The sequence below is a fragment of the Sparus aurata genome, chromosome 16 (genome assembly GCF_900880675.1).
Source record: "Sparus aurata chromosome 16, fSpaAur1.1, whole genome shotgun sequence".
NCBI lineage: Eukaryota > Metazoa > Chordata > Actinopteri > Spariformes > Sparidae > Sparus > Sparus aurata.
In genome coordinates this window covers 11,128,766-11,200,854 of record NC_044202.1, presented here as the reverse complement: position 1 = coordinate 11,200,854, position 72,089 = coordinate 11,128,766, and the positions used below count along the sequence as shown (strand labels likewise).

The 72,089-nt window shown below is 41.8% G+C and overlaps 1 protein-coding gene and 2 long non-coding RNA genes across 3 annotated transcripts in view; 2 read left to right on the top strand and 1 right to left on the bottom strand.

The window, feature by feature from the left end:
• Window positions 1–23,387: 23,387 nt before the first annotated feature.
• On the bottom strand, window positions 23,388–24,979 carry LOC115566507 (uncharacterized). Its single transcript, XR_003980996.1, has 2 exons — window positions 24,738–24,979; window positions 23,388–23,690 (listed from the first exon to the last, which is right to left on the bottom strand). It is a non-coding gene; the product is annotated as an uncharacterized LOC115566507 (long non-coding RNA).
• A 31-nt stretch (window positions 24,980–25,010) lies between these two features.
• LOC115566506 (uncharacterized) lies at window positions 25,011–36,384 on the top strand. Its single transcript, XR_003980995.1, has 2 exons — window positions 25,011–25,849; window positions 33,086–36,384. It is a non-coding gene; the product is annotated as an uncharacterized LOC115566506 (long non-coding RNA).
• A 27,185-nt stretch (window positions 36,385–63,569) lies between these two features.
• The window catches only part of LOC115566401 (uncharacterized protein C14orf132), a 33,874-nt gene continuing 25,354 nt past the window's right edge, over window positions 63,570–72,089 (top strand). Inside the window, exon 1 of the mRNA XM_030392245.1 lies at window positions 63,570–64,053. Within this exon, the coding sequence (XP_030248105.1) occupies window positions 64,027–64,053 (27 nt within the window). The 5' untranslated portion in view covers window positions 63,570–64,026. The remainder of the gene's footprint in view (window positions 64,054–72,089) is intronic.

Sequence of the window (72,089 nt, the reverse complement as noted above, 5' to 3'; positions counted from 1 at the left end):
TAAATATTAAACCAACACAGCCTGCTAGCGGGCACAGCTATGTTCATGCAATAACAAGAAGGCTGTTTACTTTATCCTCATCTTGCAGTTGAGAGCTTAATTTTTCCATTATTTTCTTGCTCATAGTGGTTTGGAAAAAGTGGGACGCTCCAATTAAAAAGCTGCTACCCATACTCCTTTCCTGTGAATGAACTCTGGAGACAAGATGTGTCACACTGAGTTTGCGTTACGATGTTGTATTTAAGTTAAATATGTCATTAGTGGAAAGTAACTGATTACAAGTACTGTACTTTAGAGGTTCTATTTTAAATATTTCTACTTCTTTATTCTTCAACTTTATACTTTATACTCCACTACAAAGATAAATATCATACGTCTAACTCCAATCCATTTATAGGACAGTTTGAATCACTACCCCGCTGAAAAAAACATGTCCAAAAGACGTCAATTCAGCGTCTTTGATGATGGTGAAAAGACTTGGAGAGCCAAAATGACGTGTTCTCCTTCTTGATGATTCATTTCATCACCAATATGAGGGACTTCAGATGCTCCAGGACTGTCAGTCTCCCTCGGTAGACGTCCACCAAGTGCTGACACACTTTACAGAACAACACTTCTCCGTCTGCGTAGAAGTCATCTGAGAATTCATTTACTCGATCCGTCGCAGTTATTCATGTTGCTAAATGGTTCCTCAGCAGTAAATCACATTTTTGACGCGTGTGTCACAGCGCACCACTAACTTTCATCTTAACACTAACTGAAAACGTCACACAGCAGTCACGCACGTGCACCAGGGAGTGGAGATGTGTTAATGCTCTGAGTTTGACAAGCAGCATCAAAACAGCAGCGAAACTGTTGTGATTACAACCCTCCTGCCTATCTTCTTCTGTGTCGATTTTATATCATTATACAAGATTTGTTTCTTAATCATTTATATCAAAACATTCCGTTAATATTCCTGCCTTTATTTCTTCAAATGCAAGACAAATATTAACTGTTGCAAGTTGTGGTAAATGCATCATAGAGCGGATGCACAAACATTTAATTAAACTCCAGAAAAAAAGAAAAAAAAAAACATTATAAAAATTTAAATTATAAAGTATAAACAGCTACAGGGGCTGCAGCAAAAAATGAATTCCTTTTGGGATACAAAGTAGAGGGTCAGCTGTTGTGTTGCGCACCAACAGTTCTGGATACCAATGAAAATAGATTTCTACATCAAAGAGGATTTTACATTGCACCTAAATGGAATCCCCTACAGGGACGGGCAGGAGATGCTAAATTGCACTTTCCTTATTTCGAGTGTAGCATTAATTAGACATAGTGAATAATGAGGTGAATGTATAAAATATTTCCTTGGTGCCATTGTGATACTGACCAGAGGAAACAATTAAGACTGTAAAAAGAAATGGACCGGGAGAGGGGAGAGCTGTGATGCACGCAGAGTCTTTTTCAAAATGTTGGAGGTGCAGGAGTCAACCGTTCCCTTGTATGTACTGGAATCACCTCACACAATTTCCCATTTGGTCACAGTGATGGGCGGTTGTTGTTAAGTGTTTTTGCTCACTGTCTCTATGTGGTCTGCCAGTGTGTCAAAATAAATCTAAGAGGGCATTTAACTGCATCCTACTTTGGACAGAAAGGCAGAAACATGATTCTCGAGGGCTACAGCAACTTCATTATTTATAAATCATTTACTAACATCATTCATTTTCCCCCTTTTTATTTAGTTATTCTTTTTTTTTTTAGCTCTTGTGAGGTCAAGTCCATCGGTCAGGCCACCATTTTGGTTCCGTCCAAAAATACCTCACCAACTAGATTGCCTTGAAATCTAGTGCCTACATTTACGTTGCCCGCAGGATGAAAAGGTTTCCATCAGCCTAGCTTAGTACTTTTAATTTGGTGGTAATCCTTATTAGCATGGCCAAAAAGAAAAAAAATCAGCCTTTGTGTTTAGTACTAAATGCTAAATGTTAACATGACCGAATCTAATATGGTGAACATGGTTAGCATTACACCTGCCAAACATCCAGTAATTAGTTTCAGCTACATTCAATTATTTATTTAGTAGGCTATACTACAAGGATCAGTTTACACAGCATAAAATTCTAAGCTTCATTTGATGGAAATCTTGAACGACTTTGATGAAAACTGAGATATCAATTCCGTGCTTCTCATGTATTCCATCAGCACTGGGCAGTGAAATGAGAAGGTTGACAGGTTGTCAAAAGCAAAGACAAATTGTTCCTTTTGGAAAACCTCATATTTATTGTTCCCTAAAAGCTCTGCTGCTGTTGCCCGGGCTGTAAAGAGTTACAGCTTTGCCCTATGAGATTCTTGAAGTCCTCTTAACTAAATGTGTTTGTATTTTTTATGTCTCAGTGCCAACCTCTATTAGTATCATGTCACTAAGTGCCCTTGACTCCAGTCAAGCAGTGCTGTGCCTGATGCCGAAGTCCGGCTGGGTTTGCATTTACAGTCTACGCCCCCAAAACGCAGCTCAGCACAGTGCAGGACGGATGAAGGATACTCTTTAACTGAATGGTGTTTAGTTATTCAAGCCGTGTTGACCTGAGGCAGAAAGTGAAGCACTCACCAACTTCAAACGTCTTCTTATGTCTCTTCAGTGAAGAGACTGAATGGCAGTAGGTCGCCTGACGTCTCGAACGCTACATATACAGTGTAATACCCCATGGTACACTGCACTAATATTAGCAAGACTGTACAAAATACTGATATTATGTCTGTGTGACGACAGCTCGACTTTACTTAGAGCGTCGCCAATAATTCTTTATAACGTTACATTAGCTGCTGTGAGAAACTATTGTGTGGGCGGCTGAATCACACAGGGATTATATGTGCAGGTTCATTAAACTATTCAACTGTACTCTGACGCCATTAAATTTCACGGCTTCACTTCGGAGTGAAAGGTACCCCTTCAAATATTTTTCACAGCGGTAGGGAGGACTGATCTTTCCCTCCCAGGTGGTTTATTGGTAATTTTGCAAACCTCGGAACTGGAGCGGATCAGCGTGATATGATTGTATCCGATAGAAGATATTAGTGTTTGATTTTTACATTTGTAATGATTGGTGTAGGTTTTTACAGTGCCAATATTACATTCCAAGGCCTGTAAATGTTGTTGGTAAAAGATATTATGTACGCATGTGTTATGAGAAGAGACATAAAACTGCATCATAACAATGAGGTATAGTGGTTAAAAGCAGTAAGTGCCTTTAAAGTGTAAAATCAGTTACTACAGGCAAAACACAGTGGTGGAAAGTAACATTATTCAAGTACATTTACTGGACTAATCTTCCTGCTTTATTGGGGAGGTGCATGTCAGGCTACGGTGTAGGGCAGAGGCTTCGGCTAGTTGTTTGGGAGTCACTGGCAGTCAATCTATTCGGTCGTTAAGCTGTGAGAATGTGTTGTTCGGATTCTGAAGAGTTTTTTCACAGTTCCAACAAAGAGTAACTTACCCTTTAAACTTCGCATATGGTTTCAATTTAAATAACTTCAATATCCAAAAGTAGCGGTGGTCCAATAGCTTGTTCTTTGCTCCTCCATCTCATGACCCCTCAGCTTTGTCTAAACTTTTGAAGGCGGCCTGTTAGTTTAGAAGTTAGATTTTGAGTGCACGACTTAGACCGCAAGGTGTGCTTTTCATCGTTGTATTTTTAGATAAAAGGATCCGAGTCTACCGATATTCTATCGCATAATCACAAAAGAGCAGTAAGTTCATATCCGTCAGCAGCCGCTTAATGATTTGTGTCTGCACTCCGCTCGAGTCTCCACCCTGGCTCGGCTCTGCTTGGAGCGCCGCAAAACAGACGAGAAGTGCTGTGGCGTCCAAACACAAAAAAACATTGCTTGTTGGAACCCAGAAAGACGTCCTACACTTGGGTCAGCAATCCTTCTACCCCCTAAAAACTGCAGCCGGAGCCTCTCTGGAAAGATTAATGACCATTGATCCCCGACACAAGCCACCAGGGCAGCAGACCACTGTTTCCCTCCGTTCCCCACAAGCAGTAAAACCCTCATTACACACTTTGAGTCTTTAGGTTGCCCCTCTGCCCAGCCTGAACTGAGCCCAAGGACGCTCTCTTCAGCGAAGTGTGTTGATGTGATGTTTGCTTATTGGTGCATTTCAGCGGTGCACTTTATTATGAACTCTGCAATGTCCAGATTTTATTTTTACATTCTGTAAAAATACAATGTGAGAGGGAGCAGACCACCGATGACCATTGTGATTCAGAGAAAACTGCAGTCTGAACTACGTTAGTTTTAAAGAGACATGTACTTAAACTGAACAAAGTTGTCTGGTCCGCTCTCCGCTGCAGACCCCTCTCATTTGCAGATAAAACAGGAAGCTTGTATAATCATCGACGTGTTTGGAGAGCTCGTTCCCAGCTTTTGCCTCTTTCTGCACGGCCTTCCTAATCAGATGAGCATTTCAAAGGCACAAGGGGCCAGGGGGTCACTGCCAATGCTGGGCTGAAGCTGCAAATTACCATTCGGCAGGAATATTCCCGCTGTAAATCAGCTCCCGCTCTTTTCTCATCTGCAGGTAACTGTCTGACTTCTGCCCCAAACACCATCTTTGATGTTGGGAAGATGGTTTTGAAGTGAGAGTGATTAAAATGTAGCAGCGGCGCTCTGAGCAGGAATAATTTGTCCTTTTTAAAAAACATTTAGTTCGAAGCCAACTGACTATAAACAGCTATAAATAGGTGGATAGTGATGAATAAAGGTATTCATTATGGCAAGTTAGATACAGGTGACGTCTCAGTTCTCTTCACTTTGCGAGACAGTTTTGATGATATCGAGCTCAGCAGGGAATCAGTAGAAATTATCTTGAAAGAAAGCAGTCGTGTCGTGGAAGACTCTCACATTCCATGATTGCAATTTCCATACCTTTACTAATCGTGCCAGAAATTAAAGAAAGCCAAAGACACATTAAAGCTGAATGCTGTTTTTATCTTTCGAATGACTTAATGAGCAAAATCCCACACCATACTCTCATTTTCAGTTTTCTTTTGGCTCTTTGAGTTGTTGATTTCATCCTCGGCCGTCAGGAGATGGACAGCTATGTATCATGGCTGGTGAGCACAGGCAACAGCGATGCAGACGAAAGCAGGCAGGCGGGATCAGTTCAATGATTTATTTATAAAAGGTCCATAAAGCAGGCATGGGTCAACACCAGGAAGGCAGTCCAAACAAACAAACAAAAACAAATCCAGAGGAGCAAGGCAGGCAGTGCAGGTGATGAACAGGCATCAGGCCAAAATCCAGGTAAATCCAGAACGGGTAAAAGGGGAAAAAAAAAACAGTAACAGATCACATACAAATACAGATGGCTGGTACTCAAAGGCAGGAGGCACATGGTTCACAATGGATCTTTGTTCGTATCTTCTATATATGAGTGTCTGATAAAGGAATGAGATGCACAGGCAGGGCAGCCAGGCAGGTGGGAGGAGAAACGTCAGTGGACATCTGGTGGACAGGTAAAGAGTGATGCTAAAGGGGCCCTGTGGTAATGTGTCTGAAGAGGGACAGAGTGGCAGAATGAGCGGGGATACTAAAGCAGACATCGTGACAGTTAACTGCTCCACATATTAGACACAAAGACACTCGAGCGCAGCAAAGTCACATCACACCAAAACATGGAAAAACTCATTTAGGCTTCTTGTCCAGTAAGATACACTTTTCAAGCCTGTGAAAATAGTTGTATAGGTAAATACATATACACACAATGCAAATACACAACAAACTAAACAACAAAATTATTCTTTAAACTGCATCTTTTCACTAAAGACAGACTTCATGTCAGTCCTCTGCATGTCACTGAGGCGCGCATAATTTTAGAATTGTGGAAAATTTCTGGCTAAAAGTCTGATAAAATAGTCTGGTAAAATAAATAAATAAATATGATATTGATATTTTGGCTAGTATTTGTATATAAACAGAATATTTATGTAAGCACACGTTTTTTGCAAAGAACCCTCAGCAGTTTTCAAACACAGTTCAACGATAAACTTTATTGTCCAACATTACTGTTTTATAGTAATAATCATTTGTACTCTAAACATCTCTTTTCTGCATCACATTCTCTGAAAATGTCAGTACAAGATGATGCTGAAACCTTGTTTTTTGTGTCCAATGCTGATAGTTTTGAAAAATAAAATACTCATATTTATTCAGAAAAATGGCTGTTTGTCAGGTAGGGGAGAGTGGGGTAAGATGAGCCACTTTTTACTTATGTTGTCCTGGAGGCAAGGAAAAATGTCACAGAAATAGAATGAAAACATATACCTTTATTTCAGGATGTCTCCTTTCAAATGAAATGAACAGAATGCATCTCTGACAAAGCTTCCCAAAATAATGACTTCTCAAAAAAAAGTGCTCCTCTGGCTCAACTTGCCCCAGGTTAGGGGTAAGTTGAACCAGGTCAGGGGGTAAGTTGAGACATCTGGGGGTAAACTGACCATCTGAATTTAAAAATGTAAACCATAGCATATTGTGCTACCAAACATTTTTAACAGTTTTGAACTTATGAGAACAAACCACCAGTTGGTTTCAAAACAAACCACCAGTTGGTTTCAAACCATTTAATCAAAACAACTATTCAATATTCCAACTGTCAAGGTTGCAGGGGAATATGAACTGTTGCTCCCTCCTTGCAGTTCCTCCAGCCTTTTGAGGTTGAGGTAGCTTCTTCAGCACATCACTCCGTGGGAAAGATGCCTCATCCTTTTCTTTGAATGCAAAGGTGGGCTTTTTACTGCCAGTGATCCCTCGGATTCTTCTGAGAAATCTGGCACTCACTTCGTTGCCCGTAAGGCTGTCAACCAAGCCAATGTAATGGTGGCTCCTGCATTTGGATGCAAATTTTACGATGACAAAGTCACCAACTACCAGATCTGAGACATCTGGTTCACTTCTTTCATCGCTGGAGCTCTCATGCTCAGAAGTGTCATCAAATGGGATGGCAACATCACTCTCCTCAGAGCTGCTTTCCATTGCAATTTTTGTCTGAGTTTGTGTCCTCTTCAGCCTTCTTTCAGTTTTGCCTTTCTGTTTATTTTTCCTCTCTTCATGGGCACGTTCGATTGCCAGCTTTTCCGGTGTATCAGTCAGGATTCTTGTCTTCACACGCTTTCGGTTTGTTTGTTTCCTGGGCTGCTGACTTTTGGGTAAGGGTACAATCTCAGTAGGAGACACATGGTTGCGGTGTAAATCTGTGTCACTTGGTGAAACACATGCATGTGCAGGGCCTGGTGAAGGTAGCTCAGAAGAAAGGGAGGTTGAAACCATGGGTGCATCACCTGCAGGCTGCTGCTCCAGGTTGGGCCTGTCTGACACCATGGATGGCTCAAACTCTGCATCGGAGAAGACATCTCTGTTGTAAGGGAAAATCCCAGTGGATCTGAATCCAGAGGAGATATTTCGTGGTGTCATTGCTGACATGAAAGCATCATTCACACAGCCAGGGATTTGGTATATGTTGGCTGTTTTGCTTGGGTTGGATCTCATCCAACCATCAAGAGCTCTGTTGTAATAGGTCTTAAATGGACCATACACACTCTTATCCAGAGGCTGCAAGCGATGGGATGTGTGGGGTGGAATTGTGAGCATAACAATACCATTTGTTTTTGCTATGTCCAAAGCCTTAAGTGAAATGTGGGCTTCGTGGTTATCCAAGTTGAACCATTGGCTCAATTTACCCCATAGCCTTTGGCTCAATTTACCCCATAGCCACCATTTTGGAAAAAACGGGCTAGCTTAGAAATTCAGGCTAATCTTTAGTGAAGTGATTCACATGATTTTATATGTTAGCAAATCACCAACATGTATAATATATAATTTTAGACCTGGATGATTTTGCTTTGACATAACAGTCATTATACCTCATATGCAAAAAATTTACTTTGACAAGCAAAAAACAGTTTTTTGTGTAAAAAAATACTTATCACTTCTCCCATGTGCTTCTCTGCATCACAGCAAGATGGAAATGATGGGTGATTCCTGAATTTATGGTCACATGACAAAACATGTGCACGATTACCTAGATACAAGGGGTGGGTCAACTTACCCACTGGCTCATCTTACCTCACTCTCCCCTATAGAGGTATCAAAAAGGGTAAGGGAGGATCATGGTCACAGTTATAAAAAAGTGAAGTTCACTTGTAAGTCTATGATGGGACTCCCAACAGCCGGACTTTACTCTCCACATTGCAAAAGGGAACGCTACTTCCTGCGCTGACACAAAATGTTGGCATTGCAAGAAAAATATTAAGAGTGATAACATCCTTTAAGGGCTGATGTTAGAATAGGCTGTTATACCAAAATATATGTCTTGGCCTGTCTGCACACTAATATTTTTGTGGTTTTATATTCTATCCCAAAAATGAGCATTCCAGCCAAGGTTTATTGTTGTATTTATTTCATAGCCTGCAGATTAAAAAAAATTAGTGGAGCCAATTACCAACTTCACTTTAGATGTTCGGTTAATTTCACCCACCTCCTGTTTCAGCTCAACATGCTCATTAAGTCTTGAGGGAAGAGGAACTTTTTTTCTGCGTTTCGTACTTTTCAAAGGTTCTTATTTTTCTCTGAATTGTTCCAGCTCCCCACAGGAGCCTTGTAGGTTTACATGAGTCATTAAATGTAGCCAGACATTTCTCCGAGGTGAATTTTCCTGCAGCCTCTCAATGTATTGGCTGTGTTAACCGCGCATATAATAAAGTCGGCATAGACGATTTAAACGCACTGAATACAGCTGCAAACCCATGAGCTTTCATGAAAAGAAGGTTTGAGTGATGGTTCGAAGAGACACTTGTCTGACAAAGTAGCTCTGCCTCTATGCTATTGACCCTGCGTCTACATCGGCCCGGGGGAATTCAACTATAACTGACCTTTGGCATCCTCTGTGGGCGTAAGAGCAGTTCAGATGGAGGTAAGAGCAACACTGTGCACTTTCTTCAAACCTGGTTAAAAATCTATACTCTACCTGCTTCTTTTTCTTCTGACCGAGGCAAAGGACATGTTCAACATACAGTACACTGACGTTGTTGAATAAATTATGTTGTTCTATGTGCATCCGATAGAGCTGATATAATTGACCTACAGTGCTGACGTCAGTGATCTGGAACTGGTAATGGCTTGTGGATAAGTTGGCCCATAAAACCAGCATGAGGGAACACGTTGTCACAGCAGCCCGGTCATTAGGACGTCAAAAACAAGGAAATGCTCTGCTGGACTCTAATCATTCAAGATCGAATGCGTTTCAATTAACCAAAAACATCTGCTCAACGCAAGCCATTCTGGTGACTTGCCATATGTTTTTTTCCCGCAACCTCAAAGTGGCGGCGGCGAGAGATGGAGCGTGGCGATGTGCTGCCAAAATGGCTAAACTTACAGCGAAGATTAAAAATCTACGTGTTTGGATCATGTTTTGTGAGTGGAAAAGATCCTCGAATGTGACTTTGAAACTCAACGATGAATTAGCACGAGCGTATATCTCTATCATGTTTGAACATGTGCCTTAACGTGAACCGATGGCGTCCCAGTCACGGAGGCTGTTTCCATCATCACTCACAGTCTGACTCACCATATGGATACCAGGTGATTCATTGGCGGGGTTTACTTTAAACAGATGGGCTCAAAAACAAACAATCGTTGAGATTTCAACACATGCACCTCTCATATAATACCAAAAAGAAATCAGATTCACCCGTTTGAATAATTGCATTTGTTCCTGTTTTGTCCCTAGTTAATTAGCAAACGTTTTAGCTCTGAGAGAAAAAAATAAGAAATAAAAAAGAACCTGCTCTTAATAAGTGGGATAAACAGGGGCTGTCAGCACATCTTTACAAGTCTTATGTGTAATACAAATAAGCCTGGCTGCTTGTAAGGTGCCGTAGCTCTGAGGGGGTTTTCATCCATAGCTGAACAATTTTCTGCTCCTCTGGGATCCTTTGCATCAATTCAATTTATTTCAGTAAATGGACCAATTCATCAGGGAAATTTGGTATGTCATTTGTGTTTTTCATCAAGCGATACCTTCCTCAGCTTTTTTTTCTTTTTTTTCCACCGACTAAAATGGATTAAACACTTATGCAGACATCTTGAACCTACCGTACGTCTGCATGAGGGGTTATTGTTTGCTGACAGGCATAAAAGGGAAAAGCTCAGTGCATGTGTTTAGAGGCATCGTGATTATTAATATAATCAGGTGTTTACTGCTCATTCACCGTGAGCTATCATATTGATTGTCGAGTTAGGAGAGAAAACACATTTTCTGACATTGCGTGATAAATTGGTTCGACTTTGATTTGGTTTGCATTTCATTTAATCGGGATAGAGATGACAAAAGACATCAGCTTGAAATCCAGACTCAGGGAGCACACTGACAGTGTAAAGGTATAATAGAATAGGTAAAAATGAAGTTACATAAAATCCAACAGAAACCAGCTCAGGTAATAAGAAGTTCTCTCCAGCGAGCGGCTGGTGCTCCGTATCCTTCCAGATGTCTGTGTGCGATACACTCCTCCCTGCTGGCCCACACTGACAAGCCCATGTCATCCCTGTGACATTTCCAGAGCCTTCACATATCATCAGGACGGTAATTAATCATTGCCGAAACAATGTGGTGGCCTGGAACACCGGGGCTGCCACGGCACTGAGGAGGAGAGGGAGTGCTGCCAGGGGCCTCCTTGGCACACGCCAGGGTGCGAGAGGCAAAGCGTTGCCATGGTGAAGGCTCGGCAGCATCGAGGACCATCATCCCGCCGTGACATCTGTCGGCATCGGGGGCTGCAACTTTAACCCACGAGCAGGAATTAGATACTCAGGGCTGCTTCGTGTTTGCACAAATGATGGTGAAACACTTTTCCAAAAAATCATTAACTGCAACGAAAGGACAGATTGCGAAAAAGAACTTTAAAACCATTTGGTTAGGGTTTAGGAAAACATCATGTTCTGGCATGAAAATACTTTTCTTGGTCACTATGAACAATGCTGGAGATGACACCGCCGAGGTCTCATTAAAAACACCCAGTTTTGTCGCCACAAACATGGCTGGAAATTGTCCCGCGGTCTTGTTAAATATTCAGTTGGGACTCAGACATGAACCATGGGCACTAGCTTAGCAGCCCTGTTGCCATTAACTCCACCACCATCCCCTCAACCTCCCTACATTGAAGTGAGGTAATGAATATGTAATATGAATGTGATATGAAATGCACCTAACCTCTTGTGAAATTACAGATTCCTCATGGTTTGAACATTGTTGGAAACATTTGCGATAATGTAAGTACGCAACTCAACAAAATACCTGTCTAATTAAATGTGGAAATGTTACATAAAACATCCTTAAATATTAAAAGTTTTTGAACTGAACCCAAAGGAACTTTTTTGCAAACTCATCATCTTAAGAGCGTCATGGAAATTAATATGTTAAAACCAATGTAATCAGCTTAGCTTGGGACAAGATCCAGCTAATTTAAAATAAAATTAGCACATAAAAATCCTTGAAGAGAACTGCTATACCAAAACTTGTAATTAAATGTCAATTTACAACACTCACTTATCCACAAGAATAGATATCAGCATCCTGAAAGTTGTATATGCTTATTCAATCTACAATGTTTCAACATGATTGTGGCAACATTTAATCCATGGCGTTCTTAACCTGTTCATGTATCAGGAAATGTATTTTAAAAAACGTGCATAGTTTTTAAGTTTAAGGCTTTAAAAACTAAAACATCAACTATATATTACTGGATTTTAAATCTAATTGGCTTCATGATGCGTCACTCATCCGGAGGCTGGCATGTAAGTGGCTCAGTGAGGAGAAAGAAGAAAGAGTAAGTAACTTGTTCATGCCATCACTCATTGGCCGTTGTAGGCTCAGTGGCGGGCATAGAAGCTCCTATTTACTTAAATGAACTGTGAATCAAACAGCTGCCATCTCAGGATTTGACTCCGTTATGCATATTACTAAAAAAAAAATACTCAAGTAATAGTCCTCCATTAATTTAAGTATTATTTTGAAAATGTGATGAGAGTATAATGTAGTCAACTGTGAACTGAAGACTGAAGAAGTAGAAGGTCATAAAAACAAAATACTCAACCTCAATATTTTTCATTTGGGTACAGGACCAAAGTAAATACTTGCCACCTCTGTTACCTTGTCAGGGCAGTAAAACCCAGTGTACGAGGCAGGATAAAGAAACACAGCCCGCAGGCAGGAATAAAGGCTGAAAGAGAACCACATGTGACCCGGACTTTCAGACTGTATTAAGAGTAGGAGTTCAGATAACCTACTTCAGGTCTGTCAGCTGTACATTCTCGGAAATGCCACTATAAATAAATCAAAGGCATAACAGCAACCTTCCTCTCAAGTGTATCATTATTTCATGAAAGTTACATGTAATAATGTATGTGACCTTTAGTGACAGTTTTCGACCACTTTTTGCATTAAATTGATAGCTGAATCCAGGTACTTTGGTTCTTGTTTTTGCCAAAGTTCACAGTTATCACCAGCTTGTCACCTTGTCAAGGTGACCTTTTCATGTGTTGTCCCTGTGTGTTTGTGTGGGTGCTCTTTATCAGGGGGGATGATAATGAAAACCGAGGTGCCATCCCTTGCCAGCTTTTAATGTTAATTGGCAGTGATTTGTGAAAAAAAAGAAAAAAATGGCCTCAGTCCAGGATAAAGCTGCTTCAGACGACACTGCATTAAAGAAGGTTTGTTGTCGCAAAATAACCTTTGGGAAATAAGGCCTCCTTTATTTCAAGGCGGCAAGATGAATACTCACTCCCACTTTGTGGTGTTCACACAGCATAAAGAATGAAAATCATAACTCCCCAAGTCAACCAAACAGGTGAGGTCAGATTATTATCAAAGCTGCTGAACCAGAAAGTTGATACGGTGCGCTGTATGTGCTCGAGGGGGAAGACACTGACAGTTCAAGGCCTTTGAGTCTGCAAGAAAACAGGGAGCTTGGTAGAAATGCATCTGCAAGCACTAGAATTATTAACATTTAGGTATGCTTACAAGACAGTATTAAATCAAAGTAAGCAAAAAAAAAAGCAAAAAAAAAAGGGCTGAAGCAGTGCGGTGTAGATGGACGCTCACATCCACACTTTTATTCACTCATTTACAATTCATGTCAAGTCACTACCGCCAACCCCCACCCTGCTGCTTGACCTCCACCACCTCGTGGAGAGGGAGAGACGGTGTCAGAAGAAGAACAAAAAGAAGAAAAGGAGCCTCTGGGCCCGATGCACATCTTCCCTCTGACCTTCAAATGGAGTTGATCATCAAGAAGACTATTTTTGACAGGTTTTTGACACCACTGAAGAATATGTTCTGAACTCCTCTCAGTGGAGCTGACGATCGGAGTAAAACACCGGACAATGATGTCTGTGTCTCTTTCTAGCCGCTGCGTGAGACACTATCACTTGAAATCCCAGAACAGGAAGTGGACCTTGGGTTGAGGTAGACAGCTTCGGCTATTTGTTCAAACACTTGAGATATCTACATTAACATTAGCCTGACAAACCTTTTTGGTGGAAGGATGGCTTTCTTTGTGGATTTGTTTCAACTATAGTAACCATCTTTTCCAAACATTAAACCTCCATAAATTGGCCTTTTGGCCACTAAGGTGCAACACAACTAGCTGTAAACCATGACAAATCCACTATTACATTCATTCAAAGTCATATTTCTGGCCACCTGAAGAAACTGAGCCCCATATTCTCTCTCTTTTTGCTCCATTTTTGGTCGCCACTGACTCATTGCCATTTAGTTCAGAGGACTTTCTGTGCTTTGTTCAGAAAACTAAAGCCAAGAGCAGATGATGTTTTTTTTTTCCCATTTTAAATCGAATATAATGAACTTGAAACTTGATATTTTTAGCCACTGAGAAGAAAATCAACACAAGCCTCACGCCCTGAGGTTCATGTCTAGGTTTAGAACCTGAATCCATATTGATTTCTGATTATTTTTGTTGTTTACCGTGTGCTCTGTGTTCTGCTTTGATATGCAGTCGACATTTCAGTTTGGTGTTTCTTTCTGCAGCTTTGCAACACAATCAAATTCACCAGCTTTCAGTCTTGAAGGGCTCAGGGTTTTGTTTAGTCTACAAAACAGCTTGTGTAACCAGCTGCCTTGATTCTGTGAAAAGCTGCCGGTCGTTGGTACAGTGGCGGCAGAGAAACTGAGTCAGTCAGACAGTCTATCCCTCAAGTCCTTCAAGGCAGTCTGCGGCGGTGATGGATGAGAATTGAAAGGCAAATCAATAGAGATCACAGCTTAAATGAAGAGTGATTTTAATTGGCTTACTGTTATTGACGTGTGCTTCCCTCAGCTCCTTGGACTTGCTCCGGGGGCCACGTGAGGGCCTGCGCCGGGGCTCCAGCAAGTGAAGATTTGCCAATACTCAGCTGTTCGATGACTGAAAAGACGACTAACGAGCGGTGACAATAGCAATTCAGATAAATGTTTATTTTTGTTTATTTAGCCCACATCTGCCTGTGTTACATCTATTTCAAAGGGCTGTAAGGAGATTGATGAGCACACTCAGGATGACAAAAAAAGTAGCACAGGTTTCCATCCATAGCAGCCGCAATCTGTGAATAGACATGGAAACACAACGTTCCTGTTGAAATTAGGTGTAAGATAAATGAAGGTGGAAGCGGAGAACAGATAAACATTCCTCTAATATGGTTCTATGAAATTATAGGAGATGGCTTTGGCAGTCAGAGTTTCCCACGGATCCTAATAAATTCTCAGAATGTACTGATGAAATCTCCTTTGCATAAAGAGATAGGAGCTCTGAGGTGGGAGAAGACGTAGAGTGCAATTTCAGTTTTGCGTTTGCAGGCTGACACTGTTGTCGCTGCTTTAAAAGTCATTGGATGGTTTGTAGATTTGCTAATGCTAATGCTTGTTAAACTGGATCTCAATGATTGTAGTCAATAAATATAGTGCGTGTCTCCAGTGGTTCTCCACGAGGTTTTAAATATTAATGCAAACGTATGTGGATATTTACCCAATGTCATATAAGCTCAAGTGACACCTAGTTTGATAGATAATAAATATAATAAATGTGCCTATTACGTCATCTCTTCTGGTATTTATGTACAGATATCAAAAAAGTCAAAGAAGAGAGAGTGTCAGGTTTCCCCATTTTTGAAAATCTGTCAAATATGCAAACGCTGCACATGATTATGAAATGAGACCTAAAACATAGCCCCTAACTTTCGATACACGCACCGTCAGCAGCGGGGAACGCCTGTAAGATTAACACGGAGGACCCCTCTCCTTATTGCGTTAGGGCTGCCTGAACAGGCCGTTTTAATAATACATACTCACTCATGCATATTCTCAGCGCTGTGTCAAGCACAGTGGAATTAAACAAGTTTATCATCTAAGAAATGACACGTTCCATATCAGCCATATTCACTGAGCCGCCGACGGGCGGCGAGTCCGCTTTTTTTGCCTATCATGAAGATACTGAAATAAGACGGCTATCAGCAGTCGTCGAGAATTTATAATTTCCTTCCGGGGCCAATATCTTCAGAGCTTAATAACCAAGGAACCGTTGTGATACTGGGGGAGTTTTTAGTGGTGGCAAATTGATCTTCGGAGGCTAAAGGGGAATGAGTGAGTGTTTGGATCAACATCGCACAAATTGAAATGATGAAAATAGGCACCAAAATGAATCATAGGACTATTGTTTTTCATATATGACCAATTAATGTATTATCAATTAAATCATAAATATTTCTTCATAAAATGAGACATCTTAACTTGTAAAGTACTGCTTTGATGCAAACACTGTTGAAACACCCATGGAAACCACCTCAAACACAAGGGTGTCTTTCAGGTACAAACAAGACCTTAATTCATATAACATGTACAGATTTACAGGCAGCTTAAAATAGTCTGTAGTTGTAGTATGTGTAGTGTAGTATGGTGCTTCCCTTTAACACTAAGAGTGACTGGGAGTTTAACTGACTGGTATCTGTAATGGTGACCATGCTGTTCGGTCTGCCACCAGACTGGATTTTTCCAGGAAGCACAACTGGAAGAGGCAGTGCAGCTTTTTTTTTTTTTTTAAAGTTCATTTTTCAGTTTATATGTTGTGCCTATGATCTGGTTAGGTGTAGGTATATAAAAAACACTTGATTAAAGTTCAGAAAAGATAATGTTTTGGCCTGGTTCTGTCACCCGAAACACGACACGCAATTCTTCCGGCTCACGCCAAATAATATTCGGTTTTATTGCCACGAACACGGCTGATAAATGTGCCATTTAAAACCATCTGTTGGTTTCACTCTTACAAAAGTTGAAACTCCATCTTGTTGACAGTTGTCTCTATCTTGGCAGCCAAAATGCTAATAGCTGCCAATTTTCTGATGCAAATTTTTTCTAGCATGTAGGGCGCCCATCACATCTTCTCCACTGGAAAAGCCCCCCCCCGAAGAGCACTTCATTGTGTTTTATCTGCCAAAGGGCCACTCAAGAGGCCACTTTTTCCCCAACATGGAGGCATTTTGAATAATTTTAGAATGAAAATGAGAGCAACATCTGAGTAATTATAAGAATATCTTAATTTCTTTTTTCTTTGCTCGTGACGGAGACTCATTAAATCTCACCCTCTGGCTAAAGAAAAAAAAAACAGAGAGGCAGGTTACCGAGCTCCGACATGGCATCCGCTGTGGTATCAATTAAATAAATTCTCAGATGAGGGCTTGAACTCGGTCCAAAGGTGTGTCCAATAACCTCTCATGTCTGGATGAGAACCGGTGTTTTTCTGTGCTCATGAGTGCGAGGAGAGAATGAGAGCGAGTAATGTCAGAGAAGAAGAAGTCTAATCTTCCCACAGGATCGGTACTATTGTTAAACCTCCTAAATCACCTGCAGTGAGTGGAGCAGAACAGAGTAGCCTGATGCGAGGCTGCAAGATTTCTTATTTCATTTTTAATACCTCCAGATCGGATCCACCCAGGATCGCGTTGCTGTAATCCCTTGGCTCGATATCCCCCACGTTCAATATGTTAATGTCTGCCCCCAAATGGATCATCCGTCAGACAGACTTGGCAGATGGGCTTGCAATTGTTTTCAGGAAAGACAGATGTATCAACACGCCATTTGTTTTTTTAAATCTCTGTGTGCTTTTCAACGGCCGACTCACCATCAATACAACAATAAACCCGTGTATTTGTGTACCAACAGAGAAGGTATTATAAGCAGGACCAGTGAGCTACCCAGCATCATTTTTTTCCCAGGCGTATGAAGACGGTGCACACTGGAGGACGCACGTTACATTGTCACTCCCCAGAGGACAGAACTTAAAAGAGACTTTTGTATGTTGGAATTGCCAGAATCGTTTCTCAACATGTTATGTTTTTTTCAGCCGGATAATGATCTATTTCTCAGTTCCACAGTGTCCTACTTAGCCTACTTATTGAAGTTGGAGAGAAAATATAATCATCTGATGTGGAGGATGCTTCTCAGCCTTGCTAATGCTGCTCTGTCCTTGATTATTATCCCTATTATATAAAACCTTAAGGCCAGTTTTCTTAAGATTTTTTTTTATTGCATTTCTATATGTGAGAGGCTTTATCGAGCCTGAGACAACGCTGTGAACTTCTTGACTTGAATGAAGTGCAGCAACGATGCCGAGGGAGAAAAAAAAATCCACCTGAATATCAAATCGATGTTTTGCTAAAAAAACATTAAAAAATAGATGTTTTCAAAGAGAAGCAGACAAAAGCTGTTCTCCATATTCCGATTCAGGTCTCCGCATCTCAATATTGAATAACCCGTGAGCTATTATGATGCTTTTGTATGCAACACATGATTTATTACTGCACCTTCTGTTGTACCATCAGAGCCTCCATAGACGGCACGCTGGAGAAGCCCTCCTCAGCAAACACAAACTGCTTTTGTTTCCTCTTTGTCTCCTATTAATCAACTTCATTTGCGGGCTGTTTTTCTACCTGAAGCGCCTGGCGGTGTGGCATTTTATCAACTCGATATCGCGGCGCAAGAATCAGGGAGCTGTTTACACACAATCCACGTCAATTCGCATTGCGTCAGTAGATGTGCAATATTTTATACATGTGTAAACATCTCGGGGAAAAAAAACTCCCACGAAGCCAGATGTTGTTTACAGTATCTAACAAGGCCGAGGGTGTAGACACGTCATGTGCCGGCTCGCAAACAATGATGAACCCCGTAACTGACTTTGAAAGTTGACAGCGATATTGAACGAGCTGAACATCAAAGCTGATTGACTGGCGCCTTTTATATCCAGAGTAACAACCTGATTGATGATGAGGTTTTTGTTTGGGCTGCAGAAGTTCAGACTTTATAGTTTTCGCTGCTTATTTTCAAAGGGGACGGATATAAAGGGGAATACATTTGAATGCATTTCCATTAAAACACTTTTAAAGTATATATGCGCTGACCCACGCGCGGGTGTTCTCTGGATGTGCTACCAAATCAGCTCCTCTGTCGAATGTTCGCAGGATAAAAATTAAAGCCGCGTCGAGTGTTCCAGTCGGAGGACTAGCAGCTCTCAGAAAACAGGCTTTCATGTGCTCTGGCTGACAGGCTTTTGATGTAAGAAGCAGAGTCTAAGATTAGGCTTGGAGGATATCGGGCTGGCCTTTAGAGACAGAGAGAGGGGAAGAGACAGAGAGGAAAGAGAAAGGTGCAAACGAAGGAAGGTGTACTTGATATTTATCTACAGTAAAATTCCCCCTTAAAGATCGTATCCCCCCCTTATGATCCACAGCCACCATGGATGTGTGGTTTATAAACACAAATCAAAAAGAGCCACTCTGCCACAGATATTGAAAGGAACACACTGTGACAATCAACTCTTTGTGTTAAAAGTCTTAAAGCTCTCATTAGTATTCTCAGCAGATTCTTTTTTTTGGCTCTTCCCTTGATATAGACAATATCTCTAGAGAGAGAGAGAGAGAGAGGGAGAGTCTGAGCATCTCAAAAGCTCCATTCTCAGAGAGAAAAGACTCACGCTGAAGTCATATCAGCCCCACTTCTCCCACCATATCTGCTGAGGGAAATGCCCCATTGTTCATTCTTGACCATTGAAATAGTTGACAAAACAAGATGAGGACAAAATCTTTATAAGCGTTGTGGAGCCGTTGATCATATCACATGGTCCTCCTGGGCGGATGGAGTTTGCCCACTTGTCAGGATAAAATGTTTGCCGTTTCTGAAAAGCACTGATATGTACATTTGTTATGTCATGTCTTGGGCTACATATCAGGACATCTTCAGCTGTGTCTGTAGGGACCAAAACAAATATTTTTTGGATAAAGGGACCCAGGGTTGATGCTCACATCTGGGTTAGCCTACAAAAAAACATCACCCCGGCCGCTCTGAACCATATTTACTGCATTAGAGCGGGTCAGCTTTGTCGCTCTTTATCAAGATTTACGGGGGAAATTATGCTGCTCTGAAAACGTTGCTAAGAAAAGATGCATTTTGTGCGTTACCATCTGTGAAACATAGGGCTTCCACAAATTATATGTTAAACAACTACCTCCCGAACCCCCCCCCCCGATAGCACATCTGTCACAACAACACATAATTTGAATTCGTAATGAAATGCACCAAACAAGTAAGTAAATGAAGTCGATGGTAGCCTTCCAGCTCAGACATTAATTTTTCATTCAGTTTGAAATATTACATTCCTAATCACAATATGAGCACTAATTCATCTTCCATCCATCATTGTAAATGGAATACATAATTCTCCACCCAGCTCTGAGCCATATGTGGGAGACTGATAAAATCCTGAACCTGGGGTCAAATCAGACTTCTAATGAACATGTAGTATCTTATTCGATTATGAAGCTCCACAATGAAATAATTGAATGAAAATGCCAACAGGAAGCCAAGTCTGAGGTTGGGCCAGCAGCAGGCTTTGACCAATCAAGCCTAAAAGCATTACTACAACTATTTCTGAGTGATTTAGCTTTTTTTTTTCTGTAGGTCAAACGTTTTTCAATTTTTCATTCCCTTAGACTTGAAGCTACTTGAGCAACGAGGCAGGAAAAGAAAACACACACACACACACACACACACATCGCAAAACTTTCAAATCAATCTTTAATGGCTTTTCTTGTTATTTTACATTCTTTAGCCCGCACACAGCCCCAATGTCAGGTTACTAGGATCCCATTACTACAGGATCAACAGGAATGCTTTTACATTGTCTGGCCGCTGCTCACGACCCATCCATCTTTCCCAGATGAGAATGAAGAAAATGAAACATCTCTCAAAGTTCGAATCTTTTTTTTTATTTCCCTTGTCTTGGCATCTCTATTAGTGACAGGAACAGGATTGGGAGAGCAGCCGTCTGGCACTCTGACTGGAGGACACCCATATGCTGCTGTCATGTTCCCTGCTAATTAGGATTAATGGTAGCCATGACACTGCCTTACTCCTAAGCCTCATGCAACCACTCTTAGAATCCCACTTAACTTTCTGTCTCTTTACCCCACGAAAAAAAATAAAAAAAGAGCCTGTATGGAGATCGAAGGGATTTCTAGACAGGCCTGGCCAACACTTTGTGGTTCTGCTGACCTCCAGACAGTGTTTGACGGCTCGTCCAGGTTGCCTGATGCCAACAGATTTACCAGATCAAGCTTTTTCTTACGTTCTTATAGAAATCAACGGCAGTTAAGGACCTGTTATTGAGTGTGTTGTGGTAAATCCTTCTTTCCTACAGAGCACGACTTTCTGGCCTTTCAATAATTAATGAGGTGGCATTGCTGAGCTATGTTTTCTGAAGGACAAAATCGGAGCGCACACGGCGAACAAGAGAATACAAACACAGAAAAAAAAAGAGCAAATGTGACAAGGAAATACCAGAGGCATTAATCGCCGATTACTTCACTAATCTAGATTGCGAAGACCCTCGGCTTTCATTAGTTTTACCCTTGAATCTGAAACAACAACACTAATACCTAGGGTTTGTGCCGGCGAGATATCCTCTCACACCAATTTGCAACAGGGCCTTTGTGTCCTTTAGATCTACCTCATGAAAGGTATGCCAGGGCAGCGTACTCAGTGAAATTAATTAAAGCACACTCAAGGCTTTTCGGAGTTTGAAATCTTCACACCCTCTCAGCGCTCTTCTCAGCTTACTCTACATGAAAGATTCCTTCTGTAATACCCTCTGCCAGTTTCACTTTTTCAGGTGTTTTTATTTCTGTTAGAACACATAAACCACTTCATTTTCAGGAGGTTAAACCTGAACTTATTGATTATGTGCCAACCGGGGAGAGGCAGAGCAATCTCTAAACCAGTGTTGCAATATTACACTATCGTACCAGCGGCTTAAATTTATCGCATTTTTGGGGAAAACTGTTATCTGCATGACGCAACACATATTTAGAGTGAAAAACGGGCAGGACTGAGGAAGGGTCAATTCTTGGCAGGTTCATCATGAGTGCTGATTAAGCAACGGCAATTCCAGTTTAGGACAAACCATAGTCTGTTAATTTGGTGGTCCGTATGAAGCGTAACAATCCACTCAAACGATAACAATTTAGATGAGTAAGTGTCCGAGCCTGTGCTGAGACTGATGTGAGCCAAAGGATGATCACCATGCAGAGGAAGACACCGCTCTCAAGAACAAAAAGCAAAGTCGACGGACACTCTTGATTAATTGTTATAAATGCCCGTGCAGGCAGCGACAGTCCAAGTTAGTTAATTCCGGAGGCAGGGGAGGGATGGAGAGTTGGCAATAAAATTATGCACACCGGTGGTTTCAGATCTGAGGCAATGTTTCCTTTACATTTCCATTTTTATTGCTGTCCATTCCAGGTCATTTCTTGCGCAAAGCAACATCAAGCCTAAACTAATTTGCTGGCAGCTGTTTCACATTCTAAATATTTCCATTAGCGGCTCGACCCGTCCACGTAATGCGACATTGTTGAACTGAAAATCTATTTCCAAACTGTTTTGATTTTTCACAACCTCAGATTCTGGATTTTCAGCAGCATTACTGAAATATAAACCTTAACACTTGTGCATCTGTTACAGGCCCCAAGCATGACTTACCAATGAACAGATGTTGTGTCCTTTTAGAAGCAGAGGAGATGTTAGAGTTCATTCAGCAGGCTGATTTCTCTTTTCTTCTGTTCATTCACACAAATTGCTTCTTGTCCGCACTATCTTACTTTACTAATCTTACTGTAATATACCTAGCTTACCAAGTCCTACAAATCACATTGGTTTATGCTGCTGAAAGGCTTTCAAAATGTACATTACAAGTAGCTTTTACAATGTAATCAAACCTACTTATTCCACTGTTTTACTGCACACTTAAACACAGCTGTGAAGTACACACAACAATACTGAGGCCTACAATGCACAATGGCCATTTAGCATGATCAAAACTTCACCACAACGACATGACATGAACGAGCAACTATAAACATCTGAATAAGTTTGAATAACCATGTCAAGGAGGTAGTCATGAGTAGGGATGTGTGTGAAACATTTTGTCTCTGAAAGTTTCCTTTATTTACATGAAAAGGGAAATAAAAGTAAGCTGTGAGATAAGGTGAGTGTAGCGTCACCTACAATTGGGATGAAGAGAAATGACAATTTCAAACATTGTTGAAGAGTTCCTGAATTCTAACCCTTGTCTTGGCACAAAAAAAGGGAAAAAGTTGAGATTAATTTTTTACGCCTGAACCTGAACGCTACTCTAATTCTCCTCTACTCGTCTCTTCCAGCCATAAATTGAGCCTCTCAGCGCTGACCATCAGACCCCTCCTCATCCTCCCACTGAGTAAATTTATAGACCAGCAATTTTCAACAGTCTCTATGGCACAAGGACGAGATCACATTGTCTCGTATTAAATTTTGTATTGAGCTTTACAGGGGCTTTAACATTCAAGGGGGCTTTAACAAAATTACCTGGCGATGCTGATGGACCAAACCTGTTATTGTTCTACAACTAATTTTGTCAAACAACATAAAGAATGCTTTACCATCCTTAGAAATGTGTTGTGATGAGATATCACACACCGCTAACACTGTTTATTTTTTACTCTTTACTTCAGTGGTTGTTGTCTAGAGCTCACCTACAGTAGGTAGACACTCCCCCTCTGAGCATGTATACTTTCAAAAATACTCACTAGTGTGGTACTACTATCAGTGAAATGGAAAGTCCTGATATAAACATCTTCACTGTCCAAATTAATGAAAGCACAAGCACCCTCGGACACCAAATGTCATAACAAAACATCCTTCACTGGAAATTTACAGCCCCTCCTGAAAATAAAAGACCCACATCTGAATCGATGAATGACTATAAATATTCAGGTAGTGAATTCCTTTAAAATTGAAAATGGGTGGCATGTCCTGGGTAAGTGACTTCTTCTCAAAGACAGAGAGATGAGTCTCCTTGCTCGCACTTCAGACACTGAAGGCTCGTGTCCTTCCCTCCGGCTGAGGTGAAGTGAGAAAGCAGGACGGGAGGGAGAGGACTGTGTGGGACATTGGACTCCGGGAGGATTTGTCTCCTGGTGTCGAATTGCACAGTAAATGTCCTGGAGGTTGATCACGTCTGATCAGTGTGTCCATCACGCTCTCTGGTCACAAACGCTGATGTGTCGCATGTCTGAGTGAGAAATAAGGAAGTTATGTTCTGCGAATGGATAGACACACTGATACACACACACACTTGGACCTCAAACTAATCTGACACAGTACATTTCATATCTGTTAACTAACGCTACACCTGTTAATCTGCCTCACTGCGCGGAACTGTCCCTTGTTCTGCCTCTATAATTTTCACACAGACAACGAAGCGTTTTGGAAAGACAGTTTGAGAGAGGCTAGTGACTCTAACCTTATTCTATTCTCTTTACTGTTCTGGTTGTCTGACCTCTGACATTTAGCTCATCATTGCACAGAATTTCATTCAGTGAAACGCTGTTGAGAAGGGAACATAAAGTTTTCTGAGATAACAGGTTTGCCAATTGTTTAGCAGGCGAACTTATGTGGCTCAGTTGCAAATAATAAAATTAGTCGAGACAGTTTATTCAAAAGGCAGTTTGAACCTCTGACTCCCGTCCTATAACCACGGCTATTTTGTGGACCATTTTTACCTCAAAGGTGAACACTGTCACGATGGATTTCCATCGGTCAGAAGCTTGAATGTGCAGGTCAAACGTCACCAACGTTGAATTTTACTATTTACCTCTCTTTTACACTTTGCCGACATATCCACTTCTTATGGCTGTTTATTTTTCCGAAAAAATGAAAAGAATTCGCTAGAAATTGTTGCCACTTCACTGTCTGCCTGGATTTATGCATTCATTTCACACACACACACACACACACACACACACACACACACACACACACACACACACACACACACACACACACACCCAAGCACACTTTTTACCTTACGCCTGAATACACACGACTCAGGAGCACACCTACAGTACTTACTCTCTCCTGAACACACACTCCAATTAGCTTACGGTTTTCCGACTTGACATGAGTGTGCATATTTTGCACCAAGACTAACACATAAACACAGACGCATGCTCACACACACACACCTACACACACACACAGAGCGATATCTGTTCAGCTTTGCATATTTTACATGAAGACACACATATACACACACACACACACTTACAGATATACATACATGCACTGCACACACAAAATACGGTGGAGACCCTTCGCCCCTCATCACGGCCTCTGTCACAAACGCTTCTTGTCGTCAGGCTCTGTGTGACTCCCCTGAGTCGGTTGCCAGGCAACCGAGGCTGCATTAACATGCGCCGAAGAGAGAGGGAGCAGGGGATACCTTTTGCCTGTGGAGCGAAAACAACCACGACAGCGTCAGTGTGAGGCGACGGGTTCCTTCACAGCATCCCCCTTTCTCTCTCTCTCTCTCTCTCTTTCTCTCCCTCCCTCCGTCGCTCACTCTCTTACAGCCGTCCGGCGTTCACGCTCTGCTCAGTTAGTTAGGGAGACACGCTCAGCTACTGGAGCGCGAGGAGAGGTATGTTGGTTACACAGCATGTAGAGCAAGCAGGGGCTTCCACCACTTCAGCAGAGGTGCCTTTTTTCCCCCTTTTTTATTTCAGTGTGAAACATTTAAAAGCCAAGACATCAGCAAAACAGGTTTTACATTGCTGAGCAGTATAAAAGTTTGATCGAGGAGGGGAGCCTTTAATAAGGGTCCGCACGGGTGTCTCGGCAGGGGAGACAACACCGAAGTCTCTTCCTCTTTTTGTAAGCTTCGCGGAATTAAGACAAAGGAGGATGGAAGTGTGCACATGAAACAGCTTTGTTACCCTCCCGCCCCCATCTGCCCATCAACTGACTCCATTCTTCAACTTGACATCATCCTTCCACACAGACAAGGAGAAGAAGAGAAAGAAGAAAAGGAGGAGGAGAGGTGGGATCGAGGCAAACAAAACAGACTGGGGAGGAAGAGGAGGAGGTGGGCAGCACAGTTTCAGCTCTTGCAAAGGCTGAGGAGGAGAAAGTGAAGGTGGCCAGAACTTGGCCACGAGTGAGATGAAATTCGGGGAGGAGACGCTGGAGCGCTGCTGGGTACGACATCCAACGAGAGCCCGAAAATTGGACCACCTGGAAGACGAGCCAGCAACCCCCGGATCCTGCGCCCCTCCACAGCCGAAGGATGAGAGGGGTCGACTTTCACCTTAGTTGCCAGGGATGTCTGTGCACTACGGAAAGGCGCCCCCCTCCAGCATGTCCAATGCTATGTTATTCCTGATGTTTTGCAAGGTAGGTTCTCTGAAAAGTCATTCCACATCTGTCCCCCTCATCATCCCCTCAGCAGCTGCAAGACTGTCAACAAATACTTCATGGATCTTTCCCCATTTTTAAATGTCATGACAGTGTGTGGCTATTAATTTATTATGCATCATGAGATATTCTTCATAAATGTGTGATATTTCCAGGGCTCGGTTGTCTTTGTATGCATCATTGATTAAGGTAGCAGAGACACCCTGAATGTTACCGTACAATCAGAAAACCATGCTCCTTTTTGTTTGTCTCTGATTAGCTGCGGCGGTTATTTGTCCAGAAAACACGTCCACATTGCCCTTTCGGAAGTTTTTCCTCGTGCGTGTTGTTAACAGGTTTAAATGCTTCAGACGAAACATCGAAAGTCTTTTCGCTCTTTGCGTTTTGCAGAAGTAATTGGTTGTTTTCTGAAGTTTAACTGATTCAAACAAATCTTCCGCAGACCTGTTTTTGAAAAGACATATCCTCTTTCTTGTCTGCTCTTTTTGTCTTTTGTTTTAGATGCACCGTCTTGGATGTCTGAACTTTTTTATGGGGTCTTTAGCTGGATTTCTTTTTCTGGATCAATAAAGAAAATGTTCCACGATCCGAAATAGATCTGTCACTTTCCTCTCAGTCACAGAAAAATGGGTGCAGGTTAATGGAAAATGGGTCACGATTGTCAGCAACTGATTTGATTTCACTAAAAAACTCTCCTTCCCCTTGTGTCTCCCCATACGCGCATTGCTACTACACACCGTCTCTCTGAATGTGTGTGTGTGTGTGTGTGTGTGTGTCAGCGTTTGATGGGCGTCAACCTATGTGTGTGTTTGTGAGTACATACACACTCGGGGAGAAGGGGTTGGTGGAGCCGCTCGCTTTAATTCCATTTTATAACAATGCCAAAAGCGACTCAGCCTGTCAGACTCTGTTAGCATCTGGAGTCGTTTGACATGCTCTGGATTATTCAAGTGGCAAAAGGTTTTACTCTTCACTGATCTGATCTGAGGATGTTAGCTTCTGTTAGGTGTAGCAGGAGTGTCCGGATTTGTTGTCCCAGGTATGGCTTCGACCCCCTTTTCTCCCCCTCTTACTCTCCCCTTCTCTCTCCCCCCCCGTATGCTCTTTTTATACAAATACGCTTCTGGCTGTTGCTGTACAAGTGGAGAGCCAGGTGTGAGCTCGCCCTTGTGTGTGTGTGAGAGAGAGAGAGAGAAAAAAACAACACTCTCAAGCAGATGCTTTTCATTTTGTGACTGAGAGATGCTACATGACAGCGTCGGACCAGCTCATGATTAACCACGGGGGGGAAAGTTAACCTGTAAAAGTGTTAGAATTGTTGGGAAAAAGAGCTCTTGAGTGACAAGGAGAATCAATAGTGAGATAACTAAATCCTCTGTACCTCAGAATAGCACGCAGTCAAATGTCTAATCAATAAGAGGTGGAGACACTCTGAACTGTGTCCTGACTGGATTAATAATCCTTTCATTTGATATGATTACACCCTCCTCTGCCAGTATATTCCACTTGACTTCCTGGATCATGATCTCTACCACGCACACCCTGTCCAGCCCGAGTGTCCTACAGACAGAGGGAGTCGTAATGGGTGGGTAATGATTATGGTATCGTAGGATGCCAGCGCTGGCTGCCACTCGAAACAGACTGCTCTCTGTTGAACACTGGAGACATTACATGAGGAGAAACTAGGTGGCCAGATGGGTTTGATGCACTGCTTTTCCACAGCACCCAGGTTTGGGGCAGAGCCCGGGCCACCCTTCCCCACCATCATCTCTCCTCCTTCTCAGAAGTGATGGAAAAAGTATCTAGAGCTTTTACTTACTTGTGGTTTTATGCCACAATGCATCATTATGAAGTAAATGGTAATGGGTGTTGTTATTTGCTACTGAGGAAAACAGGAATGATTCGATTGTCTTTGCAGCAGTGGCGCCTACAATAATACCACTTGGAATTGTAGGGGGGAAAGTTGTCTGTTGCCACTTGAAGTAAAGTACCGGTAAATGTTCTCCGTAATACATTCAAAATCTGACCTAAAAGAAACTATAGAAACATTATCATTAAAATGTACTTAAAGCGACATTATGTAGAAATTGGCATTTTGTGTGCGATTTGGCGCCCCCCCACAGTTTCAGAGTGCAACACCACAGTGGTTAATACAAATCCCAATCTGTAGCAATCTTTCTGACATTATGTAGGTGATAACTACACACAAAACAAAACTCACAACTTGTTTACTTGTATGTAACGATGTGATCCGACCTTCTCACTGAAGTCAAGTAGTACAAAAACAAGTGATGGGGGTTGAAGTGGCTGAGACAGAGACACCATTCACCCTGTTACGAGACACTGTACCATCAACATGATATTGAAGCTGATATTTTAAAGGAAAAAGTTACACAATATTGCTGTAAAACCTCACTTTTGTGAAGTTGTAAGATTTGATCGCTCATTATGATCCATTTACTGTACGTATAAATAGCCCTGTACTTCTGTAGCAGGTTGAAGTGGAGCTAGTCTTAACTACTTTCTATAGAGTTTGGTAGTTTAGTCCAATTTTCCACAGTCACAAGATAAATTTGGAGCATTGAGAGGACTAACTTAGGATAACAGATATTGTTTTGTCTAGATTACAAGAAAATTATGTTGTTATCTTAAGAAAACTAAATTTAGCAACACTTTACACGAAGTTAAAACATTTTGAGTCGCTACTAAGGAGCGAGTAAGGAATTAATCAGGAACGACTTGATAGTTAATGAATTGTTAATGAGTAATTCCTGAATATACCAAAATACCAATTACTGAATCATTAGTTATTATCGCTGTGTACCTTCAAGTAAAGTCCTACTCCATCTCCTCCACCATCCTTAAGCACATTTTTTCCCCACTCATGTTTTTTTCTGCTGAGGGCTTGTTAATATCAGCAGCTAGCAGGCGTCTTCATGCATGAGAGCACATCCAGCGCGCCACACAAAGATCTCCATTCAGGTTGAGGGAAGCCCTGTTTATAGTGCTCCCCAGGAGAGGCAATCAAAGCCCATTGTTACAGATCAGAGGAGGAGGGCGCACTTTAACACAGGAACAGAGCCTGATGGTGTTTTTATGTGCATCAAGAGCAAAGTGCGTGTCGATGATTGGACAGTGCTATCATTCAGAGTCACCGGGTGGGATGTTAAGGCTTCCAGGAAGGACTATCACAGTGATGCTCTTAACCTTATAAACAGGCGGGAGCAAAAGATCTTTCACTTTTACAGTATGAAATATAAACTTTGAGGTAATCCATAAACACAGAATCCATTTGATGATGGTCCTTCTTGCATTCTCTAGGATTCCTGTATTTGACATTTCAGTCCTGGCCTCGTGTTGAAGTTATCCAATTCTTATAATGATGATCTTATTCAGTTTCATCTCCTTCACATTCTCCCTCTTTGTAATCCATCAACACCCAGACTTTGATGTACTGGCAGGTGATGATTGTCTGCCAAGACCTTTATCCTCTGCCAAACTGTCCGAGAACACAATCAGGGAGTCAAAGAAAAAAGAGCAGAGTGCAGCACTGACGACTTAAAAACTCCACTTTGCCAGCGCTCTCTCAAAAGGTTACATACATTTTAATTACTGCAAAGGACGCCTGCAAATGAGGTTTAATAATGTGGGCTTTGCAAAGGTTAATGATTGTAAACAACTGTGTTGAAGTTAGATTCATCATCAGGAAAAGGAAACAATTAGGAAGGGATTTTTAATTTTTTTTTTCACTTTTAACTTAGTGACCATGTGAGTGGGAAACGTGTCACGCTTTCTTATGGATGATTCCTCTTCAGGTGAATGCAGCACAGAGAGTACAGTGAGTGTAAACAGAGAACACTACATATTCCAACTGAGATCCTGTGAAGTGTCACTACACAGATATTTTAAAAGAGAGCTCAGGATCATATTTATTTTTGCAAGTCAGTTCCTCTGTCGTGAAGTACATCAGCGTAAAAGGCACACCGTGTACCCAGGTAGCACTACAAGGTGTAACCCCTTTTTGTAACTCTCACTGGAAGTCAGAAAGGTGTTTATCTTGCGTCTGAGCTTTTTACCAAGAGGAACAGCTCCCTGTTAGAAGGTTTATTTTTAGTTTGCATTAGCTTATGTGCTTTACTGTTTTCTAGTCAGCGTATAAAGCCCATTGACCCGCAAAAGGAGTGCTTTTGTCCCCAGAGGTGCCTGGATGCCAACTCGCACAAGCATCTGTGCCTGCGGCTGAAAACATACAGCAAGTTACTGATACCCCGGGCGACTCAAATCAATACGTACACACAACCCGGAAAGATCCAACAGCTGAACGGAGTGTGGGGCTGGAATTTCTTTTTTTTTTCACTCAGAGAGCTGCCAAAGCTATTCCTCTGATGTCCAGCATGTCAATCAGGAGGAGGGTTGGTGTCTGTATGAGAAGTCTGTATCACTATTATCACGGCTTCGATGTCTTATAACCAGAAGTTTCACATCATGCTTGAAAGCAAGTTTCACCTCAATAACAACAGGAAACTGTCGCAGTACATCAAAAAAAAGGACCCAAACACAGACCTAGAGGCAGAGGCAAGCAGGCTGAACGATAAAATACAAGCTTTAACGACGAGCTGATGTCCAAAGTCCGGCAATCCAAAATCCAAAATGCAAACAACAAAAAAGCCAGGGAACAGGCACGGGAACACAATAGACAGGGGTGGAAAACAGACAAACCAACGAAGAGTAAAGGAAAAAAACACAGACTTGAATACACAAGCGCTACAGACAAAAACAGGAGGTGGACAGTAAAACATGGCACACTAGAATAAACTTTAAAAACATGAAACAGGAAATCAACTGAACTAAGGCTAGCACCACGACAGAATCAACCAAACAGCCATGCTTACGTGACGGTATGTTATGTCCCGTTAATTCTGCTTACATCACACTTTATAACATATTCATAATACCTGAAAAATAAATGAAGATACTACTGTTCCTATTAAGTGTTAAATGTACTATTTGTGTTGCAGGCACATCTGTCAATGATTACCTAACAATCATTTTTTAAATATTGTATTACCTAAGATTATTGATTGATGATTAATACAAAACTATGACTTTGGTTTGGATTGTAGAATTAATTAACTTATCAGTTAACTCACTGGAAAAAAAACTAATTGCACTCCTTGAAAATTGTTTTTAAAAGCTGGCATAGAGTCTGAATGTACACATTGATCCATTTTTAAGAGGCCTGTGAAAGAGGAACTATGGGGAACGCATTTTAAACCCATTATAAGTGTTGCATCTACTTAACCCTGCGAATGCAAACAGATTTAAATCATCCAGCGCATTGATTCATTTTATGTTAATGAGCTGTTTGGCGCTGATTCTAGCTCTCATGTGTTCATCGACGTCCCTTTTTTTTTCTCCCCCAACATTTAAAATCAGGAGATGAGATGACTATATTTTATTGAAGCAACGGAGGAAAGTAATTCACTTCTGATGGGAAAATCTTTCCCATGTCCTTGAATAAAACATGGCTGTAAGGAGGCTTATAGGTGCAACATGCAAAGAGCAGCAGTGCATTAGACCCCACGCACTTACACTTTCAGGCCTATTATATGTGTGTGTGTCTTTATGTGCATGTGTGTGTGTAGTGGTTATGAGAAACTTCTACCGACCCTGAATAACCTTTGTGTGAAATGTGCCTTTTTGTCTGGTTGACTTGTTTTTTCCATGTGAATTCAAATTTTAACATGAAAGTGAAATATTGTCACATGTGCACTGCATATATTTTGCAGGTAAAATTTACATTTTCACATGTGGACTAAATAAATTCATATGCGATTATTTTTTGTGTAAGTTTGTGGCTTGCTTCCACATATGGACTTCAATTTCCACATGCGTTAACAAAACACGGCACATGGCAATTTTCATGTGGAAACAAAACACTCATTCCACGTTTGTTTGACTATTTTCACAGCTTGGTCAGTGGTCTTCAAAATATGACGCTCTACCTTCTTCTCTAGCATCCGTTTTGCACATAAAGGGCTCTGTAGTCAAACTAGCACTAATACATATCATGACACACTATGCATTCTGGAATGATATTAACTCTGTCACACAGTTGCAGTTTGTTTGAAAACTTGGTGACGGTTGAGAAAGGATTGTACTTTGGTTTAAAATGTGTAATGCAATATATGTAAGTGGCAAAACTAATGTCACTTAACATGCGGGATGCCACTCATGTAACGTATCAGTCACGTCATTTACATACGTTTAACTACTCTTCACAAGCAGGATGTGAACCCTTGTCTCTGAAGGGAAAGTCCCACAATAATCCATTCAACCACCACAAACTCTTCCAAGCTCAGATTTTCCTGAAGGTTTTTTTGTGTGTGATACTACATGGAAACGTACAGCATGCGGATTCTGATCAGGCTGCTGGATTTAAAGCATTGAGAGGTAGATTGGCCTGAAATGTCACATGTGCACTGGAAATTTTCAACTTTTTTACATATCCACGTGAATTCTGAAGTATCAGAATTGCACATATATATCAACAGTGGCATGCACAGACTTTTTGAAGGGCAGGGGTGAAAAGAAGGGCACTTTAGCGCATGTTTTTGCCACCCAAGAGGGCAGTTTAGCACGCGTTTTGGCCCCTTGTGCACACCACTGTATATCAAGACATTTAACAAAACAAAAGATGGAATCACAACACATCAACTTTCTTTTCAGAGTTGGCAAAAAGCTGCATGAATCACACACCCCTGCTGCTACTTTCGCTTCTCAAGCTCTGACTCTTAATTCTGTTAATCTTTTCCCTGGATGCACACATGTTCCAACATATTTTCTTGTATTCATGGATAAAAACAGTCCTTAAAGCAGATTTGGCCACCTCAGTCCTGATAATGTTGCATTTGTGGCACCAAAAACCACAGTTAACTGGCAGCTTTTAGTTGAATATAATCCATTTAACATGCAGTATTTTCTTAAATCAGCAGGAAAGAAAAAAAACATCACTCAGTTAATTGCTTTTTAATTATGTGTTTTTTTCAACACTGACCATCTCACCACCAGATAACTTTTATTTTTTTTTATTGCCATTATCGCTGTCCACCATACACTGAGCAAAGACCAATCTTCAAAGAGAAAAATTAACCAGTTGCGGCAACTAATGTGAATTGTGTCTTTTCTCTTCTTTCTCTTATCTGCTTGCTCCAGATTGGTCTGAGACGAAAACTGCAGACTTTTCCAGAGAAAATGGTAAACACTCTCCACAGTGATGAGGAAAAGGGAATCCAAGACAAGGAAAGTAAGGAGGAGAGCATCTTGGCCATGTTGGGCATCATTGGGACCATTCTCAACTTGGTAGTCATCATCTTTGTCTACATCTACACCACCTTGTAGGCCGTGAACTCCCACTGAACTTCATCAGCCGACAGATCGGCGCTCATCTGTGCCGCCACGGCTGCAATATGTTGACTGATTTGGAGATGACGATGGGAGGTGCGGGGAAGAGGCCCAGCTTCCCCGGTGGTGAACTGGATCTAAGACTGTGTGATCGCCATATGGCATCCATCCTGCATCGCTTCAAGCAGCTAAGACTATGTGAGACTGGCTTGTTCCTCTCCCCTTTACAGGTAGAACCATCCAGAACACCTGGTCGCTTTTGACTTGTACATAAATGCATGACGCTAACGAGAGACGCTCAACAACTAGAGGCAGCTTTCACCGACACAGGGACACGAGAGACTGCAGAGGGAGCGTGGACACTTTTGGAAAAAATATTTTTCAGATGTTCTTACTGACTGAAATGTGGACATTTGCTGACATGGGATGTAAGATGAAGATGTAAACACAGGTATCTGCATTGCTGTTTATTACTTTTTCTCAAATACTCTCTTAGTTAAACAACGCATTCATCCATTTATATTAGATTTAACAGACATATTAAAGATGTAATGTTTGCTTTTTGTAAACCGTATTTCTCACTGTTTTCTGTAAAAAAAAGAAAAAGACTTTGGATGATGTTTTATGGGTTGCATACAGACAATTCGGAGTTGTTTAACGTGCATTCACTGAAAAAGAAGTGGTGTCTTTAAATGTCATCGAGCCGGTTTAAAGTGCTGACACGCTATCCGCAAATGGGTGCACTTGACATCGCGCTCGACATGAAATGCGAGATGATCAGACAAAAACGGGCTTGATTATCATTTATTATTCAAGTTTTTTAATGCATTACTTCAGGGTCATCAACACCGAAATAAGATGGATCCATTAGTGAGGAGATTATTTTAATGTCTTCAGCTCTGGAGGCTGAGAAGCGTCTTCTTAGGTGTTTTAGTCATCGGCGACAGCCAGATGCAGCCTCTTAGGTTGATACTGAATATACCTACATTTCACATTTACAAACATGGTTCACAATAACCACTTCACTTATAAGTGTACATAGAACCGACCGAGATCGTGAGCTTTGGATAGTGTGCATTTTTCAGCCTTTGATCTCAGTTTATACATTATTGATTCAAATCTTAGACTTGTGCATAATGACTGTATGCCTTAAAAACATGAGGAAATGGCTATTTCCATGATGTATAACATTATCAGGTTATTACTACTTTGAGAAAGGTTTCGCTTATTGTACATATTTCTAATTCAATGCCGGTGTGATATTGTTTTTATTGATGAAAGGTCATTTATTGGGTCATTTTATATAAGGTACCTGGCTTTTGTCTTGAACAACATGCAAAACATTTGAGTTCTTTAAAACTGTACGAGTGAAACGTGGAGTTATTTCAAGACTTGGGCCATTTTGTGATTTTTTGCCACACTGGACAATACGGTATGTAAATGTTGTGAAATTTACACGACCACAGGCATTTTTAGAGGATCTTTTCGTATCGACTGAACTGACACTGTGTCATCGATGCTTTCGTCTCTCTTCGAGTTGAAATTAGGTTCAGATATAAGCTAGATTTTACTTGACCCAGGACTGAAAATAAGGGGACATTTTTGTACTTCCTGCATTAATAAGTTGATCAGAATCTGGGCCGGTGTGTTTCAGCTTGCTCGAATTGAATCAGGTCGAGTCATGTAGCAGTGTGGACTATACTAACTTCCTGTTTTTTCATCAGTTCATGTCATTTGATGCTGAGTTACACATTGCTTTCATTTAGCTGCATTCAAAGAATAGTAAAGCATTTTGGGAAATGTGGTGGGAGACGTTATGTGACATTACTGCACATATGGAATTGTTTATAATGACTGAAAGCAGCCTCTGTGTATGCCCAATCTCACTATCTGAATAATGCGCCCTTTAAATAGCAGGAAAAATAGTGTTGACTTTAGAGCAGCTTGTTGTTGCTCTGTGGATCAGTTGCTTTCTGATGCTTAGATAGCAGTGAGCCATCAATGAGCATGACCACACCACATTTTAAGACCAATACGCCCAGGGGAGCACAAGTGGGCGGAAGTACATTTGCTGTCTACATAATGTGGGCGCTGGTTGTGAAAGTGACAACTGCATCAGTCTGAAACTAGTACTAACACTGCTATGTGCCAGACTTTAGATAGAACCCATAGAGCTCAGCTGAGAAACCATCTGACATACAGTACAACATCTTGTGAAACCATAACCTGAGCATTTGTTTCGTACAAATTTAACTGTTTACATCTCTAATAACAACTACAATGTGTTACATATTGAGCTTTACAGGTGCCAGTAGGTGCACAAATCCATATTCCCCCTGCTTCCAGTCTTTATGCTAAACCAATCAGCTCCAGGCTGTAGCCTCAGATTTAACAGACAGATTCTCATCCAACTCTCTCCAAGAAAGCATATAAATGTATTTCCCAAAATGTCAAACTATTTCAAAAAAGATGCTCTAAGAGATGAGAGAAGGTAGATAGCGAGAATGTAAGGCTTGAGGAAACAGGATGCATTACGTTGTAAACTCCTATGTTTGTGTTTGTCAGTCAACAACCTCATGATTTCAGAAAGTGCCTGAGATCAAAGTGTCTCGACTTCACCAGTTGAGAGGTGAAGGAACGGAAAACACAAACCGGTGAGAGTTATCTCTATAAGGCTGCCTGTCACACAGCCGAGAGAGGGGAGGAAGCCTCCCGATCCACTCCACCACACTCATAATGGGACTGGATTTCTACTACATGGCTTTGTTAATAATTTCAGCAATTTATTATTATATTTCTGTCTTGGGTGAGGTGCGCCCGTACTTTTGTTCAGCAGAATATGGAAAATGAAAGCCTAGTAAGCACATGGACAAGTCTTACGAATGTATTCATATTTAATGTAATAGTTTATGCTTCCTGTTATATGTATTGTTTACTTATCTTTCCTAAAGCTATGTAATCGGAACCTCTTCTTATGTTTTATTTATCGTGTATGCTAAATTAATATTTAAACTCATTCAATAGTCTCTTGTGGGTGACAATTGGAAAGGTGAAAAAAGTTTTTTCAGCTTGGTTAAAAAAACATGAAATAAAATACATCTTGAAACCGATTTCACTGGAATGTTGTGTTGGAGTAGAAGGAACGGAGATCAGTGGTCATAAATTCTGTTTCATGCAATGCAACTTTAGCATCAGAGCACAGCAGATACGCCCATTAACTACAATATACATCCATTTTAAAAGTCTCTTTTCAGCGTAGTGAACGCCTAGAAAGACTTTTCACTCAATAGCAGTGAAATCTCTGAAAATCTATCTCCTCCTGCCCTGACAGCTGTGTGAGATTACAACAGAGCCTTGAAGAGGAGGATGGAGGAAGAGCGCAAACCTTAAAGAGTCTGCGGCGTTACATCCTGCGAGACATATCTCTCTGTCTGGCTGCAAATCAATTTGAAAGATGGGGAGAAACGAAACAAAGCTCAAAGCTAGCCGGACAAAGAGGCAGAAAGCAAATCGCCCTAAACAAATTAATTTTTATACCATCTCCATTGGGTTGATGTCTTTTGGGTCATATATCTGTCAGAATAATTTCCCACTCCATCAGGACGGCTCTGTGACTGGTAGCATACTGGAATAATCCTGTTTGAAGAGAAAAGAAAAAAAAAAGAGAATAAAAACAGCTGGACTCCATTTTTTTCTATAAATGTAATAGATTAGGCATTGAACCAAGAAAAGAAACAACAGGGCTGTTTTGAGGAACCTCAGCTGCTTAAATTCACACACGCCCAGAAGCCTGCTTCAAGCTATTGTTTCACCTGGATACAGGAGGCAGCCCGCACAGCCTTTTTCGAAAATCATTCCCCTCTTTTGAAGCTGAAAGATGCCTGGTGAACAATGTGCAGGAGATTGTGGCGCATCGCAGATGGATGATTCAAGCGAGCAGATTGTCCGTGCAGACGTTCCATCTCTATCTAGCTGAGCTGACACCGTTTTGATGGTTTCACAGAAAAGCTGCGCGGGCGATTAATCCATCTACCACACGAGCTCCACCAAATCAACAAGACACACTCGTGGCTGGCAACGTCAGGCTGCCTCTGTTGTTATTCAAAAGGCAATTCAACCTGTGGCGGCAGCACGCATTAAAATTTAATGCCACGTTGCAACATAGTTTGCCAGTAGGACACAAACTCACTGGCTGCTTTTCTTTCAGCAAATCATATCAACAGAATACAGATTATTTCGTTTCAAAACGCCACCCTTCACGCATGATCACACCCAGTGTGAAAATAATTTGACTCGACTGGGAAGAGGGTCAAATGTTTAATCTGTTTTTGGCAATAACAAGTTTTGCTGTAATTAAATCAGAGCAGAGTGTCGAGAGGAAGACTCTAAACAGGAATTTGATCGCATTTGTATTCCTTTTAAACACTAGCTATGGACGTTTTATTGTTTCAAAAACACTGAAACATACACATGGATGCAATGACGATGTTAAAAAAAAATGTACTGTGCTTTCATGGCCGCAGCTGTATAAGCAACAAGGCGGATAGAAGAGAGCTGATCCAGGATCATTTTTCATCTGATGCTTACCTTCTGACCCCTCATAGCTGTATCAATCTGAGAGTGTGTTGCTCTCCTGCTCACATTTTATTTTTCAAAATCACTTGTTTAAATTGAAAACATTGAAAAGATTACAGTATGATAATCTGACAGTTTGGGTAGGACTAAATGTTATTTTATCCCTTTGCTGTTAATAAAAGAGGAAGTTCTTCTAACGTATAACAGTTTAAATATTAAATATATTTTACTCACATCATGTTAAATACACATTGGATACAATACTGAATACACACACTAAAACACTTTAGCTTGAGCCAGTGGTTTGTATTCTCAGACTGCCATTGTTAGGGTTAGGGTAGGGTAGTGACTATCCGATATTTAAAGCATTCACAGTGGAGTTACAGAAAAACATCACAGTATTGAAGGTAATGATCAGGATCTTATTTCTCAACAGACCAGGGTGTGTTTGTTGCACTGTCCTTTTCCTAATATTCTTTTTCCTGGACACATGAAGGGTCAACAGCTGGATGCACACAACTGCACATTTTCTGGGGTTGTCAAACAGCATCCTGGGAAATGTAGGAAATCGGTAACTGAAGCTGACGCCTGTTAAAGGGAGAGAGGAATCAGCATTAAGGTTGGCTTTATCATCAAATACCTCCTGGAATGTACCGAACCCCACTGGGATAAGAGGAGTGTATATGGGTGGGGTATCTGTGGGGGAAATCTCGGGTGGGGGTGACACATCTTGATCTATCCTGACAAGTCCTCTGACACACTCAAATAGAAAAACGACCATCAGCGCGTACCTGGGTCACACCGGTTTCAAATAACCTCAGTCAAAGGGGCTTCAAGAGCTTGAAGGAAACAATGCAGCACTTTTGCTACCCATCCAGGTCACAGTTCGCTCCTGAGTATCGACGTTGTGACTTCCCTGAATCCAAAGCCCTCCCTCAATTAGAGATCTGAGAGGATTTCCCCAACAGATGTGTCCTATATAGATTTTCTTGTCACAAAGGGTGCACATATCCAGCTGCCTTTCTTCACACTTATTCATGCAGAGAAATAAATCCTGTGATCAAAATCGGGGAGCGGGCTTGAAAGCTGTGACAAAGCCTGATATAAATGTAAAACTTGAGAGAGGCAAGTGTGAAAGTGTCGGTTCGGCTCGACTGTTGGAGATTACCAAATCTTGCATGGGAAATTTTGGGGGGGACGTGTTACGCTGGAGATCAACATGTCGGCCAAGGTGGCTGCTTAAGATCCCAAATACTTGGCGGTATTTTGGGGAGATTTTATTCTACTGGCAAGGTGAAGAGAGTTAGCAAGGTGCTGAAGGTGCAGTGAAGATACTTTTAACAAGGATTTGAGCTGGGCTGTAGTGGATTGTTTGCCCTTTCTTTAAGGCGAATTGTATATCAAAGAAGTTGACAGTGCATCTCCCAACTGGCTCTCAGATGTCAGTCAACCACTGCTGCAGGAAAACACCCACCCAGCGGCCTCGGGCTTCCACATTTATATCCTGAAACTGTCTCAAGTCCTTTTGAAAAAACGGAAGTGTCATTATGGTTTATATGTCCTTAGACAAAACGTGAGGAGGGTATGAATTCTGGTACAACGTTGATGTGAATAATTTTTCCTGTCTGCCCTCTTTGCAAAAAAACTCGGAAGCTGAATCCTGACCAGTGGAGAACAATGAGAAAAAAACAAAAAGTCATTAGTTTCCCCCTCACCATGTGAGAACCAAACGGTTCCAATATCATTACACTTGTATTAAGATCATAAAACACATGCAAACAACACACCCACGCATCCGTCTCCTCTTCCCCCAAAACGAACGCTCAAGCACGCACGTTCACACACACACACACACACACACACACACACACACCGCTCTCGCTGCTTTATTAACAGTAGACAAGATGAGGACGAGTAAGTCATTAGAAGGGGAAGATGCTTCAAAGCAGTTTGTCTTGCATTTAGGACACAAGCCAAGGATGCTCACTTGATAGAGCAAATGTGCTTTGCAGTCATCTTTACCTGTGAAAGTGGGTCATCACTATCAACACACTGAATGGAGAATAAAACTTTATGAGCCTCTGCTTGGCAATTTAAGACTCTCAGCTGTATTTGACATTTGTTATTAGAGAGATTCATTTTAGTGAACAATCAAAAAGTCATTCACATCACAAATTATGATAATAGAAAAAAGAGCGGGACCATTATGGTGTGTTTCCACGTATGGAAATTAGCATATGTGTCATATTGTTGCAACTTTACGCTTCTTTAGGTTCAATTTTCTATATCAGCTTGTGACAACACTTTGCTTATGGTCTGACTGGGTTCAGGCACAAAACCCACTTGGTTAGGGTTAGGAAAAGATCATGTTTTGGCTTAAAATACCCGTTCTTGTCGCCACATACACAGTTGGAAACTGGCCAAAGGTCTCCTTAAAGGGCTTGTGTGGAACTTAGATGTTGTGCTGAAAGCTGGTTGTTAGTTTATGTTGGCAGACTCCATTTTTCTAATATAACGTCATCTACTGTTTTATCCAAACAAAAGCTACTGAGGCACTCGAGACCGTGCATGAAGTCACATCCTTTAGACTGTTGCGGAAAATTCTACAGATTCCTTCGCAAAGAAATCCAAAGTCCAGCAGCATTAAATGACTTAAACAAATCACCCATCGGTGACTCTAAAAATATTACGTAGGGCCGGCCTTCTTGCTTGTAACTCAGACACCATCCCCCTCACCTCCAGATATGAAAGTCAGCTCATAAAAACTTAGTTCAGATCAGTTTCTTCTTACAAACAGGTTCAACATCAATGTTGAGTGTAAACCGACCTTGGTTTTGTTAAATTGTGCTCCACTCAGGTGAAAGAGTCGAGGTGTTGACATCACCCTTTGAAAATTGTTCACATTCATTTCAGTGCAGCTCTTTGACCACAACGTGATGAGGTGACTTTGATTAATTATGTTAATATTTACTCTGGGTCTGCTCTTACAGAGCGGTGTGATTAAGTAGCTCTCTTGTCAACTGTCAGCCAACTTTTTGCTTTTTTAAATCCAGGCTGATCTCCCTAAGTATTGTGTTACCCGACTGGAAAGTCTTACAGTAAGTTGGAAGATTTTCTCTTGCGGTTTGGAGGTCAGGCTGCGCCTCAGCTTACCACGCTGCAAGTTTTAGGGGTTTATACTTTGCAGAATATACAATATATGTCACCCGTTTTACGAGATAATAATCAATCACAACTCTTAAAATACATCAAAATTGACTTCCCTGAGTACCATCAATGAGGGTTTTTATTGTGAAAAGGATGTGCAAGACTTGGGAGTAAAGATTAAGAAAATAGATGCCTGCATGGGAAAAGGACAGATCACAGCAAGCAGTTTTTTTAATGGGCAGAGGAGGAGAGAAAGTGGAGGGGGCGTGGGACAGCTGTGTTGTCTCAAGCTGAGACTGGACGACTCAGCTCCCAGTATCTGTCACTGTTGTCTAAACAAAGACTGCTGAGCTGATCGATAGAGTGCAGAGCATGGAGCTTCTGGAAAACTGACTATTAAGGTGAAATGTCTGCCGTGTATGAGCGCAGTGTGAATGAGAAAAAACTACTGATTCAAATAAAACCTCTTTTGCCTTTCTTTTTTGCATTGGGACCGCGAGGGATTGCCGGTCAGAAAAGCACGAGACAGATTCGATCTGGTGTGAAATCAATGCCCGCTAACTACTCAGACCGTAGTGGATAAGCTCAGAAGAATGGGTTTTGCTCTTACTGTACTTCTCACTTTGAGTGTGATTTGTGCCCAGAGGAGAGGAATGGATGACTCCTTGGCCAAATGATTAAAGCCGGGCAGACGCGAGGTTTAGGCAGAAAAGAAAAAAAAGCCGGCGACCAGACACAGTCGTATTCAAGGGGCCGAAACACCCCAGTGCACTTCAATCAGTCCAGTTGTTGAGGTGGCACACACGCCGCGCAGTTGCTGAATGTACATTTGCTCATTCCTGCTGCTTGAAGCACATCTTATATTTGTATGATTTCTGCACTGGTGCAAGGTCTTCACATGAAAATGAAGGAGAACCCACGTGCACAGTAACTTACTCTAAGAGCTCACAAACACATTATAACAGCATTTATTGCCGTACAAATATATAGTATTTACACACTATAATATGCTCCCATTTCTAATAAGTTGCCCTGTATAAAGTGCAAGGACTTTCTTAACAGTCACTAATTCACTTACTATTGCTTTATAGATCGTGTATATGTCAGAGGAAAAACTTAACAGTCATCAGGTCATGAAAACTCTCTATGGCTGGTGTATCGTCACGCTGCAGAGAACTTCTAACATTGTTCTTAATGATAGTTTCCAACTGAATAGAACATAAGTGTGTGTAAATAATTGATCAAAGATAAACTTTGGTTATTAATTCATATGAGAGAACCTCAGAATCTCAAAGTTTTCAGCTGTTTAACCACTTGGATTTCGGATTTCGAAGGTTTTTTAAACCCGAGAGATGAGGCGATGTTTTCCTAACCCACGCTGGTTCAAGCAGTATAAATCAGACACAAAGTGATGTAAGCCCTACTTGAACAACCAGTAACACTCTACAGAGGGATGGATTACATAAGAAAGGGAACCACGTTGCGCCTTGTAACATCTGTTAAAATCAGTACAGTGAGCATCGACACTGAGGATGTAAGCTTAAATCTTAAAATTTGTTCTGATGTTTCTGTGTGGGTTTTTTTTTTTTTCTCCTTAAGCTAGTGAGAGAGATAACAAAGCTGATATCCTCAATACAGAAAGCAGCAGCACTTCATTGTCAGCAGAATACATGTATTTATTAGCTTTGTACGTGTTGGGTCAGCTTGAACGGTATAGCATAAAGAAAAATATGAATGCTAAAATATTGATACATCTTTATTAAGTGTGTGTAACGCATTGGAAATTCGAGTCAAAACTATAGCCTGAAATAAATATAAAATAATGTTGCAGCATATCTACTTGTCATTGAGACTGTTTCACTGTGTGCAATAAAGGACTCCCCTCATCATGTGTCTGAGCAGCAGCAGCAGCAGCAGCAGTCCAGTCCAGCTTTGGCACACAGTCACATTTTAATGGGGTCACAATCATCACAGTCGCTGTCTGCTTATTGGGCTCCAGCGCTTTCCTCTGTCGGGCTGAACACACACAGCTACCACTGCTTTGTTGGACATAAAACGGTGCTGTAAGGACAGGCGTAGGATACAGAGGCAGACAAAACAAGCATGCAAGATGACTGCCAAGGAACAGAGGGGACGTCTTCATTTAGGCTGCCAGAGTAATTTCACGGCTCCGGTGAGGAGTCTGGTCTTAAAGAGGAGGCGGAGAGGTGGACACACACTGCCCTCTGCTGATGGATGATCATTATTTCAGGGTTATTTATCTGTTCATGTACAAGACGGCTATACAAAGGGCCATGTGTTTTATTCAGTGCATGCAGTACACTAGTTAAGGATCAATCAATATGCAAAAGTCATTCATCAAAACAATGAATGTGATGTGATGTAATGAATATGAAATTATACAATAACAACAGAACCACATACAAATAATTAAACATATTCACATATAAAAGAACATAACAGCCATTTTCTGTATTGTATGTATAAAGCTCTGGTGTTTCTGATATTTTGTCCACCCCCCTGGAACACTAAACGCAGTATAAAGGTATGAGGTCATCCCAACATTTCACATTATGCGCCCCTGACAAAATTTGCTAGCTGCTGACATCTAGCTGACATAGAAGGTAACAACAAAGTGCATCCAGGATGCAAACTAAAAAAAGCTATTTTTTTGCATGAGGTTTGGTGGCTCACTCCGCTGATTAGATTCTCTCCGGAGCTTTAAGAGCGCCACTCTGCGACTGATCTGTATTCAGGCCCTTGCAAAAAGTCATCCACCCCACCTGGCCATTGATATTCAACAGGATGAGTGTTTGTCTTGAACAGGCGGTGCTCTTACTTAAGACGTGAAAAGTTCAGGCAGGGGTTTGAAAAATGACACAGACACGCTGAGGTGACAGAAGATGTGTTTCTATTCAGCAGGGGAGGAAAAAAAAAACGTTAAACTGTGTTTTTTTTCCACACAGCATTGTTTATTACTAAACCGTAATACTGAGGAGGGTGCGGTCGTTCATCTTTGCAGAAGATGGTGTCAGGACACCAGCTTACTCAGCCGCCCCCCTGCCCGACTCGTCCTGCAGGTAATCAGTTGTTTTTAGCCGCAACAGGTCACACAAAATAACCAGTGCAACGACAGAGGGTCATTGATATAGCGTGTTATTTGAAGAACTGAGCACAGAGTTAGTGAATCAAACACATTTAGCCACAAAATAAGGGGGGTATGAGACATGTAGCGCTCATGCTAAGCTAAGTTAAGCTGTTAAACAGGCTGACGATTTGTCACAACACCATTTAACAGGCAGCTCCCAAGTTAACACCACTTAATGCTTCCCGGGCTACGCATGAAAATAAAGACATCAAACATTCATGAGCTCATGCGCCGCGGAGATTTACACGTTAATACAGACAGTAAATATGTCGTCAATACGACTGTGTCACACCTGACCGTTTTCTTAATGAGTCTGCCGGCGGACACGACCTTGCAATCACTCCGCTTTAACTTCAGACGTCCAACATGAAATACAACCTTTGGGGTCGCTCATTTTCGAGTGTCTTCATTCGACTCTGCTGACAGAATTAGGGGAGACAATTATTCCATTAACTCAGGTCGAGAATGTGTCACCTTCTGGGGATGAGCGGCTAATGTATTGCATCTCCGTGTATACATGAATAATTCATAATCATTAATTACAGCCATTGAACGTCCTTATCAAACCCCTGATAAAGAAAGCACATGATTATATTATGTTTAATCTTGGATAGTTTAACTGTATAGATGAGGAAGAAAGAGAAATGTTTTTGTTTTTTTCATTCAAGTGGTCAAAACTGGTAAACGTGCCAGGACAAAATGAAGTTTTATTTTTTAAGAAGTTCCCACGCTGCTATGTAGAGATGACATTTTGGAGCAAAACCCCACTCACAAATATTTATGCCCTTGGAACTGCCTTGAATTCATTGCCTAGTTTCTTACAAGTGGTATTTATTCAGCCATAGAGGTCATTAGTCAATCCAAATATGTATTTCCTGTAATCTGCCCTAAAACCCAGGATTTCTCTTATGAAAAGACCCTGTGGACGCTGATTGAAGAGGACAATGTAAATATTTTAAAAGCAACATTTTTCAAAAGAAGATACTGCTGAGCACAGTTTAAGACAGAGTCTTGTTTTGGGTCAAACCTCAGAATATGACAATCAATGAAATTGTTCATAAACCATTTATGAAGTGATTGTTTATTGTAAAGTAGCAAGTGATGTTTATGATACTTTGTAAATGGTAAATAAATACTCAGTTGGTCAGTATGAACTTTATTTTGAAAGACATAAAGTTGCAACTGATGGTTATAAACTATTAGAATTGCTTAACAAATGCTTCTCCCACTATTTTCAATTGGAAAACTCAGATTTTCACAAATCATAATCACACAATTACAATTACTCTCACAGACATTAGAAAAGTCACTACCAATATTTTTGTATCTTTAAAGTACTGACCACTGGATGTCTTTTTTATTTTTTTAAGGGGTTAGCCACTGAAAAAGGTGTTTGCACTGTAAAATATTAACATTTGAATAAACCACAACCACAAAACCTCTTTTTATTTATTTATCTGTAATGACACAGCACAGAGAAATCTTCACCATCTATTTAAACAGTGACAAACAGGCTCATCAACACGACTGAAATCATAGCATAATTTCTGAGCTCAGTTGTTTGACCGAGTGACATTGGTCTCCTTGTTTATCCTTCAATGTTGTGTCTCACGCTACACGTCTTCCTAGCTTTAGGGGACGGCAGCGGTGGAATGATGATTTTGTGTGTGTGTGTGTGTGTGTGTGTGTGTGTGTGAACAGACAGGGTTGATGACCTTTTCAGAGAGCTCACATTTAACAAACACTGACAGCCTTTTAGAGACCACTTACCATTCATCTGGTCTACAAGATTAGGCCCTCCAGTGAAACTACACAGTGATCGAATTATCGTCCCTAGACGGCAAGAAAACACAAAATCAATATTTCAGCGGTGAGGATTCATATTTTAGGAATTCTGGCAGCAACGTGCAGCAGTCCTCCATCCATTTTCTTTTACCTGGTCAACTATGCAGGTTCAAAGGAGGGAGGCTGGATTCTGTAATGCATTTGGCAAGGGTGGGGGTACATTTTGGACAAGGACCAGACTATGACGGCGACGTCTCTCCTCTGAACCTGAACTTCCTCCACGAGTGAGCCGTCTGCCCGCACAGAGACCAAAACTAATGGTGCATCCTGACAGCCTTGAATCTGCAAGTCAGATACCTCTGGAAAATCTGGGTCAAGTTTCAAGTCACTCAACTTTTTTCTAGTTAATCACAACTGTGTGGAAAAAAAAACTGCACATTAAAGGTGTAAAGGTATCCAACCATTTTTTTCAGACCTTATTCTCACAAATCCCATTAATCCTTTGATGGTAAATATATAAAAGTAACCTCGATATATTAAAAATATATCAATTAACAACAATAGCTTCAAAAAGGGTACTTGGCAGTGCTTTACTCTGCTTATCCCTGGCTATGCATTAAGTGTAAACTTGGATGCAGGAGGCAATTAGCTTAGCTTAGCATAAAGGCAGAAAAAAGGAATAACTTAGCATGGCCTTATCCAGTATTTAAAAAAAAGTGCCTACCTGTGCATCTTCAATAAATATGTGCACCATGTAACTTCTTGTATTTCCCTGCTTTCTCAAAAGTTAACATGCAAACTCCTCACAGAAACGCTGAAACCAAGGACCCTCTTGTTATGCACCAACTGTGCTGCAAACAAATGAACAGCAGTCCTCCAATAGATTTCCTTTGAGTGAAAAAAGGACACGAATAAACAGATTCATTAAAGAAAGAGTTTAAGGCTGTGTTTTCATTTCGTCTTCCAAAAATAGTCAAAGTACATTTCACTTGTGCAACAAGACGGATTTTACATGACTAACCCGCCAGCACTTAACACACACGTACTCACATACACGCCAGTGAGACAGGTTGACTACGAGTAGTCGGCCGCAGCCATCCGGCGCAACGTTTCATGCACCGCTGCAGCAAACACGAGAAGTGCATACCGGAAACAGGCCGACAGGGATAAAAGCAAGAGCAAGCGAGCCCGGGGCACGCAACGGCTGCCTTCGTCTGAGGACGACTCTCACCAGCCCGGCTGCATGTTTGTCCTATTAAATATGAAGCAATTACACAGCCTTACACAAGCCACACGGCTTCCCAGTCTCACATTCGAAGTGAAAAAATTCCTCTCCTTCCCGTGTTTTCCCCTGCTGCGGGAAAAAAAAACTTCAATAGCATCTCCTAGTGGAATCAGATGCCTCCTCTCCCCGGGCCGACTTTTGTGGTGCGTTGATAGCAAGATGAGGGGTAAATTGATGAAGTTACACTTGGATGAATAAATTAGCGGGCCAACTTCTACCAGAATACATTTACATGTAGATGAGATTACAGTCCTGACATACAAGCTCATTACTGGCCTCTGCTGCTTCCTCCAGACGTCATCACCCAATTGCATCCTAACTCATTCAGCCGGGTCGCTGCTGTGGCTGCGAGAACAATACGTACAGTAACTGGCTGATTGATGCGATAAATCAGAGGGAGGGGGGACGCACGCGGGTACCACCAGCCGCACATTCTGAAAGCTGAGTTTTAGTTTCTGCACCGACGAGACCCCGAGGTGCAGATAAATGTCTCAGCATTCTAGGCTGAAGGATTCTTAATGAGAGGCTAAATAGCGCAGCTTCCACCAGCAAACACCGTCGGAAGAAAGATCCTCCAAGAATTCACATGTTGACCCCCAAACTCTCTCCTTGCCTTCTAGTCTAAAGCAGTGCTCCCTGGAGAGTCTTTAATGTCCGTGAAATAAAGCACACTTTTAATGCGGTCATAAAGAAATATGAAAGAGGAATTCTGGTTTTTATGTGGCTCTGTGAGGGGGACACTAGGAGATTGTGATGCAAGCGGCAGCAACCTACAGGGCTGTTTAACACACAGCATGAACTAAACATGTGTTCAGCTGAGCAATGCACACATACACATCTGTATTTAGGTACATTTTTCCTGCAATGTTTCATTTTTAGAACTTTTTTAAGCCATCCAGGACAAAAAAAAAACCTCAAAAAACTTGTCAAAAAAGATTTGTGTTTCAAGCAATGAAATGTGAAATGTCAAGATAAGATTTACTTCAGTGCACCTTTAAGGTATCAGTACTTCCATTTCTAATATTTTATGCATTTACATTTCAGTGAAACGATTCAGAAAACCCACTGCTCGGCGCCAAACAGCAGACTCACGGATAGCAACTAGCTGGTGAACATATGGGAGCATTTAGCAGCTAAACCTGCATTAGTTGGTGGAGACCAAAACAGAGCGGGAAGTAGAGTGAGTATCGGACTCATATTCATCAGGTGTCAAGAAAAACGACTCCGAATGCAAACCAAAGTTGCTCCATGACTGCACACTTCTACATTAAAACCGTCTTTCTACCTTCCACTCATTTGTATTTTCCACCTGCTTGCAGACCTCCAGGACAAACACGACAGTCTTGCAAGTGCGTAGGAATTGATGCAGCAGAGCTGAAATGGCCTGCAGCCTGAAGTGAAAGTGAAAAAAACCCTGGACACAAACGGGGGGGGCGAAAACAACACAGGGAGTGGAAAGGTAACGGCGTCTCTACAGGGAAATCTGCTGAAGGGGAGGCTCAAGGGGAGGATCAGACCCCTGTCATCAGTGACCCGAGTGCTCACACAGTCATGCACATGAACACACACACACAAACACACCGTCAGGCTGCGGCATGAAGGAAAGCCTGATGGTATGTGAACCATAAAAGCACTAAGAAAAACATCATTCCTCGATGTTGCATTAAGAATTTGCATGTGCAGCCCTTATCCATTTTCTTTTACCATCCTGTTTTGCGACAAAAAGAGACGTCAAGTTTCAACACATTTGCAGGAATGGACATTTCTTACATCCGTTGAGTTGGATTTTCCAGGTAGGGAACAGACGTTATGACATGATCATGATGCAGTAGAGTAGAGCTGACCCATCTAAACCATTTGAAGGGCACTGCCTCGAGAGTGGGCACATCAGCACCTGTCACTTCTTGCCTCCAGATGTTCAATGGGTACCTAGTGACACTCTGCACGGCCCATCCATCACTCAACACAAAGCCATAACCCTCTGCCTCCCGATGCACCATTACACATTCAGGCAGCAATCTGAATATGAGATGCAGGGAGGAGGGTAGAAAGAGCGTCTGTGGAGAATGAGAAGTGAAAGGTTAAGTCGCGGGCTGCCGGTGACAACACAGAGGTGCGGTGTGGATGCGTGTTGGCAGGTACATGTTACAGCTCAGAAGAATGGCTGCTGTTTATGGTTTACAGCAGGCAATAAGGATGAAGCGGGGCTGTGGCAGACCTCACGGGTGCCGGCTGATGGACAGGCCATGTTATTTGTATTAAATCACAGAGGATAAGTGGGACTCGGCGGGATAAACGGGCTGTCTCACTGGCGAGCGCTGCCTCGAGGCGAGAAAAAAGACAGAACGTGTCTCTGTTTTGATCAGCACTCTGTGTCATATGTTCAGAGAGACAACCGGAGACAGCAGGTGGAATCTGTCTGTGAACGCAGCCCTCTTTTCTTTTAGGGTACCAACATTTGTATTCATGCTCATGCCATCAATATAAACCAACAGATTATTCATGCATCAACAATGTTACAATATCCAGGTATCCAGATTTACTTTCAAACTCTCCATTTCAGCAAGTGTTTTGTTACAAACAATGTCATATTCCTTTAATTCAAGACATACACTGGTAATGCTTCACCTCTAACCATGTGGTGATGTTTTCTTTCTTTTGATTTTCACTTTTTCAATTAAAAACGGCCTTCAAATTTCTATTATCTGCAGCTGATGAAGCTACCAAGCAACGCTTAACATTCTGACCCATGAAGCTAACATTAGCGGACATACAACTGTTGAAAGAAGCTGAAAATCTCACATCCGGTTCTGGCTAATAGAACAGTGACTAATACAACTGACCGCGTTGCCCAGCTCAACCAAACTTGTGGACATAACAGCTCGCCTTATCATTTGATGCCAGGCGCTGGGATTCTGTTTTCAGATTTAAGTTCCATGAAATGCCCAAACCCAAAAGGCTGCAGGTGAGACAGGATGAACTCCTATCATCCCATTTATTGTCCAAAGAGTGAGGAGTCGGGTCAAGATTTTGTGCTTATTCCATCTTATTTACTTTATGGTCGGTGGCGGCTTTAATGGTTCTGTCACGATGATTTAGAGAGCGAAGCTGAATCCAGAGAATAAAAAGAGACAAAAGTTTATAGCACAGGAGCTGTGACTTCTCTAGAGACAAAAATGTCAAGTTGTGAAGTTAAGATACTGGAGGTGTTAAATTAATGACAGTCTACGGGGAAATGTGTCATGCAATTACTTGTTGTTGTAATGGAGTTTTACTGTTGCCTCATCTCCACAATCACTAATTAGAGTCATGAAACAAAAGCCAATACTCATCAGACATCAGCTGCCTGCCTGTGGTCGTGTCTTATTTCTCTCAGAGGGATTTGTGCAAAGTTATTATTTCGTAAAGATTAAACAGGAACGTGTTTCTATCATAGTTTTCTGCACCTTCCTGTAAGGTTCATCTGTTAAGCTCAATATTTCTTGTGTTATCTCCCGTGAAAGGAGTCAGCTTCTTCTGTAGTTCCACTTGTTTACTCCTCAGGACCCGGTCACACCGGCATGACAATGACATTTTGCAGCAAATTTGATTCAGTTATGGTAATGTGGAGTTGCCCGGAGGATTGGAGGAGATTCAAAAGACTTTTAAGTCTTTTTCGCACTCGGTAAATAGATGTTGCACTGCAGTCTCACTGCGTCCAGAGGTCCAGAATGGAGTGCGACTTGAGGCCCTTTTTCTGTTTTGCTTGTAGATTTTCTTGTTTCCTTAACAAAGCTAACCCTTTCACAAAAACTTTGATGGCTAAATACGCAATTGAATAACTTTACACAAATGATGATAAGCTGTGCGGGCCTTTTACAGGAGTTTATATTAAATGAGATCCTTAAATACCGAGCTCTGTGTTTTGACATTTATCTGCAGCTTCTTAATAAAATCGGGCTCTTATAAAATGACCTTGAGCGGGTTACATTGGGTTTATTCCCCACTGCACAAAGAGTAATAAAAGAAATTGATACCAAAATGGACTACTAATCAAAAAACACTAGATGACATTTACTGTCGCAGATTTGATCAGAGAGACGAATTACCCGTGTCCTTGAATGCGATTCGAGGCTCAGTGCGACCTTTGACCCGGTTGTGCCGTGAGAGCACGTTTTCTGCAGGTCACAAGGGAGGCCTATAACCATTTCGTTAGCGGTGACGGCAAACAAACACACACACACACACACTCACATGACAACAAACTCAGCAGAGGGTGAAATCGGAATAACACGCGTGCAGCAGGCGGAGGAGGAGCTGCCACCCGTCAGTCAGTTTGTGTATTCAGAGCAGGAGTGTCGGCAACACGACACCGTATGTTTAGATGCCATAGTTGCGTTGTGAAAGCTCACACATGACATCTTAGTGGTTCATCTCGATCAACACATTTGTGGTTTTGTGTCTGGGCACAAACCTAAAGGGGTGGCTAAAAAAGCATTTAACTTCTTACTCCTTTGCCTGCTTTAGTTGAATAATTTGCTGGAGCATATACTGTGTATGTGTTGCTGATGATCTTGTTTGTTTTTGTTTTCCTGCCTATATTTTTTGAAAAGTCTTTTCTGACTTTGTTCAGACTGCAGGCAAATCCAATATTTATTTTCTCAAATCAGATCAGAGTGCCGAGTTTTTTAAAAGTGTGATCAGATCATCTATCTGCATGATTTGTTGGCTTTTCCAACACAAGGGCATGAAAAATAAAGATCCATCATGTCGCCCTCAGAGCAATCACACTGGCAGGTCGCAGGAGCAGAAATGTTATTTCAGCAGGACTGTCCACGGGCTGTTGTTCTCCGTGTTGTCTTCCATACTGCTCTGCATGGATTTTGGTCAGCCTCCCTGACACACTACCATGAACTGTGGATTTGACTGGCAAGTGACACAGAAGAAAACTTGGAAATCTTTGAGCGTCCAGGGCGTCCAGGCTGAAACGTATCTGTAGAAAACAGATTCAAATTGCATTTCAAACCACCTGCAACTGCGGTTTAGCTTCGTTTTTTTTTTTTTTTTTTTTTGCTGTTCACACTGAAATCAATCTAGATATGGCAAAAAAAAAAAAAAAAAAAAGATTTTGGCTGGCAGTCTGAACATAGCCCGAGTTGATATTGTGACAAGAGACAGCGAACAAGAAACCAGAAGCAACTTTCAACAATGTCCGCCCTTTATTGACAGCCAACACAGGAAACAAGAAAATCAAAAACAAAGCAAGAAAATAAAGATTGAATCAAGAGACAGTCACGTTTTGGCGGTACTAGGGGGAAATGCCTAATGACCTGTCCAATACCACATAAAGATATATGTCAAAAAAATATATTTATCTATGAGGAAACCCACCTTTCACAAATACCTCAATGAAAATGGATATGTGTATTCCTTGAAGTTTGACGAATTAAATGAAAATTGAAAACAAACGAGTTCAGTGAAGACAAAAGAAACCTGCAGGCCCCAGGATACTTTGAGAAAGGCTGGTCTCATGAATACATAGCACTACACAGCCCTGGTGCAGGTGGCCACGTTGAACGGTGGCTTCTGATAGTCGCACAACTAGGTTGCAGAATGCTCGAAACTCGCCTCAATCAGACAGAACAAGACAGCGAAGAAATCTCAACGGGGCCAAGACGGACCAGATATTCTGGCTGACAGTCTGTCTGCAACGTGTCAAGGACAGAATGGGAACCACCCAGGTGTGCCATCCCTCCCACGTCTCTTGAGCCTTCACAATAAAATATTGGGACTGCAAAAAAAAAGAAAAAGAAATGACAATTACCAGCATAAACCACCATAAAAAGAGAAACACTAACAAAAAGTAACACTTTTGGAGCATAGAACAGCACATGTGCACACTACTCAGCCCTGCATTAGGCATGATGGTTAATGAGGGCATTCACTGCAAAGGAATCAATATTTTTATGTGTTATGTTATAAAAAAAAGGAAAGTATTGATTGACGTAATTTCTGTATTGATTGAAAATGGCAATTCCATCTTGGATCCATTCCTCATTTTTTCCCCATTCCATTACAGTGTAAGGAGCTGTTTCACGGTGTCCACTCCATTTTCAGTGTCTTTATTGGGTATTTCATAGACGAGATAGAACTATAAGAGAGAGAGGATGACATGCAACAATGATTGCGAGGTGTTTAACTTGTGCAAGACATCCTCCGCTACATGACATGCACCTGGGCCAGCTGTGCCTCCAAGGTGTCTCAGTTGTCAGTCGGTCTCGTGTTGAAACATGTTGTACACACATGTAGTACATCGGAGTGGGGATATCACAAAGTTTCAGGACAGTTCACGCTACATTTGACGGCAAAAGTCAAACCTGCGCACATTTCCATACACGGGCAAGTGGCCCGGCTGAGTGGCCGCGTTTCTTGGCATTTAGGCATGACTGACCGTGTTTGTGTGTTTGTTCATGCAACCGAACCTGTTGCACAACCCCCCCACCTGTTTTTCATAATTTGTTTTGGTTCACTTCGGCTCGAATATATTAGCACAGGATGACAAAGCAATCATTGCCAGGGAGAGCACCAAAAATGACAAGAGGACATCTGAAAGTCAAATTTTTATTTATAGTGCAGGACGGCGGTTGAATTGAGCCTCGGGGCTAAGATGAATATCCCAGACAGACATATCCAAAATTAATCAGGTGATCATGGAAGAGGATTGCGGAGGAGCTGTTCATTTTCATCCATTTAGGACGGGTGAGAGCACACGAAGGACGTGATGAGAGAGGCAGGCCGGAAGAAAAAAATAAAAAAGTAAAATAAAATAAATGAGTTTTGATGCGTCACATGATTTTCCCCGGGGTGAGGATGTCATGAGCCTTGGCGTTTAATGAAAGTAGATACATTTCAGACTGTATTAATGCTTCAGGGGGAGAGAAAGCAGATATTTCCTGGATGGCCTTAAAAAAGATATGTGGATCAAAAGGGACGACATGGCCGATAGGTTGTGTTGACAGTTGGGCTGAGCGTGTTGTGATATCCCTTTGGCGATAAATATTGACTTTTACCCAGTGTGCAGGCTCACTTTATTGTTCCCATGGAGCAAATGTTCTCAGCATTTGACCCATTTAACAATTTTTTTCTTAAACAATTTGACAATTTATTGGGAAGAAGGAGCCACAGCAACAGCATCTTGAGGACTCCAGTGTTTATTCTTCCTTTTCTATGGCTCAACATACTTTGTATTGTACTAACACGGAGCACATATGTTAAGTAGGCATATCAGTGTACTATAATAGGTGGGAAGGATGATAAATGAAGGTCAGAGGTGTTATTAAATGGGGTCAAGCATGAAGGCAGCGCCCCAGGGAGGGACAGGGTTAAAAGTCTTCGATCTGGAAATAAAAGATTATTTACGTTGTTTGAAAAGTTGTTTGCTGTATAAGATGAAACATTTTAAGCGTCTATTCCTTGTATTTCTTCTTGCAGTGAAGCTTTAATGTTTAAGGAATGATGTTTGCCAGATGTCGCTTCATAACATACTGTACAGTATTTGTTTATACACTCGCTGTTGCTTCAAAACCATCAGCAGACTGTGATTGACAGCTTCGCGTCCTTCATGATGACGTGGCCGTGACAGCTGAGTGTGTGGCAGCGCATTTATGATTTGTCTGCTAGCTGTCATCATAGAGCTTTTACAACTCATCAGACTAACAGAAGAAAACTGTAACCTACTGCAGGGCAAACAAAGGCTAACTGCGAGGATGAAGAGATATCATCAACACTGATAAGGACAGATTAGAAGCCAGACTGTTGAGGTGAAAGCTTTTGGTTTACTCCCAAACTGCTGAATTTGAGGCTCATTTTCTAAAAGAAAGTGGGAGGAAAATGATTTAATAACCATGGGTGGCCCAAAACCTTTCACATCAGCTCCTGTTGGAGTGAATCCAATTTCTATTTTAGTAGCACGGTGTAGCTGAATATCCATCTCTTTTAGTCAGTGCGATTGTGCGATAAACACAACCCATATTTCCTGCAGATTAGCAGATAAACAGGCCTTTGAAACCCCATTTTCATCCAAGTCAGAGATATTTATGGGTATTTTTAACCATGTGTGTGTGTGTGTGTGTGTGTGTGTGTGTGTGTGTGTGTGTCTGTGCATGGCTGCGCTCCAGCTGTCAAAGGCCACGGTTATACATGTGGGACCTTGATGTTGTTGCTCCAGCAAAAGGAGTGTTTCTGACAGGACTGATTCAATGAGAGCTGAAGGATGAGTGGTCAGGGGTCAAACCACTGTGCTGATTCCTCCTCCATCTATAGCGAACACACACACACGCACGCACACACACACACACACACTCACACACACACACACACACACACCTATACACACACACATACATATACACACACACACACACACACATACACACTCCACCACCGCTAACTTAAGTGGTATATATAGACAGCAGGATTCTCATGGATGTGCACTTGTCCTTGGCATGATACATTCAATTGCCTTGTGAAGCACCACAACAGAAGTTCCTCATAATGACGTTATTAATGGTGGGAGCCATTTGGTGGCTCTGGGGCCACAAACATGTTGCTGTGGGCGACCGAGAGCGTGCGAGTGGACGCAGCAACTGAACACGGATACGTTTCAAATGGAAAAATATGCAATAATACAATCTGAAAACTGTATTCTGTTATGTTGCATAAACACAGAAACGTATTCTGGTCACACATGAATGTGGAAAGTTAGCGGATTACCTCTGGGAATCCTTTAAGTAAAGGGGGAGAAACTCCTCTGTTCTCATCAGCCTGAGATTGGCAGTTGGGCCTTTTGATGTGACTGGTAATCTTCCCCTTGCCTGAGAAGTTGCCTGGTAGCATTAGAGCACAACAAAGCAGCTGTGGCACACCAGGCACTCCTCTCACAGTGTTACGCAGATTCGTTTTCTTCCAGAGTGGAAGAAAGGGCACAAAGATGCTGCTTTCTTAATATTGTATATACAGCCTGGAAGTATATAAGCGCAGTAAGGATTTTCAGGCAGAGGCTAGAAGCGAAGTTGTTGAACTGACTGTGGCGTATTATTAATATTTCAGTGAGAATATTCTACAGGCTTTTTTTTTTCATACTGTCAATAAATACCATGAAATCACCAAAACCAACAATGCACACATCCAATTAACAAATACTGTCTCAGTAGCAGCAGCCAGATGTAGCTTATTCCTCTTAGCCAAAGACCTTTATTGATTTCCAGAAACTGTGAAAACAGGCCGCTGCAGTTTATTTGACAAATACTCTATTTACTCCTGCTTTAAGTACATTTGCTAAAAAAATGCAGTGCTCATCTATTTGTATTTTTAGGAAATAATTTTGTTCTTTTTTTTAATCTGAGGCCTGTTTTTAAACATTTCCATTTTTTCTAGGAACTAATGGGTCTGGGCCACAGATGGCTGGGAAAAGTACTGATAAAAGAGCTAACACAGCGCTTTTGGTCTTTTTAATGGGATTTTTGAGAATATAAAATAGAATGAGACTGGCACTCAGAGCGCATTAAGCCTAACCGTCCCCATTTGCACTCACTCATAGATACCAGCCACCTAAATACGTCTGAGTCGTTTCAGCAAGATCTATATTATTCCCTGAGAAAATACTGAAAATGTGGAAAAACTGTCCCATTTTGCAACGTTAAAGAAAGTCATCATAAGTCCTTTTATCCGTCCCATTATCAATTCTGAAATCATCCTCCATCCAAGTTTCATCCCAATCCAGTTCAGTAGTTTTTGTGTAATCCCGCTGACGAACCAACAAACAAATGGACGAAGGCGAAAACACAGATCTGGATATATGCATTCTGGGCACGTGCCAAGGGGAAAGAACTGCCTACTTGAAATCTATAGTCTAAAACTTTATTTCAATGTTTATACATCATTTATTCCATCTTGTATTATTATACACATAAAATTAGCTAGACCTTTCTTATAACAATCCCGTATGAGTGCCAAAATATAAATAGAAAAGCCCCTCAGTTCATATCAAAAAGACACTGTGGCCTGAAAGCGAGGCATAAATGTTCACAAGTTCTTCTCTACAAACAAAAATTCAAGTGATCTGGATATTTCAAAAGAGGCTGTAATCCCATAACGAATGCCCACACTAGCTTTGGTTAACAATAGCAACCCAATGACACACAACGCTGTAGAAATATATGCTCTGGCTTAGGGCCACATTCAGAGTGTATGCATGACGCTAACATACATACACACCTCTCTCTCACCTGTGGGCATGGTGAAACGTTGTCGTGCATTTTTATCCAGAGCAGAAGCACATACTGTACATCCGGAGGCGCGAGCTTTATTGCATCTGACCGGTCAATAGAAGTCACTGTCGGAGGAACTAAAGCTAGGGAGGCAATTCTGCACAGCGATATGGGCGAAATGCATTCATTTAGCCGGAGCAGATGTGGCGCGCAGATGCAGAGGGAGGCTTATCACGGCGGGCCTCTCCATCCGTATTGTTGGCTGATGAAAAAACCCAAAGCGACTTGGCCGAGTGGAAACTAAATAAAAAGGCACGGTGATGATAGATGACTCCGGTGCGTGAGGTGCAAATATGAAGCTATCAGTTTCGAAGAGGGGAGAGACTGAAAGTTGACTGAACGTCTAGAATACGAAACTCGCGGGGCGGCTCATGTGCGAGAAAACACGGTGTGTAGAGCAGCGTTGCGACTGCATTCTCGGCGTGGTCTCCCGTGGTCAAACACACATGATGAATTTCAATATATACAGCTGAGCATTAATTATGAATCACCTGCCTTGTTGGCTATGCATCAGTTGAGAACTAAGACATACTGTACGGTGAGTGCACGGCGCCGAGAAAAGAGCTTATACAGCACATGGAAAAGTGTGAGAGTGGCATGTTGTGTTTGTGTGCAGGGGAGTGGGAGGAGGAGGAGCGCGAATGTACTCACATCTTGCTTTGACAAATAATAAACCGGTGTGTGTGTGTGTGTGTGGGAGGCATGTGGGGGTTGTTCTCATTATATACCGTTTCCCTTGTGGTTTTGGCTCAAAAATCCCCCCATTTGATGCTTAACACATTGCTTTTTGATTGATTACGCACAGATTTTTTATTTTATTTTCCACGCCAGTAATGCTATTCATAGGTTCTGACACACAGCTGTCAGCGGCAAAAATTACAACAAAACTCCCCCACCCCCACCCCCCCCCCCCCCAACCCTAACACACACACACCCCCCCCCCCCCCCCCACACACACACACACACACACACAACATTAAGGATATTTAGGATTAATCAAAGACAGACACAGAGTATACATAAATACATAAAATCACACAAATACAAACATGCACATTCTCGGGCAGGGTAGGCCTCGGTGACAGACCACATCAGTCACACCACAGGCATTCATAAATGTTGAGCAGGCCAGCCTGGTAGGTGGCATGACATTATTCCAACTCATTACCATCAACCTGGAATATTTTAACATGACAAGACACAGTTTGATGCTTGTTAATAATCTATTTTTACAGAAATTATGCTGCTGTGAATCGGGGCCAGTGAATGCCCAGTGGCATGTCCATAACAAAATGAAAGAGACTGGGGTTTGTTGCCGAGTTAAGGAGCCACAGAGATACACAATCAGACCGAACTGGATGTTAAGCTGCAATTTTCTGGCATTTAAAGAGCAGCCGAGGTGATGGAGCATCTAGCGTGGCTGTCGAGACCTTGTTTTTGTTGGTCAATGCGCTGCATTTGGGTGGGCAAGCTGGTGATTTCAGATGGTGATCGAAACGCGTCCACAGTCTACTTTTTAGGTGCATTGTAGAGACTGTGGTATTTAACTTCACATAACCTCACTGTCTAGCAGATCATCGTTACCTTAACATACCAGTAGACGGCTATAATCGCAGACGAATTACCGCATGTGGCTCTTCCTAGGCAATGAAACATGGGTTTTAGTTAGCAGGATGGCAAATTATTAAACTTAATTCCTTTATTAATACTTTATTCTAAGGATTCAAGATCTTTGCTTTAAATTTAAAAATTGTGTTCATATTTATAGATTTTTCCCATATATACCAGATCTTCATAGTGAGGACAAAAAGAATAAAAGGGGTAAAGATCAACAAGACAAAGTACCCGAAGTACCCAAAATAACCAAACACAACTAATACTTCTGTTACTACTACAACTAATCATAAAGATGGTCATTTTGACATTGACATACAAAGAAACTTGATCCATTTAAATCATAGAGCATAACGGCGATCATAGGGGAAAGCTGCTGCCTCAATATATGTCAAAATATTCATACATCAAAACACTGGGTTGAGTCTCGTATCCTAAAATTTGATTGGTGAGACCTAAAAACTCAGGTCATTCATGTCCCTAAGTTGCCATGTGAAAGCTGACAGACTGGTATCACCTGTTTACCACAATGGAGTATTAAAATATATAGAATATTTCAAATCAAAAGTCTGAAAGAATAATATATCATTATTTCAGTGAAAAAATGAAAAGTCAAAACCTGTAAAATACTCTACTACTTCTGCAGAAAAGGAACAAAGGAAGTTTAGCTGTTACATTTCATTTGGACCACCTGATATTGCTCTTAGAGAGTCCAAGTTGGGCTCGATAATCAGTATTTACTGTAGGTAATGATTAAAAACCCATCACTGTAACTCCGCCATGCATTACACCAGTATTGGATCATTAATCAGTCTAATTTCTACGGCTAATTTTGTCAGGAAACTCAATCCCAAGATATGCTGCCTCTAATAAATCACGGCCTGAGTGGGGAAATGGATATGTGCTGCTTTGCTAACCGGATCACTGAGTCACTCGAGGCAAAGTCTTCCACCGTCTGGTTTTAAGAAATATGACAGTCCTCAAAGTGACACAGCATTACTGAAGAATCCGGCATTAAATTCCCCCCTCTGCTGAAACCTAAGCGTCACATTAAAGCACTGTTTTTCAGCTGAGAACCTTATCAAAATGTTTTTCCCATCATTTTCTCTGTGTATGGCGTACGTGATGAATTAAGTTTTGAGACGTGCACTCTTCTCCTCTGCAGCTTCCGCGACGCAACCCCGGCGGTGGGAAATCGGTCAGCTCCCTCGACAGCCATAAAATAAATCTTGTTTTCAAACATGGGACGTGCACAGTTCAGTCAGAGGGGCCCCTGCTGTTCTTCCAATAAAAAGAACCACAAACTCTGCTTTCCAAGAGGTTCAATTAACTCAAATTTAATTTTGCACAACTTGATGTTTTCAGTACGCGATGCAGATACAGTCACATAAAACATGATATAAAGCACGCTGCCCTGCTCTCACTGGTGGGACACACAAACATGTCCAACGATTTCCCCTTTTGGACTGTGTTTAATCTCTGAGAAGAGCTGCAAAAAAGAGCAAAGGTATATTGAAGTTGTATGCATGATTTTAAACGACGGGAAATAATATTTTAATGAGATCGAGGTTGGGAGACAGTGAAACTATGCGCTAATTTATGCTCGCTGAGTGCTTAAAAGTAAGCATGTTAACTGTGGAAGTGTGACTCCAAGGCACTGCATTTCAGTGACTTCCGTGTATCTTAATAATTTACTTTGATTTAAAAAAATAATTAAAAAAAAAAAAAAACTGCCATAGAAGCTTGAAATATCACACATTAGTGTCGGATAAACATCAATAGCTGAGTCACCAGGTTTCTGCAAATCGTGGGCATGTTGAATGGCTTTCATATCGTATCAATATTAAAAGTGACAGAGTTCAGATGATTTCTGTATTAGCCGACCTTCTCATCTGGAGGAGAAGGGGACAGCCATCATGGGTCTGACCAGCAGAGCACTGTCCAAGACCAACTTTTTCAAACGTCTGGCCACGAGTGTGAATTTTTAGTTTAGTTTTCTGGCAACAAAACCGGTATTTTTCCTAAACCTAACCTGACATTAACCACAGTCACAACATACACCTTAATTACAAAGATTTGACGTATCTGTGTTACCGGAAACTTACAATGCTGTAATTTACTGGGTTGACATAAATGGCCCATGACAATGAAATGCAACAATTCTGTGTATGTGCTGTTGTTATCATATTGAAATGATTGTGCAAGAGTAGCAGTGTTACGGCTGCACCTGTCGGTGCTGTGGTACAACGTGTGTGCAACTCACACAGAAGTTCATAAAGAAACTGAAAGGTTTGCTCTCGGACACTGGAATTGAAGCTGTGAACTGGGGCGAGGTGAAACCCTCCACGCTGGAGGACGGGACTGGATGTGATGTGTGCCTGCTCAGCAAAAAGATAAAGCGAACAGCAGGATGGTGGAGTAATAACTGCTGATCTAGGAGATCTGCTTCATCCCTTTCCGTGGCAAGAGGCCACGAGGAAACTATCAAAAACGCAACATGGGATCAGGGGCGAGCTGGGACACATCAGTGCTTTTTCCCCATGTTACCAAAAAAACTGTTCCCGTGAGTTTCACTCTGAACGTACAAAGTTGTTTATGCTGATGCTTGAGGGAAATTAATAATTTTAGACCTAATTTAGAAGGGAACAAATCGCCGACATATATCTGCGGCACTTGACCCGAAGACAATTAAAGCGCGGGCTGTCTGACCACCAGCCCACTGAGATCTGTGAAAGTGCTTTGTGTGTAGAGCGGCGTTAATCAACTGAGGAATGAATTTTAGTATTCACAGTGAAGGACCAGGTCACCATTAAATGAAATCACTCCTCACGCTGTAAGTAGAGCTTGTTAATTGGCTTTTTGAAGAGACCCTCCGATGAATAATAGCGGCATCCTTTATTGTGCGGGCCTGGTTAATTCAAGAATGTGTCATTAGTTTTAGGTCACGGGTTTTCAATGAAGCACCGGGAGGACCGTGGAGAGCCCACACTCAAGCGCACACGCTAACAGCTTTGACGTCCACAGATCCACTTTACTCGTGGACATGACTGGCCAGACTCTGGAAAACACAGCATGTTTGACAGCCGATCAAAAGATCGGATCGGTCCAAACACGACACCCATATTTGATTGTTGAACATGCCCTTCCGTGTATTAATAACGGGAATTAATATGCTGCAATAAAAGCCTCCGCTCGTCTGGGGGGAATCTGTCCACAGGATTCTGCTGGCTGCATGGGTTTTGTTCGGCCACTGGAGAATCATTTAAGGTCAGGCTCTGATGTTGGCTGATGAGTTCTGGCTCTCAGTCAGCGTCGGCCCGTCCTAAAAGGTTGCTGTCAGGGCCTCTGCGGGGGCCAGACGCGTTCTGCACACCAAAACCGTGTCTGCGTGGACCTGGCTCTCACATCATACCAACAACACTCCTGATTTTTAGTCAGAGTCTAACTATTTCTAATGCTCCTCTCCCTCAGTGCTCCAGATTGATAATCGTGTGAAATACCTTTGTATGATGTCTTATTTAATTAAGGTTTAGGGAAGGTGATTGTGGAGAAATTTAGCCGATTGATGAGTCTCATTCCCTGGCTCTCAAATAAAGACGCTCTGGGCAGGAAATTCTGAATTCTAAACCAAAGCATCTGTATCTGACGCAATGAGATCCAGATGTCAAAAGGCAAATCATGCACCATGGGGCTGAACGGTCGAGCTGTCTCGCACACTCCTCGAAACACCCACAGAGATCTTTTCCTAATTATAACCCTGCAGTTTGGCACCGACACCTAACAATTTTGATGGTGCGTTCTGTAGCTACAGCGCATCTGTAGACGGGCCGACTTGAATTTCTTAAATTGCGACTATATCCTGATCCAAAACAAAGAATGAATGAAATGAATTGAAACAATTTGTATGTCATGGAGACCAAATCCAAAAATGCTTTTCTATTTTCTCTTCAGTTCATTGAAACAGTAAACTACACTGGGAATCGGATCATTATAAAATGACCCCAAGCACCTACTTCTGTATTGCGATCTTGATCATATTGCTACACATCATACAACCTACCCATACACCCATACTGACCTATCTGTGATGGGGCAGTATATCTGCCAAGCGATACATCGGCCGGGCTCTGACAATAACATGCAGCAGGAAACAAGATGGGTTCTTGTTTTTCAGGGGGAAAAACACAAATGCTTTGTGACTGGAGCGTAAAGGAAAATATGGGAGAGGCACGAACTGAGAAACTATATCTGGAAAAAAAAGGTCCAGCTGAAAAAGTACATTTCAGTAGAGCGATGTAAATATACATTACATGTACCTCCACATATGGTACATGGCAGGGAGAAGATACAAGTGGAAGAAAGAGGGGGGGGGCAGATAAATAAGAAGAAAAACAAAAGAGGCACTGAGGAAATGCAAAGAGAGAGAGAGAGGAAGGAGAGAGGGAGAAGAGAGAGAGAGACACTTGCACCTCCTTCGTTATATGTGACAGTCCAGCTCCACCGCCTCCTCCTCCTCCTCCTCCTCCACCTCCCTCACTCTCATGCCGTCTCTCGCATCCACATCACTTCATCCCTCCGTCTGCTCAGCCTCTATCCCCGCTCTCTGTTACACCCCTTCATCTCCTCCACCACCTCCTCCTACTCATCATCTTCTTCCTCCTCCTCCGCCGCCTCTCGCTCCTTTTTTATTTTAATTATCCATCTCCGACATGCTCCCCATGTGAAGTCGGCCAACTTGCAGAGCGCGCGGACGCCGAATAAGATAGACAAAAGAAGAAGAGGAAGAAAAAGAAAAAGAAGAAGAAAAAGGCAAATGCTCTGTCGGGGACTAAGAGAAACTACGCACGGTCGCATCTTTCACTGAGTGCGTCGGCTCGAACGCAGCAACAGTATGGATCTGTCATTCATGGCTGCGCAGGTGAGACGTCTCTCCACGTAATTTTCTTTTGCCATAAACATGTTTGTCTCCTGACAACTTTTCAATTGTCCATCGATTTCATGGGCGTGGCCGGTCAACAAGTCCACGAGGCGCTTTTGGCAATTTTACGTTTAGCCCATAAGGTCTGAAAACTGTCAGTCAAGCTGCACAGAATAACAAATTTGTTATTCTGTGCATCTACTTTACCTAACTGGGGGGGAAAAAAAATCTACGTGTATATCTCCATCATAATGCTTACAGATCAACTTTATGGTACTTATTTCCCTCCTGCTGTGTGGCGATATCCATCTTGATGCAGCAGTCCTTTCAAAAGTTGACTCATCTTCAGGTTTGTCGTAGTTTGTGAGGCCGTGTCTGACTTGGACCAATTGTATTCCTGTGTGATTTGTGTGTCAGCATCCAGAAAAATGACAAACATGATTTCATTGACTTAAACTACACGTGATTTCTGGCAAGTGAAACCAGTTTGATTGGACCGAGACCTGGTGGTGTGTTTGTGTTCCTCGCCCAATTGATTTTGGCTTCTTGGAAAACACGTTATCTATTCTGGACGTGTTGTTTCTTTTCATTAGGAGCTGATTTGGTAGACTATCCCTCCCCTTGCCCCCTCTCTCTCAGTGTCTGGGCTGTGTTTTTTTTTTTTTTTTTTCCTTCTTCTTCTGGTGCCATCTACTTTGCCATTTTCTGTGCATCTCCTATTAAATGGTCGGGAGCACTATCTTTCCTGCCAATAGCTGTTCTCCGGGCCAGACTTTGCCAAATGCTCCCGGATCTTTTTTAAATCAAGGACCCCTAAATAGAAATGCATCGGAGCATGGCGCCATCTGAGAATACGTTTTTTTTTTTTTTTTTTTTGTGCAACACGACCTGATTGAAAGAGGTGGTGTAATAATAACATCAAAGTCAGCGTCGTTCGCTCTGTCTTTGTGCAAACTTTTGGTGAGCGAAAATAACCAAAAGGCAAACGTGATACTTCACATTGCACTGGCCATTCAGTGTCCTTGAGGATTTAATGTGCTCTAGTGTTTCTAGAAACTTTGGCAGCAGTGCAGGAAGAACAGTGAAGGAGGCAGACTGCTGTCAGGCCTGAAGGAGTGTTTGTGGGCAGTCGGTTACTCATATTCTCAACTGGGAATGGCTGAACACCACAGTGACTGAAAGCACTCAGATGCAGCTGGGGACTCTGGTGCCGATGTAGTATGTCGCTTCTGTCCTGGCTATGTTTGTAGATGTGCATATGCAGAAATGCACTCCCTGTAAAGATGGATGACAAGGATTCGGTCTTTGAAATCTTTTTGTGAAACGGTGAAGACGATATTGGACTAAAAAGAATGTAATGACAGGGGTTATAAATCAGAAAAATGGATACCACGAACAAGAGTAAGACCAAATGTGTTGTCAAAGTGAATTAGGGTTGGGACAGGGAATCAGATTCCCCAAAGCATAGCACACTCATTGTTACATTGTCCCACAACACAAACATGTAATCAATGTAGTAAACACACACTTACGTAAAGGCTACATCAATAAACTACCAAGTAGTCCATAAAAGGACATTTTGGAAAATGCTCAGACACTTATCCAACAAACAGTCTAAAACTCAAAAGATAATTGGTTTAGAGAAGGGACTAGTTCAGACCATCAGGCCCTTTCACGCACTTCGCCAGCCTTGACCTCAAAATCCAAGATGGCTGCTCAGTGCATCAACAGCTGTGACATCTGTAGAAACTACTGTTTATTTATTACTAACTGGTATCACTAACCCTGTCTAACCTGACGAGAACTGCTTCCTGACCAGCTTGGACTTCAAAAGTCTGAGTTAAATGTACTGCCTCTTCTGTGGTGGTTGGTATGAGCAACTGAACCAACAGGTGGCAGAATCACATTTTTATGTAAGATGACTATGTAGTAAGGAGTCATAACCTGGCCTAGATAAGATTCTGGTTTGCCTCCAGCCCCCCATGACCCCAGGACCTCATTCTTATTTCCTGCTGCCCTTCCGGTTCACCTTCCCCCCACAGCACCCATATACATTCTCCTCAACAATACAGCTCTGTCACACATCTAATGGCTAATTTTACCGAGGTGCAATTCATTCCAGTGCCCTGAGTCACTCTGTAATGGCGACTGTGAATGAAGTCAGGCATATGTCCCTGGCGTTTTGAAGATTGACTTCACAATGGATGACTTCTTGCCCATTCATCACAGCGTAGCTCTGCTGCCTGCAAATCACCGGACCTTCGCCATCATCTCGTCCCGAAAAAAAGATGATGGATGCTGCCGTAACTGTTCTTTGCTAAAGACAGAGAAAGTTTTTAAAGAACGCCAACTCAGGGGAGCTGGTTATTGATTTTCTCCCTGTGGCAGAGCGTGAAGAATGAGCAGTTGGAGGGTATTATAGTATTTGAACAAAACACATTCAACTCATTAACGATATACAGTTGTATCAATAAAGCCATATCCGCACGGGGGGACCTCGCGGGATTTGGAAATTGCAACTTCACGTTTGTGTTTCATGTGTCGCATTTGCACGGGATAAGCAAAGTCTGTATTTTACTCAGATTTACTGACATTAATCCCCCCCATGTTCTGTCAAAGCACCGTGTAACATCTACTTTCAGAAGCAAATCGTCTGTTCTTCAGCTGCCTCAGTATTAATGTAGCTTAGAGTTGATTTGCCCACTTTCTGCATATGTTAAAAGCATAAATGCACATAAGCAGCCCATTTTGATCAAGCGCCAGACGCTTTGTGGCTACACTTGAATGCGACAAGCGTTTGCTGCTGCTAACCTTCACTGTCATCACTTTTAAATGCCACTACAGCCGACCTCACCGCCGACCTGTTGACTGCTATTCAACATGTTGGGGGCCACAATCAAATTGCTTACTTCTTCCGTTATCAGCCAACAGAAAACAATATTGGCAGATTACCTGTTTACTTGACAAAGTACAGAAGTGGCAGATTTGCACCAGGTTAATATCACAGATGGCCACTGCTATTTTTACAAACTACTAGATACCCCAGGTAATACTAGTCTTGTGCAAATAGGGCTAAGCACTAGGTTTGCCACTGCAACAACATTTTCCCACTGACTATAATGAGCTTGTGACAACACCGGTGATAACTGGCATACTGACTTTGTATGAACATATACACTTACTATCCGAGCCTTTTCCACTGCTGCAGCTTCACATTAAAAGCATTTTACTGGTGAAATGTGAATAGACCTTTATTCTGAAGTAGGCTAGTCACAGAAAATGCTATGTACCTACTGCCACCGTCGATCGAAAATGCATCTACAGCCCAAAATAAGGGCCATTTTCGGCATTTGTAGACAGCGGATCCATTATAAATATGTGAAATGTCACTTCTGCTACTCTGTGCTGCGACTCTGCTGCTGGCCCTTGATTGTGACATCCTTCGTATATAAAGCATTGATTTTTAAAAAGCTAAATAACAGTTAGGGAAGTGATGTAATCGGTGTATGCCCGACCACTGTTTAACACCAGGTACACTGACTGCTACGGCAGGGCGACTCAACACCATCTCCAAGACCAGACACTTATCACGTGTGTCTGGTCACAGGTGATGTGAATCACCTGTGAAGTCGCAGTTACAGTTGGGACTCAAATGGTAGATCAAGTGTGTTATTAATGAGATAATGCGTCAAAAAAGATAATTGAATTGAACTGTATGTAAGCTAAAGGTGAGGCTGGGGCTTTCTATCCAAAAGTCATTGTGAACAAACATTGTGATTTGTTCAATACAGAATATCAGTTCAGACTGGTGACATAATTGGCCATTGTTCGACTACGTCTGTCACTCTCCTTATTGTTAAAATGGGTTTGTGTGATATCACAGAAACATGCTAAATAGCTCTCTGCAGAACAATATGGTCGCTTTTGTGTTGGGTGAATGATTTGCATTTGGCAGCGATGCCTCACTGGCTTGAAATGAAAAAGGCCATACTTCATTAGGCTGAAAGTGGTGGCATCCTCAAGCATTGCAAAACATGGATTAATAGGTGACAATCACAGTGATGCTATTGAATACTAATCCGAGAGCAATGGGGCGCTTTCGTCTTTATCTTTCTAAATAGACTGGATTGAGAAACGTTTCAGTTCACTTCCCCACGCTCTTTAGATATAGATATTGAGATTTATTTTTAGCTTGCCCTCACTTATAAGTCCCTTTATATCTCAGGCTGGGATTTTTTAATCACACCATGATTTGCACCTTGTGCAGGCTCCCGCTGTTGCAATTATTAAAATGGCAGATGTTAAGGCATGAGAAATGAGCCAGTGTGTTCCCTGGTTACTAACCGATGTTGAGGTCAAGTCTGACGTGTTGTAGACATGCTCCAGAGCCATCCTGGGCATTTTGCCAGTCTCACACTTTCTTCGGCTGACAGATCTGCCACACAGGGCAGCAAAACCCTTAAGGCTCTATCTATATCCAGTACACAGTGACCCAGTGGCCTTGGCCTTTTATTCATTTTTGCATTTATGTGCAAGCACACACAGACCTTTTAAACAAAAAAGTGTGTAAGGCAACATTTCTCTGTATTTCTTTGCCGTCCATTTGAGTAATTACATGTCTGGACAACGAGGCGCTATAGGCCCCATAAAGGCTCTGTATTCTCACTTGAGATGTTTTGTCTTCTCATGACAGGCCATCAGCGTTCCTCATCACTCAATTACTTATTCAGTGAAGCTGTGGCTCTGAGTCATCCTACCTGACAGGGTTTTCCATCTCTGCTCCTGTTAGCAAGGACGGATGAGAGTGAAAGGATGAGGATGGAGGGAGAGGGTTGACAGCCTCAACACAAACAGAGCCGTCTGTATTTACCCACAGCACCAGGAGCGGGATCAGACAGGACCGGCGCATACACTTTATTTAACTTCAGCGCCAAAATGATAGGACAATAAGAGCCAGAAAGTCAATACCATCAGAGCGGATGATTTAAAAATTTGTGGATGCGGTCGGCTCCAGTCGCTTGCATTATTATTCACGAAAGCCTCTTTCAGTCTGAGGTCAAAACAAAAAGGATGGATCCGATATAAGTGACGTATGATGGGAGAAGGAGACGTAGCGAGGAGACTTGTTTATGCACGGCTACCCGCTGATATATAGCCAGATATTGAAACGCAAGTTGAATAGTTCACAGATGAGATTATTTTCCTATTAAACACACTTCTCTGAAATAGCAGACGCCACGAGGCCCGTATCAGGACCATCTTTGTTCTCAATTGCATAAAAAATTCAATTACATAATCATGTTATCTGGCGGTGCATTCTTCACACCCAGACTGTCCCCTTTTAAAAAATAAATCTCCTGGTCTCTATAGTGGGGGCTTATTTGAAGAGTGTAATAATGGCACACCGAGCCTTTCATCTCCAGGACTTCATTTCCCCTCTGGTCTTTTGTCTGCTCTTTCAGCAATTGGTTTTATATGAAAGCTGTAGTCTTGAGATAGCGAAAACTTGCGACAGCCCCCAATTTTCAGCCTCCTTCCACTTCTGTGACCCAGCAGCGTTGTAAACAGGTGGTGGTGGTGGTGGTGGTGGGGGATAACATTCACTTTAAACCAATTAGAAAGAGGTGTATGAACGAAGAAAATCAATGCTTTAAACAGATGAGAAAGCAGGTGAATCCGTCTGTTAAGTCTATTTCCAGCTGCTTTTTCCAGGAAGAGTTGTTTGAGGATTTGAAGCCTTTTCATTTAAGACTCGTACCTACTTTGTTCGTTCAGAAAAATAGAATAATGTGGAAAGTCCATGTAAATCCGTTTTTTTGTATGTCTGTGTCTTCACACAGCCGACAGGAGCATTAAAATACACATTTACAGGCCACGAAGAGCCGGTAACCAAGTTAAAGTCGACCCCGTTAATGAGGTAAACATCCAGAAAGCCTTGAAGTGATGAAGATGCCTGATTATTAATAGATGATATTCACTGCTGGGGTTGAAGGAAAGGTTAGGCTCCACACAGCGGGGCCTTTCGTAGTTTACCCACAGTTGATGGGTGTACCTCATGTGGAGAGAACATAGAACACACTGGGGGCAGGAGCATTCAAAAACAAACACAATGTGCCGCATTTTGGAGGGTGGTTTGCCTTGGCTGACTGATTTTTATGTCATCCTCCCCATAATCAAGCCGAAGACTCATTAAAAAAAAATAACGGTTTGTGTCGTCTGGCTGTTGCTGACAGTGGAGAGAGCCGGAGCCGCTGCAGGTGGTGATGTTAAATGAGCGGCCTCGGGTTCAGTCTCTTCCTGTTTAAGTGAGAAATCTCCTTGCTCTGGATGGGAACAATTGGCTAACCACCAGGACACTGCCGGAGCCAAACAGCCTTGTAAACCTTATTAAAACGGTGTCTAAACTCAGCTCAGCAACTGGATCGGGCCTGGCGAGCTTGAAGCGATGAGCATGGAGGTTGTAAGAGCAAAACTAAATAAATGAAAAGTTTGGGTTGTGGTTTATTTATTTCGCCCTCTCCAGGATTGAAAAATGAATACAAAATAGTTTTTGTTGCCTCTAAAGGAAGCAGCAAAGGTTAGCATGTCTAGCTAATTAGCTTAGTACCCACAGCAGCCAGTGTTACTTGCAAGCCTAGGGCATTTTGTACTAGGGTTTAGGTTTGATGACTGTGAGGGTTGACAGTTTGCTTGAAAACAACAGTGGCGGCTATAGCATGAGTTAGGCAATATGAATGTCTTTCACTCTCCTCAACCAGGACTACTGGTTAGGTCGATCACCTGCCAAATACCATTTGCAAGGCCTTTTCCAAATAAACTTTTACCCGAATAAAACAGTCTCATCTTAAATTTTCTTTGTCATATGTAGAGTGGAAACCAATTACTCAACCCCATCCAGCGTTTTCAAAGTGGTATTATTGTCGGAGTCATTGTTGCATAGACACTCGGATTGCTATCAATTTTCCTCACCGAAAGCACAGGATAAAACTTGAATTTATATTTCATATTCGGTTGATAATGGATCCTCCATTTTTCTTGTTTTTGTGCCCGGTCCCAGACAAAATTAAACGGTAGAAGGGCAGTTCATAGGGAACCAATCTAAGCGAAAATCTTGTCAATTACTTCAAAATGATGGGTTAAAACTAAAACTTAGTCTATTTCGAGTTCAAACCCAGAGTGTATCTTACAGTGCTACACAAAACAGTGCTGTTTCTTAGTTGTCATGTCTTCCACAGTGACTGACATTGACACCAGCCTTCACCTTTTACTCTTTTAGCACAATATTATGTAGCCAACAAATGCATATTTAAGATCTATGGGGTTCTACTTCAAGCTGGAAACAGTAAGAAGTCATCTGTTGACGGTGTTCTCATCCAACTCATTGAGCTAAATTTGGCTTAATTTGCTGCCTAGATACAGTTGATAATAATCTGTTAGCATCAGTTGTCCAACAGGTGTACAAAGCTGGCTGAAAATAAGAATCTGGCGTTTCTGTGTCAGTCTGACATCAAGAACCTACGCAACATAACATTTTTTGATGGGTAAATCTCCCACAGTATCATTGTTAGCTGCACTGTGACGTGCAAGAGAAGAAATCTCGACTGCCATAGCAACAGTAATTAAGGGCAGGGCTTATCGATCAATTACTTAACTGGGAGATAGTTGACAGAATCCAGTGATTGATTAAAATAATGTTTACTGTACACAACTTCCTCGGCTGTGTTCCATTAACATGTTTGCATTGTGGACACAAACATCTTCCAGCTGTTTTGCACCTGGAATGAGTGATTGCATATTGAAAGAAGTCCAGGGGAGAATGAAAGGGAGACTTAATGGAGTGTGACAGCCAAGTATAAAGTAATAACATCTTTCCCTGATAGACCTAACCCCCTAACTGCGTGATGCCTCCTATATTACTGTCCCTCTGATATTCAGCAGGTATGAATTATGTATTCCTACATAAATAATCTATTCTCCACCCATCCTGAGATAATTCTAAAGCAGTTTTATCCCTTGTATTGATACATCTCTGAGCT